We start from the raw sequence: 72,089 nt of genomic DNA on the forward strand, positions 1-72,089 counted from the left end.
TATTTGAGAAAGAAGGTGTTTACTGATTTATGACTTATTTATTCAGATGACTTATTTATTAAATTGGAAATGGTTTAAAGGTGTGCTTGTAACAGTTTTGCATTTCCCTGACCTTTACCATCTGAACATTGAATGAATTCTGTCAATGAAGGTGATGACAAGTATGTCCTTAACTCTCATAATATATTAATTGTCTCTATCCCCTGAATAGGTGAATACTCCAAATGATTGTGTACTGTTACATATCACTGCTTCTTCCAGAGACATAGTTCATGCTGATTAAAGCATTCTGTATTGCTACATTGTTTTCTAGCTTTAGGATATATACTTTTATCTTGAACTTCCTTTATCTGCTACTGAATGAAAATAGACACTTGTTATTTTAAAAACTCCACAACATTGGTTTAATAAGGTATGTTGGGTGAAATGCGATGGAAGGTGAATGGGTGTATTTTTACATAACTGAAAAAATGAATGGAGGGGTGGCTGGGGTTTTGAGGGTTTTCCTTGTCCCGTTATCTCTGATTTGTTTTATTTAGTGAGCTGTGCATTGAATGCTTTTTCCAAGGCTCATACAGAAACCCCGGTACAAATTTTCCTGCCAAGTCAAAAGGTTCGTTCATTGATGTAGTTGCATCACCAGTATATTTTAGCATTTCCAGTATATTTTAGGTTTTTTTAAATCTGAAATAATGAGATAGAGGAGCTTTATAAATCCAGCATTTTATCCCTTCGAAGATAATAGATTGGCACAGACAGGTAGGCAGGAGAGATTTTTGAAGTGGAGGGAACAAACAATGAGCAAAAGGTCTCAACTTTTAAGCTTTTCCAGCCATGCTTGATGAGGCATTTGGCCTGATTTAGGCTAATGGTTTAATACATTAAACATTTTGATTGACATTGCCCAACATACATATAATGTTACTTTGTTATCTGGTCTTCTGGTCTATTGGACAACAACCTAAACAACAGATGTGTCACAAGTTTAAATTTGCTGAGCCCCAGTATACTGTAATATTACACATTGTGTGAGGACACATTCATAGATTTATTGCTTTATTCTAACAGACAAAATTTCACCTTAAGTCAGACTTAGATTAAATCATTAGCATTGTTGTAGTAACATAAATTGGTCTACCTAAAATATGGGAAAATTATGTTGACAGTTACATTCAACATAGGCTTGCATAGGTTATACAGAATTATAGAAATCTACTTGCATTGTATTCTGTTTGGAAGAATGCTGTGATAGTTGTTTGTGTTTTATTCTCAATTGCATTTTTAATGTACATGTATTTGGTCCATGTGACTAAAACTGCATCTGACACAAATCACGTAAGTCAGTTCTCAACGTGTACTGGACCTAAATTCCAGAACACAACGGAACACAAACAGAATGCACAAAGTCAACAAAAATGTGGCAAATATATATGATCTTGAATAAAATGTTTAAGAAAGTGACATTAGTATTTGACATATTTATGCTTCGTTAAGTTGGTAGGGCACCGTATTTAAGCTATGTGTAGGCTTATAGAACTGTGTGCGTTTTACCATGTTTAATTACAAACGTAGAGGAAATCAGTGAGACAGTGGGAATGCATGTGGGCAGCACAGGGATGCACGTGGCTGTGTGGACTCCTACCAGCAGTAACCACATGCTGTGAGAAGTTTGATCAGAGTCCCTACATAATTGTAGGGGGATGTGCCCCACCCCCCCTCCCACCAAACCCCACCCCCCCACCAAACCCCACCCCCACCAGCCCCCCAGTCCCCTCTGTCATTTGTCCCCCTAGACTCAGAGCTTGTTAAGATCTGTACTTCCCTGCGTGTCTTTTTACTTGTTGAGTGTCGGTGCTAAACAAGGTGCATTGTAGTTTTTTCTTTTGGGGAGCAGTTAACTTAATATTTTGTAATCCTGTAACCAGACTGTTGAGAGGACTAGATTTCTTAACATAGTGCGGTACGGTTCAGTATGATTTAGTCAGTGTGCGATACCTGAAAAACAAAATATACTGTTAATTTCCAGGCTTCAACATGTTTGTGTGCAATGGCCTAAGGAGTTACTCTGAAGGGATGTCATACGTTGTGCAGGACATCCTCACAGCAGAATAGCTGTCTTAACTGATGCATTGTGTGTCTGAACCTCACAAGCAGCCATTGTCCTAATCAAGGCTGAAAATTAAGCTCGTCCACTTGCCTGAGGTGAGTAATTTAGATGGTGGGTGAGTACAAAACACCAAACACTAGTCTGCTGGCTAGTAAAAACAAATTGCATGTTGGACTACATTTTTTGGCTAGTACCAAAAATTCTGAAGTTTCAACCCTGGTCCTAATTCTACAGATCTTTTAAGGAAAAACCCTGAGACACCTGAGGGTGAATTTGAGATAAAATACCAAAATCAGAAAAAATTTGAGTTAAATGGCCACCAAAACAGGGCACTAAAAATAATCTGCAGGAAAATATCCATCCATTTACTGTATCCATTTACCCTATATAAGATCACAGGGGTCCAGAACCCATCCCAATGGTCACACACACAAAGCAGGGAACAGTCCAGGATAGGATTCCAACCCATTGCAGGGCACTCACACACCATTCAGTACCTCAAACCTCGCTTTATTAGCATTTTTTGGGACTGTGGAGTGCCCAGAGAAAACCCCACAATGATAGAGGGGGAATATGCAAACTCCACACACATGGAGTCATGGCAGAGACCCAAACCCGTGTCCCCTAAGTGTGAAGCAGCAGTGCTGACAATTGTGCCACCACGCCATCATCTGGTGGAAAGTAGTTAAATAAAAAGATCTCAATAAATTGCATTGAATTTTTAATTCATGTAACTGCAAACAATATAGAATATTGTTATCGATGGTGGGGAGTAAAGTGTAGCGTGTAGCGTCACACCTCAAGACCTGGGTATTTAGGTTCCCCCACACTCTTTGGATGAGGACTTTGCATGTTTTTGCTCCTGAAGTTCCAAAACAGATAGATAGATAGATAGATAGATAAACCAGCACCTCTAAATTGTCTATAGTGTGTGAGTGTATGTGTGATGCACTGGTATCCCATTTAAGGTGTTCCCCTACTGGAGAACATTCAGTCTACCTATACAAAGCTCCTAAAGGTAGTGAACTACAATCAGCCCTGGTACAATATGACTAATGCATTCCTGAAATATCTGGAATTCACTAAAATCGCATACTAATATACCCATATCCAATGAGCCCATCCTGGGCTGTTCTCTGCCTAGTGCCTGTAGCCTCTGGAGTAGGCTCTGGACCCCCGGGAACCCTGCATAGGACAAATAGTTTCAGAAAATGGATGGATGGATGGACATATCCATATGTCATATATATGGAAAAATAGGGTTAAAATAGAGTTAACTTGGTAACTGTCACGTTATCAGCTTGAAAAGGACAATGCAAATGCAGGCTGTGGGCAAGTAAACATACAAGCGGGGTGGGGCTGGACGTGACAGTAACTTCTGCCAAATGAACTAAATTAAATAATAAAAACAGTGATACCAATGGCCAGTAACGTAATTATATGCATTTTAAATAAGAAATAATATTAAAAATACATTAATAAATTAAATCATAAACATCTTAAATTTACAAATGAGAGGAGGCCATTCGGCCCATCAAGCTCGTTTAGGGAGAACTTAACTAATAGCTCAGAGTTGTTAAAATCTTATCTAACTCTGATTTAAAGGAACCCAGGGTTTTAGCTTCCACTACACTAGCAGGAAGACTATTCCATACTCTAACTACACACTGTGTAAAGAAGTGCTTTCTCAAATTTGTTTTAAAATGTTCTCCCGCTAATTTCCACTTATGGCCATGAGCTCTAGTATTTAAACTAATATTGAAATAGCCATTTGGCTGAACAGCATCCAGACCCGTTAGAATCTTATAGACCTGGATCATGTCCCCCCTTAGTCTAGTTTACTGTATGTATTGATGTCAATATCATTAATGTAAATTAGGATCAATAGTGGTCCTAAAATTGAACCCTGCGGTACCCCACTATGAACGCAGGCCCACTGTGACATTGTGCCTCTAATAACTACTCGCTGCTTCCTGTCAGTTAACCAGTTTTCGATCCAAGCTGCCACAGTTCCTAAAATCCCTGCAGCTTTGAGCTTAAGCAAGAGCTGTTTGTGGGGGACAACATCAAAGGCCTTCTGGAAATCTAAGTAGATCACATCGTAGGCCTTTTTGTGATGAATTTCACTTGTAGCTTCCTCAAAGAACTGAAGTAGATTCGTTAAACAGGATCTACCTCTCCTAAATCCATGTTGGCTATCCCTCAGAATATTATTTGCATCCAGATAATCTACCATTTTCACTTGGATTATAGCTTCCATTATTTTTCCAGTAATGCTAATCATCATATAACATTCTGCTTTCCTCTGCAGCTACATTAGGTGCTCTATAACAAACACTGACAATTAGGCCATTTGAGTTTTTAGCATCTAGTTTTTCTCTAATTCGACCTCTTTAAATTGTAGTTGAAATCCCCTGTACTAGATGGTGGTCTTGGTTTACTTTGGGGCATGTTTTGAGCAGTTTTTTGAACAGAGAACACCATCTAGTTAGGTCAGAAAATACAGCAAATGATTCAATGAAGCATCATTTTGGCCATCATTAGCCAGGAGTACCCTGCAATAGGTTAGGGTCCTGGGTTGTTCCCTGCCTTACACCCATAGCCTCCAGGATAGACTCCAGACCCCCTGCAACCCTGAATAGGAGAAGCGGTTTCAGAAAATGGATGGATGCCTGTATAGTTGTGAGTAGTGAGCCACAGCCACAATATGGCCGAGCATGCACACAGCACAAATACAAGGGATTATGGTATGGGGAAGGGCCGTAACGGCAACATGGCTACAGCCCCTAAATGTACAAAGTTACTATAGTACACATTGGGAGCACTACATTTTGCACCAAAGTTTAAAAGTTACTGCAAGAAATGCGAGATTCCATGGTCATAAAGACAAGTAACACTTAAGTGTGGCTACCAGAAGAACCAAGCCATACCTGATTCATACCACTGGTGGTTTTCTATGGTAAAGTATGCGAACTGAACCATAATTGCGCTGACATGGCCCTACTTATAAGCAGGGTCAAAAGTGTGACCAAAACAAGCTGGGTGCGTCATGACCATCTAGTTGGTCTAAATCCATGGAGATACCTGAGTTCTGCACATGAATTATCTGAAGGAAAAATGGCCATATATTATATATTATTCATCATTAGTAGTATCATACATTTTGATGTACAAATGCATTTGCAATAACTTGGAAACTGAAGATTTGCAACCTTCTACTTGAAAAGTACTATAGAACAGCTCAATGGAATGGATTTGTGATGCAAATTTCTGCAAGCAAATGTTAATGCTAACATTTGATATTAACATAAGATTCTCACAGGCTTGCTAGCAGAAATGAGCACATATGGTATATATAGTTGTGAGTAGTGAGCCACAGCCACAATATGGCCGAGCATGCACACAGCACAAATACAAGGGATTATGGTATGGGGAAGGGCCGTAACGGCAACATGGCTACAGCCCCTAAATGTACAAAGTTACTATAGTACACATTGGGAGCACTACATTTTGCACCAAAGTTTAAAAGTTACTGCAAGAAATGCGAGATTCCATGGTCATAAAGACAAGTAACACTTAAGTGTGGCTACCAGAAGAACCAAGCCATACCTGATTCATACCACTGGTGGTTTTCTATGGTAAAGTATGCGGACTGAACCATAATTGCGCTGACATGGCCCTACTTATAAGCAGGGCCAAAAGTGTGACCAAAACAAGCTGGGTGCGTCATGACCATCTAGTTGGTCTAAATCCATGGAGATACCTGAGTTCTGCACATGAATTATCTGAAGGAAAAATGGCCATATATTATATATTATTCATCATTAGTAGTATCATACATTTTGATGTACAAATGCATTTGCAATAACTCGGAAACTGAAGATTTGCAACCTTCTACTTGAAAAGTACTATAGAACAGCTCAATGGAATGGATTTGTGATGCAAATTTCTGCAAGCAAATGATAATGCTAACATTTGATATTAACATAAGATTCTCACAGGCTTGCTAGCAGAAATGAGCACATATGGTATATATCTATATATTTTGTAATTTTGTGTGATCCGAATCATTTTCAGTATTGTTTTTCGGCTTACGCATCATGTTCAAGTTTTTGCAAAAATATTGCTAAAAATATTCCTGTTTAATTGTTCACGACCAACCTGTGAATAACCAAAACCGAGAATGTTAAATGCGTGAATGTGAAGGGGTGTATATATATATAGAAGTTCAAATAGATGTCAGGTTAAATCTGATATTTTGCACAAATTTCAGATATTGAATATAGCAAAATATGGCAAATAACATTAAATAGATTTAAAAAGCAGAAATTAGGTATATGTGAGTAACCAAGACCTGTGGCAACAGTACTGCATGTTCTTTTGCTTGGTAAATTCTTTTCTCAGTTTCCTACTGTAAGAAAACAACTAAAATAGGTATCTGACCAACGTTCTCATAATTGTAACCACACGTTATCAAATAACAGAGAACTCACTGTTACTAACCATCTTACTTTCTATTTCCCTAGAGCGCTACTTGTATATAAGCCAAGGTTGCTCTTCCTTGAATTTGACCATGTGGGAAAACCAAAAGCCTAGATATCTTGCTATTTACGTTCGAGCTCAGCGCGTTTTGCAATCGGCAATGTACGTTTGTGAAGAATGGGGACAGTCCCTGAGTCTGTGGTCAGAGTTCTTGTGTGAGTAAACGACTTAGGAGTCCTCTCGTCAGCAAGGTTTTGAGGTACTGAGAAAAGCCCGACTCGGCAAGTCACGCGGATTGCAGGCCGGCAACCAAGCTCGGGCAGGAATGCGTCACCCATTCTCTCTCCACCGTGGGAAGGCCACCCAGATTTATAATTCTGCTCTACCACAACTACACTAAAATTCCACTGAGACCTGTCATACTCTGCTCCACTGCATAACTCCCAATCTACACCACCTTAGATTTTTAGCAACACTAATAATATGCGTGTGAAAAATTTCAAAAGTTTCAAAATCGAATTACAAAAGCGATGGTATAAATAATAGTAGCGGTGAATACCTGCCTCATTCTCATTCTCTCTCTCTCTCTCTCTCTCTCTCTCTCTCTCTCTCTCTCTCTCTCTTGCTCTTTTTCTCTCTTTCTGTGTCTGTGGGTTTCTGTGCATGTGTGTGAGTGCAGCATGAAGTTTCTAGTTCCTCAGAAGTGTCATGGTTCCAACTTGCCAAGGAAACGCAAGAGTTTACAGAGAAATGAGCGCCCCATGCAAATGAGCACAATGTGGTGAGAGTGAGTCAGAGTACAGGGAGGTGACCCAGTCCCCTCACCCAAAATGGCCTGTACAGCACAGTATGAACTCTGTACAGTGTACCCTCAATCTTACTGCCTCATCCCCACTCAGCCCATAATGCTGTTTTCAGGAGGAAAACAACAAAAAAGCAAAAATGCTGCATAAGATTCTTTAAAGTCATCCTTTTATTCATATTCTCAATTCAACTTATATGTGAAGAGCACAATATTCACATGATCAAATGAGACAATAAGAGGTGGTCAGTGACCCAAATTACTTTGGCACCTGGGGACTTTTATGTCTGCTGGTTTGTCAGTTTGGTGGGTAATGATTGGCCTATGTGCCTCCAAATCATTTTCTGAGTGGGAGTATGAAAGAGGGTGTTTCCAAAAACGAAATGGGGGAATCACACATGATGAGCAACGCGGTGACCAGCTTCAGGTGCTGGGCAGTGGATGTACCCCATCTAATGATTACAATTTTCACTTTTGTCAACTGGCAGGGTCAGAACTTCCCTTAATTGCTGGCTTTTCTATCCTGTAACTGTGAAGGGTCTGAGGGCTTAATCTTTACTGATATACTGTAGTACAAGAAAAGTTTAAATGACCTTCATCTTGGTGTAAAACTATGATATTATGTTTGTAAAAGTGTGCTAGAGTAACAATATCAAAACCTCTCATGAAATCACCTCACTATTTGCAGTCACCATCAAATACACATGATCACTAATACACCTCATATGGCTAAATAATACCTCACTAAGTGTTAAAACTATCTTTCATATCTATAAAAACTTCAGATTTTTAGTTTTACATACTAAGAATTACAAACAACAAAAGTTGTGCTGAATTATTCTCTTTTGTTCTAATGATTTATCTTTCATATGCGTAAAAACTTTTAAATTTGAGTTAAACATGCTAAGAATTCAAAACCGCAAAATATGTGCCAACTAATTATTAAAAATGAAGATAACAAAACAGCTCAATTAGCATGTTTATTTTAAACATGATAGTAATAAATAATAGCAGATGCACTTTCAGGATCCCTGTGGGGAATGACAGCAAACTTAACTATGAAGGGCAGCTACCTGTTGAGGTGCCCAGGGAGCTGGAGGTCACAGGCTTTGGTCAAGGGCCCCCACATGTGCTGATGCAGGGTTTGAATTGGTGACCTTCAAATCCTGAGTAGACAGGATTAGCTCACAGAACCACATGCTCAGGTACATGGAACATAAGCTGAATAAGGTGCTAACACAGAAACACTGTTTACAGTTTTATAACTGTTCAGAGTTTTGGCAGCATCCAAGTCTAGAGGGGGCAGTATTTAGCTCAGTGGGTTAAACCTCTGTGCCTCTGACCCAAAGGTTCCCAGTTCAAGCCCAGCCCAGCGTATGTTTAGGTAGTGTTTTTGTACCCCTGGGTACTGCAATGGGTGAAGCCCTAGTATGCTAAACTCAAATTTTTAAGTCTTTACACAAACAATAGGTTGGAACAACTTTTGTCGTTTGCAGTTCTTAGTATGTACAACTAAACATTTGAAGTTTTTATAGATATGAAAGGTAAATTATCTGAACGAAAAATAATTACTTGGCATAACAATATGTGGTTTTCTTAAAAACGTAGAAGTTTCAGTTGCCTTCAAAGCTCAAAAATCTAGTGCAGTAAGCTGCCTTGAAATTTTAAGTTGTCTTAACTTTTTCTTTTTTAAAGTGTACTCTTACTACCCAGATGAATAGTTATCAACATTTCCTTTGTCTGCATAAGACTTTTGCACAGTATTCTATATATGTGTGTGATAAAAACTTGTTGTTTTGACGTTGTTGGTACCACCTTTTTCATCCCCACAAAGGGAATCTCAATTTTATAAAAATCTGTGACTGCAGTCAAAAAACTAGTTGAAATTCTTGTATGGTGGTTAAGGTTAGGGCTGGGTAGGGGTTAGATTGCAATGGTTGGGATTCATGTCTTTCCCATAGAAATGAATGGATGTTCTCTAAAACGATATGAATACAAACATGTGTGTGTGTGTGTGTGTATGAATGTCTGTGTGTGTGTGTGTGTGTGTGAAACAAGCCCATCTTTCAGTTACAAATGTATAGATGACTCATTTAGCAGTTTCCAGTTGTTCAGTTTGTTCATTTGGCTGAAATGTTTCACAACTTTACTGTAAGAGAGAAACATACAAATAAACAGAAGTTGCAATTCTATCCCTTACTATCTCAATGAATTCTCTGCTTGGCAGATTGAGATGACCATGTATTTCAAGTTCTCGTCACCTTGACATGATTCTATACTATCCTTCACCGGACCCTTAGTTCATATTTTTTCTTCAGGCCTACTGTGCATATCCATGGTATATTCCTGGGTTTGGATTTTGTCTTTCATCCACAGATTTGGTTTTCACAGACCATAAAACACAGAAACTGGCATGCTGTTCTGGCTATCCCCTGTCTCATGCCCTGTGCAGCCTGGGATGGGCTCCAGGATCCCCCATAATCCAGTCCTGGAAAAGTGCCTCAATGGATGTCTGATCTATCTTTCTAATTTTATCTTTTGCTAAAAAGCAGAAAAAATGCCACAAAATCTGTATGTCAGACAGGAACCTTGGAAAAACCTTGGAGACGCGGGCAATTCTGTAGTGCAGTGGTCTTGAAGATATTAACTCTATACTGGGATATGATCACTGACAAGGACATGCATGGTATTACTTAAATGAAAATATGCCTCAGAATTACATAGTAGCATAGATTCAATATATTTCAGCATAGATTAACCTCTGCTAGAGATAAACTCGCAGACTAATGGATCTGATCTCATTTTCCCACTTGGAACTTTTGTTGGAATCACTCCATTCGAACAATAAGGCAGAACAACTGTGAAGAACCCTACATATAACAAGCTTCAAGCCGAAAGCCCTAACCCTGTGCTTTAGCAAATACCCAATTGCCTGAAACCAATAGTTGATAGTAAATAGTTTCTGGTTAGTAAATGAGTTGATTAAACTACTTCCAGGTATTCTGAAGAAAACACAACTCTATGAGTTTGTTTTGGGCTAAAATGCGAATCACTGTGTACTGCATTGCTTTGAAAGGTTATGGCTTTTTGCACACGTCTATGTCTGCCTATGATGCATCCTTGTAATGGCCCTAAGACCTCTGTCTCACTTCATGACATTTGTCACATCCGGGTGTTTACTAAACCCCCACAATTTGTATTACAGTTACAAGGAATGTAGCCACATGGAATGTAGTAGATGTCTCATCTCTAATGAGTTCTTTGGGAATCTTCTGTTGAAGAAATCATCAGGATATATTTAGATTTTGGTAAAAATCAGTGCCATGAGCGTGTTTTGGGATAAAATTTGGGTGGGATTTTGATAATCTCATTGGAGTTTAATGAAAGGTTTAGGTGACAAAATCGTGATGTGAATCACTTGGCATTACGAGAAGCCCACCACAAACGGTTGCTTTGTTAAACTGCCACAGCGAAGGTCAGTGTTTCAGACTGATGAACCGAGAGAATGACACAGTCATGGATCTCCTCCGCCTTATAGATTAATTATTTTACAATATCCATTAAAATCAGCACAATCTGAAATTAAATATATGCCATTTAAAAAAAAAAAAAACTGATTTGTGATATTTGAAGACCAGTCATATTAGTATAGAAAATAGTATGGTTCAGGAGAAGTCAAGTAACTTTTATTAAATTATCACACATAGCAATGAAACAAATTATTACTGACATTTTTGTCAGTTCAGATCATCCAGCAAAAGAGAACTGTAATTTCTGAAAAGCCTGAAAATTCTGCTAGTTCAAAAATTGTAAAAGACACCCTCCCTGAAGCACAAAGAACATTTTCCTATCTTCTTACCTAAGCTGGAAGAATAGCAATGAATAAATAGTGATAATAAATGACAATTAATTCCCCACAAGAGTACAATTGCAGCGGCTTGTTTCTCTTAAGGTTCTCTGTAAAACATTAGTTTCATAGCAGGCACTGCATATGCCTTGGAATGCTGCTTTAATATCATTCAGGAGGAAGACAACAGAACTGTGAAGGTATGTCAGGAGACTGAAGACACAGCTAATTTTAAAACAGATTTTTCACTGAGTGAGATATGTACCCAGAAATTTCCATCCCAGCAGGTAAGAAGTATTCTGTATTACACGTGCCATTCAGACGGATACAAAGCTGTCTTGAAAGAGTGAAATACATAAACTAACAAATATGCTATATACTCACCTAAAGGATTATTAGCAACACCATACTAATACGGTGTTTGACCCCTTTTCGCCTTCAGATCTGCCTTAATTCTACGTGGCATTGATTCAACAAGGTGCTGAAAGCATTCTTTAGAAATGTTGGCCCATATTGATAGGATAGCATCTTGCAGTTGATGGAGATTTGTGGGATGCACATCCAGGGCACAAAGCTCCCGTTCCACCACATCCCAAAGATGCTCCATTGGGTTGAGATCTGGTGACTGTGGAGGCCATTTTAGTACAGTGAACTCATTGTCATGTTCAAGAAACCAATTTGAAATGATTTGAGCTTTGTGACATGGTGCATTATCCTGCTGGAAGTAGCCATCAGAGGATGGGTACATGGTGGTCATAAAGGGATGGACATGGTCAGAAACAATGCTCAGGTAGGCCGTGGCATTTAAACGATGCCCAATTGGCACTAAGGGGCCTAAAGTGTGCCAAGAAAACATCCCCCACACCATTACACCACCACCAGCAGCCTGCACAGTGGTAACAAGGCATGATGGATCCATGTTCTCATTCTGTTTACGCCAAATTCTGACTACCATTTGAATGTCTCAACAGAAATCGAGACTCATCAGACCAGCAACATTTTTCCAGTCTTCAACTGTCCAATTTTGGTGAGCTCGTGCAAATTGTAGCCTCTTTTTCCTATTTGTAGTGGAGATGAGTGGTACCCGGCGGGGTCTTCTACTGTTGTAGCCCATCCGCCTCAAGGTTGTGCATGTTGTGGCTTCACAAATGCTTTGCTGCATACCTCGGTTGTAACGAGTGGTTATTTCAGTCAAAGTTGCTCTTCTATCAGCTTGAATTAGTCGGCCCATTCTCCTCTGACCTCTAGCATCAACAAGGCATTTTCGCCCACAGGACTGCCGCAAACTGGATGTTTTTCCCTTTGCACACCATTCTTTGTAAACCCTAGAAATGGTTGTGCGTGAAAATCCCAGTAACTGAGCAGATTGTGAAATACTCAGACCGGCCCGTCTGGCACCAACAACCATGCCACGCTCAAAATTGCTTAAATCACCTTTCTTTCCCATTCTGACATTCAGTTTGGAGTTCAGGAGATTGTCTTGACCAGGACCACACCCCTAAATGCATTGAAGCAACTGCCATGTGATTGGTTGATTAGATAATTGCATTAATGAGAAATTGAACAGGTGTTCCTAATAATCTTTTAGGTGAGTGTATATAAAACATAAAATATGCTTATATTAAATTGATAATATAGAATAACAGTAATCCATCCATCCATTTATCTAAAAATCTATCTAAATCTGGGTATATAAGGTTCATCATATAAGAGACCACAGCAAATTTTTAAGTATAATTCATGTAGTAAGACATTGACTGCATTAATATTAATATCTTTATATCTTTATGGGTAAAATCATCATCCTCCAATCCCCATATCCTATGGATCTGTTTGATTGCTTTTCCTAAATGATATACAAGCCACTATCAATCAAAATCCATCAGGATTGTTTCAGTTTCACATTTTCAGTGAATAGAAGACATTAAGTTATACATTTTATGTTATATATTGTTCATGTTTTTAGAAAATTATATATGAAGCGTTTGCAGCATTGTAGTCTGAGGTGTTCTAGGAATGATCTCCTTCAGTCTTCCTCAGACAGGATGAGCAGTGGGATGGATGGAAAGATATTTGTAGATTAAAATCAGAAAGTCCAGTAGAGTAGATATATTGTTGTTGGGGTGTTTGTCTGGCCCACGTGGAGCTCTGCAAAATCAGGTGATGGGCCCACTTACTCATTTCACCTGGTTCTTGTTCCCACTCATTATATAAGACAATTTCCTTTTATTGTGCCCAGGAAAGATGCCCATCCCCTTCCATGAAGTTTTGATTTGATTTTGATTTTTTCCCAAGCAGGTGGTGCCACGGCACAGAGAATAACACTGGATTTACACATTGTGGTTAGGTGAATGTGTGAGTTTGAGTAGACTGCTTATCAAGTACAAAGTAATGTCTGCAACTGATAAGCAGTTATCGAAGATAGATATACAAAATCTTATTTACTGTGACAGATGGCTTAGATTAACAGTCTGCAGTGAGGTAACAAACCCAATGAAAGATCACTGTCCCCGATTACGTACCTAGAAATGAAAAGAAAATGACATCTTTTTAGAACCAGTTCTGTTATGACTTGATGCTGAATGTGTCACATTGCGGCCCAAGTACAAGTGTAGGGAGAGCACAATGCATATGTAGAGCCAAGGAGGCTTTACTGAGGACCATCAAAGTAGATACATGCAACTAAGGGAACACAGACCAACACCCACAAGCCTGACCACAAAGATACAGATGCTCAATGCACTAGTCTGTGCGTATAAAAGGAGACAGAGCACGGAGGGCCATGAAGGAACTGCAAAAAGGGACTGGTTGGATGTGCAACACTGTGAGGAAGCAGGTACTGCAGACACCAGGGAGAGAGTAAAACATTTGGCTGCGAGCCCAAAGGAAGATGCAGATTAAATGGTCAACACAGGTAACTGACATGAAGATAATGATGTGAGGCGTGAGGTTGGACTACAACTACCAGGGTAATTGACCAATTAATAAAATATGGAGAGATAACCAAGGAGACATTAATGAGGCAAACTTGAAGGCCCACCTAATACTCCAGAGACCCAGAGTGCAGGACTAAGTGCGTGGATGTGACAGAATGTGTGTAACAGCCTGTCCCTGTTTAGATATCAAACTTTTTAACAGTTCCTAAAATATCTAAATAAATTAGTCTCATTATTAAAGCTTGCAGGGGAGACCAAATACAAAGTTATATAATTTGTCAAAAGCATAGGGCCATTTGTACAGAAAAAATAAATTTGATCCAGGACTTGAATTCATTCCGGATCTTCAGCAAAACCCTTCCCCGAATGCCTTCATCAGTTTATTAAATCCACCTCTTAAGCATTATCTGCTATATTAGTTAAATCTTGGTTGTTATCATTAGTTGGGTATGAGGTATTATGAGTTCATGCCATGCCGGCCATTTCCCTCCATTGATTTTTAGCTGCCATTTGTGTTCTGTCCTTCCACCTGTTTCTTGACTTTACAATTCGGATTCCAATTTTGGTATTGTTCTGTCTGTTGTGATTTTCTAATTAATTTCCAGTTGATGAGTTTGAGTTTTGGATATTGTTTTGGAATTGGTGAAAAAACAACCACTAGAATGCTCTGCACAAAGATCATCGTCTGATTCATTAGATAGAAATCGATCCTCCGACAATGTTAATGTGTGAGTGAAAATATATAATTGATTGCAGGTATATAGGCACAATTTTATTCAGAAAAGTACAAAAGTCTGGTTGAGGATATGTTAAAAATATCAATAGCTGCTTGTCCAGAAGTGGAGCATATCATGTGAACATTATAAAAAAGAAAAATATAAAGTTTAATTGATCGTTTTCTAACAAAAGCTATTAAGGGCTTTTTATGTTTTCAATAGGGATACACACAAAAAAAACAACTGCCAGTCTCTTGTGGGTCATTTGTAATTTTATTACTATTTTGACTTGTTAAATCAGATGGCCTACAATACATGGTCATTTTCCAGAACAAAATATTCAAAATAATTCAGACTTCTCCAAGTCCAGTTTGGGATGGGACTGAAGATCAGCTTACTCCATGGTATAATTTTCTTATTTACAATGCCAAATCCAGCAGCAGAAATCCACTATCTGATTTTGGAAGGTCTGCTGTGAAGAAATGTATACAATAAGATAATTTTGGTAAAGGTCTACATTCCAGGACATGAGATATTTAATTATTTGGATAATGTCTTCTAATATAACTCGCTGTGGATTTGGATTAGATAGCAAAAATCCATTAGGAGTGATATTAGTTTATTAATTTTTCAAGCGGTTGAAAACTCCAAAGAGCAAAAAGCATGACCCTCAATCCAAACAGTTGTGTATTATAAATTAAAAATAAAATGTGTAATATCTCATCCAAGAGTATGGAAAAATCAACACAATAAATGAAATGCAAATGTTTCACATTATTTTCATTTTCATTTGAGTGCAAAATTTAAATAAAATATAATTCTAAAATAACGTCATTAAAAGCAGAATGCCATAAAATGCTGGTAGGAAACTGACTTAGACTCGAACCCCCACCTGTGAGCAAACCTCTCATCACGTCACTTTATATTTTAATTTTCTTAATAGTCATGAAGAATAAGCTGGGCCTGGTATCCATTAACAGTGTCTATTTCCTTCAATAACAAGGCTGTACAAATTTTTAATGGTATGCTTCTCTATATTTTCTTTCCATGTTTCATTCACCTGTGCCCAAGTAAGCACATTATTTAAAACAAATTATTTCACAATAAAGAAGATTCCAATGAATCCAGTGAATCTTACTGACACATGAATGTTTAACTTGCACGTTTTTGCACATTACAGAATATGTATAGAATACGCTTATAGTGGCCACAAAACCTGGCTGTAGAAACTGAGAAAATAATGCAATTAAATGGTAGATTCAAAAGTCCATAAATGCTTTTCTGGTCAGTAGAGACATAGTGACGCATTCCACCTAAGTTTAGCTATGTTCACAAAGGAGCTTAATCTGGAAGGAAGAAATGTCTAAAATCCTCTAAAAGGCCTTTCACCTAGACCACTCATTCTTATTTACAAAGACAGAATGTTCATTAGATTACAACAGACTCAAGTTTATCCTCATAATCACATAACCCGATTCTTCTCGTGGGATGTGTAAACCAAAAAAGGCAGTATCTATAGTAGACAAAAACATTCCACATTATCGCCTCTAAGATTTCAAGTGGATTATTTTGAACTACATAACATCACATGAAATGCATAAAGACTTACTGAGCTATAGCAGTGCGAGAATAGAGATGTTAACAGCAAACACCTAAAAATACCACACACACGCTGTTCCTCTGATGCCTGATTCGCTGATGTGTCATTTAACACTACATACTTCTGTGGCCTCGGGCTTTGACTGGTGTTAGGATTCACTATATTAGAAATGCCACCTGTCATTGTAAATCGAACATTACTTTAAATTGTTTGTGTTCACTCCAGATTTGCACCACATTGTTATACGCAAATTAAAATCACAATTCATTTATTTTTAGAAAGAAACAAACATCTTAAGAATAATCAAAAAAGCCTACAGTGTAATGAGCTCATTAATAAATTTTCCCTAAAAAGGGATCTATAATATGGTGGTGCACATTTCAAGAACTTAATGTCTACTTAAAATACATTCAGTCAGAAGTAACTACACTGTTATCTGTGCTGTGCTGGTTTTTACAACAGTCCGTTTTCAATCAGCCATGTTTTAAAAATTCTTTCCCACTCTGAGCAGCACAAAGTGTATGTTTTCATATATATATGTGTGTGTGTGTGTGTGTATGTGTGTGTGTATGTATATAAAATGTGTGTGTACATATACATACATATATATGTAAATACATATGTATGATATGTAATTTTTTTGTTACTTTTAATCCTCACACATTGCTCGGATGCAAATTAATAACGAAAGGTTACATTTTTCAGTTACCTCTGTATTTATATTTTTGATTACACTGCAACATTATTCTTATATAAAAACCAAAAACAGGAACAACACAAATACGGTAGCATTATACATTAAATTTTCATGCTTTTTTGAATTAAGGACATTTGATTATAGTTTAAAAAATTTTTAGGCAGCAGCAAACAAAAATAATAAACAGTTAATGTTTGGGTTAATTCAGTAATTTAATGAGCCACATTTGTAGCTGGCAGCTACAGCTTGAATTTAAATGTCTAAAAGAGAATGTAAATTATTTTATGCATTTTTAGAAAATGGGAGTTTCTCATAATAATGATGCAATTTTATCCAATTAAAAATTACTGAGCAAAAAAAGTTTTATCTCAAATCTTTTACTTTCCTCACACACACACATTTTGCTATACTTTGTTTTCTTAGTTCTTCCTTTTTAGAAGTAGGATTTCATAATCTACTACAGTGGCATTAGGGGTCACAACAGCAATGTCTATTTACTGAAAGGTGAATGAGGGTCAGGGTTTATTATTAAGTGCACAATAAGTCAGCTTTTGTTGTGTTTCACTGAAAAAAACAATATTATAATCAAAATTATATTCACAAAATGTACTACTACTGTACAACATAAAATATTTTTTTAAACAATTGACTCTGATTCATACAAACAGGGAGATTTTAGAGACTTCTTTGCAGAATCTTTATCTCCATGATAAACCCCTGTTCTCACAAATGTAATTTGACACACTAGATAATATGTTTAAATTACAAATAAAAAACATGCCACACCATAGACTCAATCAGCGGCTTTTAACAACAACAACAAAAACAAAGATGGTGGTTATTTTTTTTATAATGTTTACTGTCAAAAATGTATGAAGGGTTTGGGAGGTTAGGGAATTTACTTGCTTGTCATGTTTGTTGTTGTTGTTGTTGATCTTAAAGCAACGTATTGGAATATGAGAGGTGCTTTCGATGCCCCTCGGTGGGAGAAGAGAGAGAGAAAAAGAGAGACATAGAGAAGGGAGAGAGGGAGAGAGAGAGAGAGAGAATCCAGTGCTGCAGGAGTAACCGTGTGGCCCCATCCGTCCCTTTCAGTTCATTTGCTCAAAGAATTTGTAGGTGGGATTTTCATAGCCGTGGTTCTGCATCTTGCTGAGCTGCCTTTCTTCTGGGGACAGCATTGGGTCTACCTGCTGTAGAATACCAGCGAGGGACACACATCAGCCAGGGGAAGAGACAGGGTGAGAGGGGAAAAAAAATATGCAATCTCATTAATAACTTTAAAATGGAGAAAAGAAACACCTGGACCTCATAACTGACATAATTGATTGGTGAAGACAGAAGGAGTTTACATATATTTTGCAGTGGTCAGGATGTGATTCCATATGAACTGAGTCTGGTCTCCGTGGACCTCAGTTAATAAGCCACTAAATCTATTTCTCTAAAATTTCAATGTTGTAATATTGATACTAGTACTCCAGATACCAGAAATCAAATTCTTTGATTTTAAGCAATTAATGTGGCAATAAAATTGATATGGGTTTTCTGAGTGAATAACAACAATAAATTAGTTCTTAGGTCATATATATAGTACGGCACATATCTATGAATAAGACAGGGCAGAAACTGGGGCTCAGCTCCTTACCTCGACTATACCATGGCTGATGGTACCATAAGGCTTCCTGCGCACCAGCAGAAGACTGATCACCATAACCATGGCGATTGCCACAGCAACCACAAGTAGCCCCACCATAGCACCACGGTTAAATGTCTCCAGGGCATCTGGTTGCTAATTGGTGAACAGAAAAAATGATACATTAATGAAGCAAGAAAAGGTAAATTATAGAATTGTGTATAGATAGCTTGAGGCAACAGTGAAAAGAAGTCCCGAAGTTGCTTTAATTGTGAAGGTTGGTCAGCCACAGAATCAATTTAACTTTCCACAAATTCCACAAAAGGAAAACAAAAGAGATTTGCTGAGACCATTCTATCTGAATATTTACCAGCTCATCTCTCTGGATACCAGGTGACTTGTATACTACTTGCTTGAGTTCAACAGAAGAGTTTACCTAGCAAGATACCAAAACACAACATTTGAAAAATGTGCACTATGAATGAACTGACAGGGACAACAAAATTTAGGTCAATGTGTGATAAATACTGTATAGAGTTTTTTGCCATAAGCAAGAAAAAGGATTGATCTCTTCACCTTTTCTTCATACTCGTAATTTGGGATTTTCTCAGCTGTGGTGTAGTCATACTCGTCCATTCCAGAGACTGTTTTAGAGCAAAAAACAAGAGTACTATTATCACAAGAGGAAGATGTGCAGCAAAAAAGGTCATGTTTCCAAAACAGTGATCCTCCTGCCATCTTCTTCAGCAAAAACAGAAATCACATTTTGTATTCTAGGAACATTTGTTACTGGGTGTTCAAGTCACTACTGACCTTTCTTATTGATGGGCTGGGAATCTTTGAGAAGACAGAAAGAGAGAATGGAACAAAATGCAAGGAGAATAAGAGCCAGTCAGTCACCTTGCTCATTGCTGTTAAGTCATCATTGAATGACACGTATTCATAAATCTGATTAATAAGGTAAGCTGACACATTTTATTTGCTAGCATATATACAGTGGTACCTCAGTTCTCAAACTCATTATAACTGGAATTTCTTAAAAGTTGAATCAACCAGTTCGAAAAAAAATTGCCTAGAACTCGATCTGAATCTCAGAAGTCAAACCATGAACGCAGACCTAAGAACTTGTACGCGCGGGGAAATAAATCACGGGGCATGTCTCTCAGCAGAAAACAAAGGGTAACGCTTCAGTCTCAGCCCCGCATTCGCTGTGATAGCATCGTGCATGTTTTCATTAGCTGAATCCATATATTTAGACAGTAAAAATACATTCAGACAATGATAGACAGTAACAGTAATTATTATGATATAATAAAATACATTTAAAAATAAAGATTTCTTATTAATTATTTTAATATTAATAATAAATCATTAATACATTTAATTATAATAATATTGTCGTGCCCAGTGGGGACAGAATGGAGACAAAGGCGCAGGTGTCAGGGTATTGGGGAATACGGGGTTTAATTACAGGTAAGGCAGGTAAAACGCAGATGGACAACACAATGACCGGACTGGGGAAACAAACTGAAACACGGACTAAATACGGAGGACTAATGACAACAAACAGAAAGAGCTGATCACACGGGGATTCCACACGGGGTTAACGAGAGGGCGTGGCACACGGAATGAGCGGACGATCAGGGCAGGACACATTGTTTGGATACATGTATTTTCTTACTTTAAAAATGACTGTTTTGATAAATGTGCTTAGATGTGTTTAGTACAGTATATGCTCTTCTTGTTTTATCCGGTTCATTTTGTGTTTAAATGCTAAAAAAAAAAAACATATTTCTGTGTAATTTTTTTGTGGCCAGTAACCATTTAATTCGTTTTCCATTATTTCTTATGGGGAAAATTGGATCAGAACTCAAACTTTTTAGGGTTCGATCCGGAGTTCTGAACGGATTAAGTTTGAGTTCTGAGGTACCACTGTATTTCTGAATACATCATTCTGTATCACATTTAGAAAACTTGTAGTATACTTGCCTTGTGACACATAAGTACTTTTACTGATGAGTGTATGTGAAACCCACATTCAATAAACTGGTCAAAGTAATAACTAATCAATAAATCAATTGATATCATTTTAGACTCACCAATTCATTAGTCTTCAGTTTGCGCAGAGCGCAAACACTAAGGCTGCCATGAGCATCTGAACAAACAAGAATGCAATACGTACCAATGTTGGGTGGATATGGCCGGTTCTGAAAGGCCTTCTCCTCTTCCTCCTCATCATCCTTCTCTTCCTCGCTCTCAGCTGGCAGCAGCTCCTCTGTGGTATGAGTCTCGGAGAAAGAGGTAGTCATCAGTTCACTAATGTCTCCCTTCTCTGATTTCACTAGCTCTTCTGTAGAAAGAGAGAAGGCAAATGGTACTTGGCAATTTTCTAGGGAACAGTTAAGAGAAGAAAGAAAGAAGATGGGATGCAGACAGAGACAGACTCACGGATCTCATCGTGCAGCTCCTCTCCTAGCATAGGGACCTTATAAAGCAAGGCCAGGCTCTGGTTCATCCGTTCCTCAATCACATGAAGGTGAGTATAGACCTGCACACAACCAGGGAACCAAAGCTTCAAAAATGGACAAAAAGACCTAGAGTACACAGCTGATTGATATCTGCCAGCTATAAATTATTATGGATCTATTTTTTGTATTTATTGACCTATATTTTGAGAATCTAAGTATCATCGGGTATAACCCTATTTCTCACATTTATATTCTTCATGTCTAGCAACAAAATCTAACCTAACCCCCCGTCAAAATATTACCTGGAACTTCATCTGCTCGGCCTTCTGGGGGTCCACTGCCTCGATGTGCCTGTAGTGTCTCAGGGTGTGTCTGCGATCCTTCTGTTCTGCAGCCATGTAGCGCTTTAGGGCCTGGAGCACACGGTCTCGCTGTTGGGTGGAAGGGGAAGAGATTGGAGTAGAAACAGAATAGGTTCACAATGATTATATGGATGGAATTCCACATTTCAAAATAGCCATAATCGATAATTTGAACAACAGTTATATCAACAATTCAGGCTCCAGTCAATTATTTTAAGTCAGCATACCAGTTCTTGCCTTTCATCCCATCTGTCATCCTTCCTTTGGCTCACCTGGGGAGGGATGCTCTGCACGGCGGTCAGGTAACTCTCAAGGGCCAGCCGGCGGTTGTTGTTTAGAGTGGCCACCACCCTGGCCAGGTGTGTCTCCACCAACCTCTGTCTCTCTCCAGCCACCTGTTCCTCAAGGGTCTGAAGGACACTCTGGAAATGCTGGACAAAAACAAATGAGAGCATGTCACAAAGACTTTTAATAACAAAACTTTACATCTCTCTCATCCTTTTTTCTACCTCATTGAGGGCCTGGCGGTCAGACTTAGGCAGGTTCCTGGACTGGTTGTCAGCCTCAGCCCACTCCTTCATGATCTAAAGGAACAAACACAATGAGTTACTGTCACACATGGCTCAGACGAAGACCTGTCTGCTCTGCAATCTCCATGCAATGTCAACGAACCTGTCTTTGTGACATGTCTGTTGAAAAGGCCAAAAGATGCGAAAGGGCTTGATCAGTCAATAAAAATGAAACAAAAAGGTCTAGTCCCATACAGAAACTGGCAATAGCTGGACATTGAAGCAATCATATAACAGAGCAACACCAGTGCAACTACAACATGCTCCTCAGCTGAGGAAAGAAACTAGAGTATGTGAAGGAAATCCACAGGAACAGAGGGAGAGCACACAACAGAGGCAGAATTCAAACCCCCAGCCTTAGGTACCAGAGGTTACTGTACTGCCCACTGAGCCGTTGTACCACATGCTTTAATTAATCTGGCATCATTAACGAACCCTTGCTCTATTCACTTCATTAACTTCCTCATTCTAATGCTCTGCTGCCCTTATGCTTCCTGTGAGTCCTATAGCTTCTCACCTCATTGATGCTTTTCATTCGCCTTTCTTCCAGATCGAGTTTGGCACGCACAAAGTTGGCATGCTCACTGTCATCACTTGGCATCTCGAAATACACATCTACCCCGTCGGTCGGCCGTGGTGTCGGAACTGAAAGATAGTTTGGCGCATGAAAATGGTGAGTAGTGAAGATCTTGCCAATATAAGCTACTTAACCTGAACAAGAATAAGTGACAAGAAGTTCCAGCCACTCAAGGGTCAGAAATTGCTTTTCCTTTTTGGTCTTTTTTTCGCAAACTACAGAGGCTAATGTAAGACTGGAGGTGAATCACTGGAAGAAGAAGAATGAAAACTCAGGGACAGGCAATTAGATTCAAGAAGATGGTTGGTGAAAGCGCTTGAAATTGGGATGAATGATGGAATGGATAATGTGTGCTTTGTATTTGACTTCCTGTCTGCTTAACACTTGGACAAGAAAGCATCTTTTTAAAAAACAAACTTGGGAGTATGGCAAAGTTAATCTACAGCCTATGAATGTGAATAGCACTCACAGCTGTCTCCTCTCGTTAGGGGGGCAGTTGTGGCAGAGCCTCGGCTGGCCTGGCCACTCTTTTCATAGTAGAAGGAGTCCATGTAGTCTGAGGCCTGGAAGGTACCAGAGTCAATGGAGTACTCATATTCCTCTCCATCTTTCACTCCTTCTTCCTCTTCCTCCTGCTCCTCCACCCGCCCATCCTCTTTATTGATGTCCTCATCGTACACTTCAGCCTCAGTGGAAGGGCTAGGGCTGGGAGGACTCAGTTTGGCCCTAAAATTGTGAAGACATAACGTTACTGATATCAACCTCATCATTCTAATTAATCGTCCATTTTAACCAAAGTCATACTAGTCATGTTTTTATTGTCATTGTACAGGTGGCATATCCTACCTTGCTTTCCCATGTGAGACACACACACACACACACACACACACACACACATACAGGTAAAAGCCAAGATTACAGTTAAGGGTCCTTCTCAGGGGTCCAATGCTAATAATTATGGCCATGGGATTCTGGACACAGACGCAAATTCATAACCCGCATCCATTAAGCAAAAAGAGGCCACAGAAACGCGCCTGCTGCTGATCCAGTTGGTAGCTAGCGGTGCCTGAGTTTGGTAGCCAAGCTGTAGGGTGTCCCCAGCGGCCTCGCCAATCCCGCTGGAGCTGGTCCTCCCTGGACAGCAGACATACTCCACCCCACGGAAGTGGTCACCACAAGGCATGAGCATGCCATAGCTGTGCAGCTCCAGCCTGTCTGCTGTGCAAGCCTGCACAGAAACAGCAGTTAGCATGGAAAATATCCATCCATCTATCCATCCATCCACCCACCCACCCACATTGTATCACTGTTTATCCATTACACTGTTGCAAAGAAACCAGAGTCATGCCAGGAAGGACAGAGCATGAGGTTAATTTAGAAAGAGTACATCCTTTCTTAAATAAGCAGGGAGACAGAGAAATAAAAGTGTGACACGGAGATGAAGGGAGACCAAGGTGGACTGTGTATTTAGTAGGCCTACGCTGCCATGCTAAGTGTCTAGGCTGCGCCCAGCTGTACTGTGGGCCGTCTGGGCAGGCTGGGCCCACCTCCTTGGCGATGTTGTGCCAGTACACGGAGCTTTCGCAGGTTTCCATCTGTTCCTGGCGTAGGAATCGACAGCGGTCGGATACCAGCAGAGCCTCACTCACAAACTCTCTCACTGGCGGGGGGAAGAAAGAAAGACCAGGAGAAGGAAGAAAATTCCAATGAAGTCACTAAGATCCTAAACCAATTTCTGAAATTTACACTGATGTTGCCAAACTCATTGACTATTAAAAAGTCAAAGATGTAACCGGATTTTAGGTTATAATGTAATTAATCTATCCCTTCAATTTAAAATGAAAAATAATATAAATCAATTTCTTTCAGAGAGGAAATTAACACAATAATATTTGTGTGGTAAAGAGTAATATTTCCAGTGGCTGAACAGCTTCAAGTTTGAACTGGAATCAATGGAAACACACGATCACTACAACAGCTTTGATGCTCCAATCTCAGCCTATTTCATCCTACTGTATGTGCAGTTTGTTGGTTTTATTTATTCACAGAGCTTGTATTCGGTGTAGATATTTCAAAGCCAGTGGAACAGCAAGGCACAGTGTATTGCAGTGAAATGTCAGCTGCACCAGCCTGCTGCTGCTCAGCACTGAATTTAACCTCCATTTTTCCGGAAGTAACGTTTGGCTGCACCAGGGGCATCAGAAGCATTTTAAATGTGGGGGTGGGGGGGACACACTGGCATAAAACTAATATTTTATGTTAAATGTGGGGTTCCAAATGAATAATTATGAAATGTGAGGGGAACACGGCCCCTCAGATTTAATGGTGGCAACCGACGCATCGCGGCAGCAGACACAGAGACTTGCTTGCCAGGGAAATCACGGTCTTTATTAACAGTCCTTAACCCTTGTATTGTTGTTGTTGTTATTGATGTTGTATGTTGTTGTTGATGTTAATAGTTGCATTTCCCTATTGTCGCGCGTGTATTTGCCCGTGTCTTGTGTGTACCCGTGGCCTGTGGCCTGTACTACGAAGCAGGGTTACTGGCTTATCGGGGTAACTTGCTGGATTTAAGGTAGTCTGGGCAAAATGTAAGTGAGCGAATATGAAGTCCATTTAAACTGTGGTACCTTAAATCTGACAAGTTACCCCGATAAGCCAGTTACCCCGCTTCGTAGTACAGGCCACTCACTTACATTTTGCCCAGACGACCTTAAATCCAGCAAGTTACCCCGATAAGCCAGTAACCCCGCTTCGTAGTACAGGCCACCGGTCCAATCCATTTGTGTATTTAGGTTCGATGCTCGTTTGTTGTCTGTTGTGGTCCTTCTATTTACAACCGCATGCAGGGCATGCTGGGACGTGTCGGTGTCGGTGTCGGTGCTACACTAGTATAAAAAAGGAATCTGGTCGAGATATCTGTTCATCAACCAAATTTTGTACGCGAACCAATGCATTTTTTTCCACAAAACTTTTGGTCGTGAACCGAATTGTTTGTTGTCCATAATGTTCGTGAACCGCAGGCACCACTGTATAAGTTTTTATTATTTATTTTATTTCGTTTGAGTTACAAAGTTTTGAGTCGCTTTCCAGTAACCCTGTTTTTCCCATTGGATATGTGTATTTTAGTATGCAATCTTAGTGAATGCGAGGTTTTTCAGGAACGCGTTAGTCATGTTGGAGCAAGACTGACTGTAGGATTTTTGAAAACAGGTAGGACAGGTTGAAGCAGTCTTAATCTTTTTAATTTTGTTGTCCCATTTTTATGATTTTACTACCAAAGGACACTGATTAAAAACTTTCAAATACTCTTTTCAAATTTTACTTTGACCATTGATGGGTTGTGACGTACGCTACCTGCAGAATTAAAAACATGTTCCAAGAGGGGGCGACAAAGAACAATATTTGTTGCACTTAATGTCAATTCTGCTTGCAAGAAGCTATGCAGCAGGAGCATGTCTAAAGCAGACAACCTTAATATGGTATACTACTACTACTTCTGCTACTACTACTACTACTACTACTACTACTAGTAGTAGTAGTAGTAGTAGTAGTAATAATAATAATAATAATAATAAATTGACAGATGTAAATTGACTAAGATGAGGATGGCAGCTACTTACCTAGACATCGGTATGGCATGACAATGAAGGGATGAGTTTGACAGTGTCCCCAGCCTTTCTTACACCAGGCAGGAATAGTCACAGGGTTTAAAGACTCTTCCACACGTGAAATCTGCAAAGCTGGATACATCTGGACACACAGACAGGGAAGGCAGTTAGGAGTGGAGTAAGGGATGAGATGGGAGGTCAAAAAAATAGAGGAAGAGTGGAGAAGAAGAAGCAGGGAGATAAGGGAAAAGAAAAGGGAAGATACACCAGCCAAGAAAAAGCACTAAGAAGGTGGCGGGTGTCATTTAACTCCACAAAACTGCAGGTAAATAAATGCCTTTCGTCTATGGAAAGCCTTGTGATGATTTATTTAAAAATAGAGAAATTGAAATTGTAAAGAACATATGACAGAATTTATAAATTGCAGTGTTAGCGCTACAGTTTAGCACTACTTTCCTGCAAAATCTTCTTTCACCACAAGATGGCATAGTTTGCCTCAGTAAACACAGTGCCTATTATTGTTTATTTAGGAGAGGAGTAACTTCAGATGCAGGATTTTGCGTTATTCTGACATTGATGGATGGGGACATACTTTATGATATGGGCTAGAGAGAAATTTAGGTGACTGGGGAGATATCAGTGTCAGGCAGAGAGCAGAAAACAGACGGAGCAAGGATGTTTCTTTTTGTGCCCCGTAACATAGTTGTATAAAAATTAGTCCTATTTGAAAAGAAAGAGGAAAGACCAAACTTAGCATTCATTACAATACATTTTGTTTTCTTTCATTTCATAAAAAGGGTGTGTTGTGCAGTATATTATGTGCGGTATATGATATAACATCTTAATGGGAGTAAACATTGATTACAAAAATGAAAAAAAAATTGCTTTCAGCCCTTTTAATTGGTGTCAGGGTGTGTCATGCTGATTGTACCCAATGACTTAAGAGTAGCATCACACTTTATTACCTACCTGCGGTTGCATTTGGACAATAAGTGTACTTCTTTTAATAAGTTCTGTATGAATGCCTCAGATGTATGTAAAAAGGAAATTATGAAATAGTTGTGCATGTCATGGAACTTATTTGATAGAAGTGAAGGGTGTGTAAAGTATTGCACAATCCCATTGTGGGGCTGTGCTTCTTGAGTGCATTAGCAATGGTGGAATGACACACACATTTCAGGAAAAGAACGTTGTGTACAGAAGAAGATAAGCCTCCCTTTGTACAGTGCTGTTGTTATGTACAGGCATTTCACACGCATGGAGCTGTACCTCCTGGCAGTATGACAGGATCTGGCTGGGCTCCGTGAAGCAACCCTGCCTGCCCTGGGGGTCAGGCTCCCATTGGCTACTTTCCAGGTTCATGTGCAGAATCTGGCGCCCACAGAACATTGCGATCTGCGGTTCAGCTGCTTGGGGGCCTGGTTCATTCACCTCAGCCATGGATAGAGCCTGGAATGAGATGAGAAGGAGAAGGGGGGAGAGTGGGAGAGTTAACATTACCATTGTAATACAGGCTGAGAAAAATCAGGCTAGCTAGTTGGCTTGTTATTGACTTTGACTGGGTTGATTACAGTATCATTATATTATTGGCTCAAAATATGAGCCAAAAAATGTCACTTTGCAAGGAAAACCTGGGTAAAGATCAAAGGACCAGTCAACTAGGCCACCTCAAAACAATGAAAAATTAAACAGCCATAGTTTGAAATCGATGGAGCCTATAAAGAGACAGATTTGGAAAATAGACTATTTTAATTTAAAGAGCCCTGCATTCACTTACAATTGTTTTGAATTACTTCACAAAACTTTTGTATCCCCTTGCAGCTACTTTTGTGTATCCTCACACTCCTGTCTTGTAATCTATATATGCTAAGCACTCATGCATTTCAACAGCAACAAATCCATTGGTAATGGATGACCTTATTGATTTTTACTTTGAATTTGGCCTAAAATGCACAAATATAGTGTTATGGCTTAATTCACATAGATGTTATTATGAAAGTTTTGCAAGGGAATGCAAAATTGTGTCAAAATTATACATAGCAAGTCTGTCCCCTTGGGGGCTATGTAGAAATCAGTATGTCTGTGCCAAAACCCTGCAATGACACAAGTGTGACACTGACTGGCCCACTGACATTAATGGCCCGCTAATGATTTTAAGTGTCAGGCTTGGGAAAGAGGTTAGGCAGCCCATGATCGGCATGGCCCTCACATCTGCACCCCTAGACATCCCCCGGCCCAGCCCCATTCCCAGCCCCTCCCCCAGCAGCTCACACACCACTATTGATCCATGCATCTCCAAGCTCTGTTTTCAGGAGCACTCCAGGGACCCCAGGATAGAACAAATACCAGCATGTCAGGATGGTGTGCGGCAGGTGTTAAGACAAGCTCTTTGAACGCTGGGCCACTACAGCACATTAACACTATGCATAGGGAGGTGGGGCTAAAAGGGGGACTGAAACACATTAGTCCAGCAGAGAAAAAATACCAATTAACAGACCATGTATCACACACGATGTTCCTTTTGACACGAAATACAATTTATAATCAAATCATCAAGTACATTTCAGAAGTAAAGAAGCAAGGTATGGTTCAAGGGCTGCAAAAAAACATTGTTTTGATCGTTGATTAATCATGTGATCAAGAAATCAACTACTTGATTAGTTGGACCAAAGCACAGGGTTTAAAAAAAAAGTGCAAATGCTTTTTTAAAAACGCCTCAAGAGGTATTTTTTCAGTTGTAAAAACACTTTACACAGTGTAGAGATCTGTATTTAAAGTGACAAAGTGGCATAGAAACAATGATCCACTGTCTCCACCATATTTAGCTTGCTAATGATTGCAATGTTACAACGGCATTTTGAAACCTGGCTTATAAAATTTGCCAAATGTATTACTGTGATACCACTCAAGCCTACTAACAAATTTAAAACAGTTCATAGAGGTTTACCCATTTCACTACACTGCTTGAATTTGGCTTGGTTGCAATACATTTGCCCTTTGCTGGTCTGCCACTGCTGTACGCATACACCGACCGCGATCATCTGTGTCCACAGACAAATGCAGTATGTACACAAGAGTCTGGACGTTGTGTACAGAATGTACAGTAACAGCATATGGAAAAGGGAAACCAGGCTTAAAATATCAACATTAAGACTGGTAGGTGGTGATGTGATTATATGCAATTTACACAGCAAACCACAAAAATGCAACCAATCAATGACAAAATTCATTGGCAAGTATTTTTTATCAAGGCTATTGATTAGTTGTTGTAGTCCCAGTTATTAGTGACTGACCTGAGTCAAAAAGGCAAAAACTTAAAAGTTGGATCAAAGGGTTTGTGAAATTGCTGTGAAATACTCTGTTGAGTTCTGTTTTATATTCAAATGAAGGAAAACATGCGTGTTCAGACAGATGGACAGACATTCAAGTAACCAATTAGATTCCAGACACTCCACAGCATGACGCGAGTCATGTCTGATCAAAGGAGGTCTTACACTGGTTGTCTGACATGAAAGCTTTAGAAGTCCTAATTAAAATGTATAAGGAAAACAAAAATATAAAATACGTATATAAATATGCAATAAATGTAACATACTCTTTTCTGGTATTTGAGTTTGCTTGGATGGTATAGAACAACAGAAGAATCTCTTGAATTAACATAAAGGCCTCAAGCTTGTTCAGGCGGGTCCCAATCAATGCACTGAGAATTCATGCTGAATCTAAGGTAAAGACCTTGGTATTCAACATAATCAATCCTTGGTTGGTGATTTTTCTGTTCAGCTCCACAATCCTGACTTCTATGCCAAGAAATACTTAAACATTGGAATATTAAGGTATTTTACCATAATTTTTACAGCTGAAGCAACTAGATACACTGAATGCAGACCCTTCACATCACTGTACTTAGGTTGATGTAAAGCTTGCTTTCTCAAGAGTGGTTGCTCTGGGCTGTCAAAATGATACAGGCCAAGACTGAATGGACCTGCCTCTTTGACTTGGGAAGGTCAACGCCACAAGAAAGACTTCCGGACATTTGAGAAGATAACCTGCCAGCCCTCTCTGTCCCACAGCTGAAACACCCTGGTGCCCCCACCTCCGCCCTGTCAAAAATCAATGCTATGCGCTTGCAACTGTATCATAGCGCTCCTCCGATCGATAGCGAAACCATCTCAGTATCTCTCAAGCCGTGGGCCTAAAGCTACAAAGTAGACAGGGAGGGATGAGCAGTGATATAAATCCTTGACTCAGATTTAATGCAGGATTAGATTAAAACTTCAGGCCTCCAAGATAGCTGTGATGAACAAAGACAACCCTTCATGGTGGTTCTTTTTTTAAGCTGCATAATTCTGCTTGTAGCCAATCAAGCGCCTGTTTTGACCCAGTTTGGGAACAATCGGCTCTTCTTCACACTGACCCCGCCATCAACACCATTGTGATTTGCAGCAATGGGGCTGCAAACTTCTTCTCCAACACACCCCTCCCACCAGGCCATGACAGGCCCACTGTTCAAGTGCTGTGCAAATCTAACATGCTATGCCTTGCCTAAGCAGTTGAAAGATGGATGGATGGATGGATGATTAGAGCACTATGGCAGCATTGTTTAGGTAAACAATCTGGATCTAAACTGATAATATGGTATTTTAATTTGAGTTTTGTATAAGTATCTTGGAGTTGTACTAGTATCTGAAAACAGAAAAGAAAGCACATTAAAATTGAAAAGTAATCCTCCATATCCTGTTGTCATGCTGTTGTTAGTATTTAATACTTTAAGATAAAGCCTTAAATTCAGATTCCCACTGGAGATTTCTGCACATCAAGCAAGAAAATAGAACAGAAAAAAAATCAGGAAAGACCAATAAGGGAATGGAAAACAATGAGATGTGTAATTGACAGGAAGTTTGAGGGTATATGGGAACTTAGAGAAGGAGACCATTTCCAGCTGATAAAAATATATGATCCCATATATATATGTGTGTATGTGTGTGTGTTATTTATTTATTTATACATTTATTACATTGTGTCCCCATTATGTGATAAAAACCTGTTATTTTGATGTGGGATCCATTTTTATCAGTTCCCTACAAGCGGAAATTCAATTTTGAAAATCTGTCTGAAATCAAAAACCAAAGTCTCATATTTTATTTGGTTACTCATGGTTAAGGTTAGGGCTGGGTAGGGGTTAAGGTTGTTGCTGTTGGGATTAGTGTCAGTGTTTTATTTTATATATGTCATATCAGTAATATATACAGTGGTACCTTGGTTTACGAGCATAATTTCTTCCGGAAACATGCTTGTAATCCAAAGCACTCGTATATCAAAGCGAATTTTCCCATTAGAAATAATGGAAACTCATATGATCCGTTCCACAACTCAAAAATATTCCTATAAAAATTATTAATACAAAATATAAAGTAAAAATACACAAAACACATTAACCTGCACTTTACCTTTGAAAAGAATCGTGGATGGTGTGAGGGAGATGAGAGAGGAGAAGAGGAGGGTTATTTTGTAGGATGACTTTCACTATAATTAATGGAATCACTGCTATCTGTTGGCTCACTGGAATCTTTCTCTGTTTGTGCGACTTTAACAAGGAACCCATCCAATGACAGCCTCTTTTGCCTACTTTTCGATTTCGCAAAAATGTGGACATTGCATTGTCATTAAATAGATTCATCGCGCGCACTGCTACACCCTTATTCAGGTGGTGCTTTTCTACTAAATTTTGACTATACGAGTGAGGCATGCTGACTGAGACCGAGCATGGGAGACGATTACCCACAATTCCGCAGCCGAGCGCACGTAAAAACAAGAAAAACAAGGAGCGCATGTGTGCCCTATGATTTTTGATGATACTTGGCACTCGTAAACCAGGACTTGCTTGGTTTACAAGTCAAAATTTATTAAAAATCTTTGCTCGTCTTGCGGAACACTCGTAAACCGCGTTACTCATAATCCGAGGTTCCACTGTAATTCTTTCATATACTTTGCGTAGTAAATCGTCATCACGCCTTCCCAGATCTTCGTAAAATTATTATATTTTCTCCGATCTACATATTATAGCCAGCTGAGTTCGAAGTGGTGAGGACATTTTGCACTGCTCGGTAAGCACAGTTACAAGTAGTGGAGAGTGAAGGGCAGACAACTGCAGAGCCAAATTTGGGTGAGGGTGAAGACTATTGCTACAGAACTGAACAATATTGTGATATTAGTCAGCTTTGCGCTGTTACATGTCCGAGTGATTTAAAACCCCCGAAATTGTATTTCTTTACTTTTTGTAAGTACTTGAAGTTTTGTTTTTGTGTTAAATGCGTATATACCGAAATTACATTAAAATCATATCTGAAACCCTATTCTCTATGCATTGGGACTCTTTGGAAATCTTGGGTCAGACATTTAGAATAAAATGGCTTTTTGCTTTAAAAAGGTTGCCGACTTCTGATCTATACTTAGTTATATGTAATATTTAGCAGGTCAACGTGCTGATCTGTTGTTGGGCTTGAGTTTTTCTTAAGTGATGAAGGTTTCTGACTACCTTTGGACAATCTTTGTGGTTGTTTATTGTTGGTAAATGAATTCCAATAATAAATGCATGCATTTGCAAAAAGCTTTATATATATACTGTATATATGACATTGTGGGGACCAAATGCCCCAAAGTATGATAAAAGAAGACCTGTTATTTTGACATTATGGGGATCACCTTTTCGGTCCCAACAAGAGGAAATTAAAATTAAATTTATAACTATTTTTGAGTTTAAGTTTACAGGCCAGTATTTTAGCGTAATCTAGTCTATTTTATTCTTCTATTCAAAAACTAAACAAATAATTGTACCACTAATGTGGTCTTAACAGGGCTACAATGATAAGAAGATGATTCACTGCTTATATGACTAATTTGTGGTTCATACTGTTTTTTGAAAGATAATGAACATTTCTTGACAAATACAGAAATCAGCATGAAAGAGCTTTCTGTTTTCCCCCAGTGTTGACTCAGCTGAACAATTAAACTAGACCCCAGTAAACAATGGGTGAACAATGGGTGAACAAGGTTGGCTTAGAAATGCACACCCGCCTCCCCCCCAGAAGACACCGGCATATTAGACCTCTGTGCTGAAGGAGCTAGGCAAGCAGACAAGGGAAGCCTTGACAGCCACACACTGCAATGCCAATCTCATCATTAATAGTTGGCTGCTGACACAAGCTTTGATGCATTGATTGGTTTCCACTTCCCCTCCGTGCTCCCAGCAGACCAACCCCCCCCGGCCCATCCTCTGTTTTTCCATGTATGTCATCTCGCTGCTTATTGAGGCAGCCTCTACTTCACTGGGCTTGTGTTTTCCCTCGCACCCCTCTATGACGAATCGCTATGCATCAGAGCCCAGCAGAGCAGGGCAAGTTTACTGACCAAACATAATGCCTTATTCTCCCAAGATCCACTCGCACCCTGAACTCAGTATATGTAGGATGTGCATTTGCACTTCCTTCCGCATAGTACAGTGCTGCCAAATTAAATATTCAACACCTGTCTTTCTTTTCAGGATGACTTCATGAAATGAAATGATGCAACCTCCTAATGCAGGAAGGCTTAGGAGCAGGAAACATGGGAGGGGCTCCTTTACAGTTCATCAACACTTTGCTGTCTGAGCATGATGCGACACAGCCTAGTCCTATTAACACCCCACTTAGTTGACACCCATTCATTTACCTGTCCAACCCTCTTCCATAAATGCACACTAGTACAGGGTCTTAGTGACTTAACAATACACTACAAAGTCACATAGCAAATCTCCTTTGAAGGATCACCAACTGCAATGTGTCTCACAGCAAAGACAACTGCAGATGGATGTTAGCACAGTGATGCTAAATTTATGAAGGCCTGACTTAGGTCTGCTCAGATCCCCAAAACCTCTTGACACCAGCAAAGTCAGGGCTGAATCCAGCATGCAGTGGAAATGTTTATTAATAACCCTGACGGGCTGCTTATGCATGTAGCTCTCAGCAGCACAGATGGTCTGCTGGCGGGAGTGCCTGCTACACTGACCCGCCCTCTCTGCTGATTGCAGCAGTCCCTAGACCTTCACACAGGCCTTGCTTGCATTTCTGTCCTGCGCAGTCCCCATAGGTTTATGTGCAACTGTGTCTGTCGTCTGGATCATCAAAAGTTTTACGGGCATTTATCACTGTCATCACAATAATTATGCATTAATTCTTTTACCGTTTTTCATTTATGTGTCTGTCAAGGGCTCTGATGGATACTGTCTTTGTTGGCACATGAGTCTTTGATGGTGTTTACGGTTGCTTTAAATTACAATATGTATTCATCTGCTGATAACTAATTATATCATTAATGGAACATTATAGCTGCTGACCCGAAACATAGGATTACCATACATCTGGGTTTCCCCAGACATGTCCTCTTTTTGAGCCCTTGTCAGGATGTCCAGGCAGTTTTTCAAAAATCACTGGTTTGTCCGGGTTTAGTGTTGCAACCTATATGACCGAGTGTTGCAACTTACAGTGGAGTACCAAGTGAAGGACAAGGCACCAAATTTCAACATATGGCAGCCACTGAGTATCATCACACAACATTTGCAAGGCTTCTGCACATTTACTTTAAAAATCCCTACATGTCACGCTGTGCATGATTGATGTCAACTTCCAGAAACCACTGGCATGTTGACACTTTGTTTTCGAGTGAACTGTGAATTGCATTGTTTGCTTAAAGTTTAACAAACATTAGCTTAGTATCCGTAAGTCTGATTATAGGATTTGTAAAAGAAAAGTTAACTGTAAGGTTACCATACGTCCACGTTTCCCCAGATGCAAATTTTCATTTTACAAGGTGCTGCAAAGGGGAAATTCATGAATATTCATAAGAGAAATGCTACCTGATTAGTTGATGAATGTGAAAATTCATTAATGTTCTGATCCCTGGACACATCTTATTTTTCGTCTCACCAGATATGGTAACCCTACCCAAACAGGAATTTGCCTAAGGTTTGTAGATCTAAGTTGCCTAGAAGATCAAAATAATTCCAAAACAGAAAATGACAATTAATGATGAATTGGTGCTGATAAACTGATGACTGAAATAGCAGGAGAATTTAAAATATCATGACCCCCTCACCCTCTGACCATTAACCAAAATATTGAATTGGTTGACTGGGCTGGCTGTTAATCAATGCATTTTACCCTAATTGTTTCAGCAAAACCCAGCTGTTTGAACAGACAGCAGATGGACTATAATCATTCTGATACCCTAGAGGTCATTCAGAAAAATGGCACTGGTGAAAAGCACTTTCATGCGAAGAATGCTTGCAGAAATGAAGCACTGAATAATTTTTTAAGAGAAGTATAAAATGAGCACTGCTTCATATTTGTATTTGTATCGTCCACTACAACAGAAGCACATTTTTCTTAGCTGACAGCTGGATACATCCATTTATTGAACTCTTCAGAAGGTGCTAGATCACAGTGTCACAGTACAGGCTTTAACCCTAGTCCAAGTTTGAGGCCTGTGGTCAAGAGAAGCACTTTTCCTGGTCTCCTAGGAACAAATAACGGTATATTGAAGAACATCATTAACATTATTATGGTCTGAATATCTGAATTTCACCAAAAGAAGTACAGTATTTAACACATTGCATCGTATTTCAGATTAATAAATCCTGATTTGTATAAAGATAACCTTTGCATAGCAAGCTGTTTATGACATAATGGAGGAGGCAGAGCTAACGTGTCTCTCTCATAAAATGGCACCATCCGGACCGGCCTACATGAAGAATCATACTTGAACCGAATGAGTCCTCTTCCCAAACAATATCACTCCAGATCAATTGTACACCTCCTTATTACTCATGCTGCATGCATAGTCAGATAACCTCAGTAAGATTTTCTCTAGTAAAATTACTATTACTACTAATATTAATATATAACCTCCAAGATGCTATATTCTTATTCATGGATATTAATTTTGATTTTACATTTATAGCATTTAGCAGTTGCTCTTATCTAGAGTGATTTCCATTTTTCTCAGTTCAGGGTCTTGCTCAGGGACCCAATTATAGTAGTGCTAGAGGTGGGACTTGAACCTATGATCTCTTGGTCTAGAGGCAAATGTCCTAACCACTAGACCACTAAATGATTAATACTGATTATACACAGTGATGGGTTGGTGACCATAGCTTGCCCTGGACCCCCTGCGACCCTAAATAGGATACATAGGCACAGAAAATGGATGGATGGATACCAATTATAATAATTAATACTTTATTAATCCCTGTGGAGAAACTGTTTTTATGCCTCCCGCAACTTGCTCTTTATGGAGTAAGTTATCTGTGAAGGGCAGCCACCTGTAGTGGTGCCCAGGGAGCTGGGGGGTTAAGGGCCTTGCTCAAGGAGCCACAAATGTACTGAGGCTGGGTTTGACCCAGTGACCTTATGATGATAAGCACAAAGGCTTAGCCCACTGAGCCACACACTGCCCCCAATTCAAAAGTAGATCCAAGGTTCATGTTATTTCTCTTAAACAGCCATTCTTTTCTCTTCTTCTTTTCTTTCTTTGACAATGATCAGTGCTAAATAGTGGAGGAGACTCTACCAAAGAGGAATGCTCCATTGGCCATGTGCAGGGGAGATAATATTGATAGTTCCATTGAAGTTGGCATCACTGTAAAAGAGATAGTCCTGCATCCTCTTGCTTTCCTCAACTCCCACATTGTAACAGAAGGTGTTGTGTGCGTCATGCACAAAGTGGGCTCCCTGACGTCTGCATGCATGGAGAAACACAGGAAGTCTCCTGTGCCTCTGACAAACAGAGCGCCCTTTCCCAACAAAAATGAAAACGAGCACAATTTCTCACTGTTTTTGGCTGCTCACACTCCTACCAGCCTTCATGCTACACTCAAATGATCAGCATCATGTGCACTAGTATTCATGATACTATTGCTGACATGGCAGTAATAGACCTTGGTTAATGGGCTTCTGTGAACTTTAATGAATTTAATACATTGGTCCAGATCAGAGTTCTCTGTACAGCCGACAATTTGAAACCATCATGAAGCAATGAGACAAAAATGAATAGGCTTACCTCTGACTCCAGTTCTAGAGGATGCTTTTTCCATAGTTTGTCCTCATCCTCTAAAGCTACACTAGCAGAACGGTGAGTATGCATCCTTTCTAGGCACACTACATATTCAGTGACAAAGGCTTGGCATCGCGCATGCGATTTGTGACAGCTTCTAATGCCAATGACACATGGCTACAGCAAGTTGTTTGTTTAGGTATCTGTTGTAACTTGGGCCCAAAATAATAATGGTGTATAAAGTAGCAAGCAATAAATAAGTTACCTGCAAAGCAAAGACAGACATGTTAGAACAACCAGACAATGCCAGAGGTTCCATGGTGGAACCATCGCTTTGTCACTGTATACAGAGCTAAGCTGATAACCAGCCTAGTTGTGACAACGTCACCCCAAAGGCATTAGCAGAATAGGGGCTTCTGTTCATGCTTTTTTCCACTGTTCATAGAGAAAATGACACAAAGCACAAAAGCAACCAAGTGCAAACAGAAGGGTGCTATTCTGATTGCTATTGCTTTAAAAAGGAACACTGCAAATCACTGCTTAGGCATATTACCACCTCTAACAGAGCTGATCCTTTGAACTCAATCTATAAATGAGTGTGAAACGGTTATTCCTTTCCTGAAATACAACACTTCTTTTCACAGGTTACTAGAGATTAAGGGATTGTGTAAAATTGGATTTTAGAGGATGAAGCTTTTTTTTCCAGCAGTTATTCATATTACAGGGGTTTGCAGGACAAGGGTTTCAAATCAGCCAATAAATAACTTGCATATCCAAATATACATTAATATATTTAAATGCTTTTTTGTCAGAATTGAAGAATGCGGTACTGAAATTGATTTTGCATTAGCTACAAGCCGCTTTAGCTGGCATTGACATAAGCCTTCTACTGATTTCCAGGTTGCATTGTCTCCCTATTAGGTGGTTGATATTTAGCAAAATGATGTTGCTCTCTGGAGATTAGAACTCTGTGGTCTTCCTAAACATGCCTCGCCTCAGGCAGCCCGTTTGTTTCAGTACCTCTGATTCTCCCTGTTATTTTGCCTATGTCTCCTGGGCCACGCTGGAAGTTGCGGATGTGCTACATAATGCTGCACACTCTGATCTGCGTCTGCTAAGCTAAGTGTGACACAAACACAGACATTCTAGACCACAGGGCATCAACACTCCCAGGCCATGGTGAGGAAGGCCATTTTGCCTAGTTGAAGGACTGAACACTGTAAATTTAGAAAAGAAAGCAGAGGTAAAGGCCTCCGTTGTCAGGGCTATACGCTGTATGTTATCTGCCTTTGCGAAACGTATAATAATAATATTTAATTCTGCCTGCATCGTGTTCCCTCTGCTTCCTGGCTGCCCCCAATGGGGAGCCCACGTGACAGATGAGTCAGGTATGCAAATTCAGCTTTGTAAGTGTGGGGGAGGAGAGGTTTTGCAGCGAGTGGGGCGGAGGGCCATTCTCCTGGGTGCTGAGGCGTGATGGATGTGCAGCTGCAGCGCTGCTGCGTTCAGGCAGATAGCAGCAGGCGAACACTGAGCCCAGGACAAAGAAGGCGCTGCCATGCCTGCTGGTCCTCACAAGCTTACACTTTCTGCACTGTTGCATTTTGAGTAAAGGACAATAACAAAGCAACAAATCACATCACATGCCACATAATTGATTTATCCACTTCATAGGAATAAGAAGTGTTTAGGCAGCATTTTTTATTCATGACAGCAGCCATTAAGATTAGGGAATGGAAAAAACAGTATGAATTTCTACAATTAAGGTGTCGAATCGTAGGGATCCAAGATACTCATGAGTAATACACTTCAAGATAAACTGCTCAGTATGACATCTTAACAGATTTTTCAGTAGATCTTTTCCTATGGCCTCAAAGCAAACACAAACACACACAGATGTGTGTGTGTGTTAGTGTTCCACCTCCTCCCTTCACTCCCTTCTTCCCTTTCTCTCTTAGCAGCATCATATGGCCACTCATGGCTGGTTGCTGTGGAAACACCTCCCACCGGAGCCCAGCTACCTTCTTTGTTACCGTAGCAACATACTCCCTGCAGAATTTCAAGTGTGCCACTCTCTCAGTCTCTCTCTCTCTTCCCCTAGCTATCTGCTTCTACTAATTGAGCATCACCATATATTTTCCTCATAGAGTCTCATTTGAGTACATGCTGGGCTTAATGTTCTGGTCAGTACATGTTTTTTTTGTTGTGTGTGTGTTATGATCTACACACATGCACTAATAATTACTAACTAAAATACAAATTTCATGTGTCTACAGTTCCGTGCAGTTATTCTTAATTAGACTGTTGAAATAGACATTTAGGTATTATTTAGGTTTTCCAGCATATTAAACTGTGAAGAGTTTTTTTCTTATCATTTTTTATAATTTATCACATATCATTTCTGCGTAGTTAGTAATATAGCACAGTAAACACCTTTAAGTACTGAGCCCTTACTTAATTAGTTTAGATTTTATCCAAGTCCCACTCAGTGACAGTCCTTGAGCAAGTGTATGGCACAGTGCATACATTTCTGAATTTTATAACCTGGCTACAGCTGGTCACTGCAGTGCTTCAAATACTCTGGTATATTTCTGACTGTTCAGTCCTGTAAAAAGAGGTCAAGGACTGACATATTTGTAGCAATGCATAAAATAAAAATGCACAGGATAGGTACAAGAATTATGTTGCACAAACAGCTGAGCTAGGTGTTCTAAAATTCAGGTTACATTTCTAAATGCATTTTAGAATTCAGATCTGTATTCCTTACATTGGGCATATCATATTTAGGCTGTTATTCCTCCACAGACTGTCACATGACAAAAATAACTGATCATATGATTATACATTTCATATGTGCTGCAAAAGAGAGAAATGTTTGAAATTTGCAGGGAGACATTTTTGAAAATTGACAAGTACCTTCTTCAGCTTATTCTTGTGCAATGCACAATCATAGGTTATCTTAAAATAAGGTATTGTATCCTATGTTTATTTATTATGTAATAATTGAAAATACAGCACCAACTTATTGTAATAAATATTCACCAGCATTCACAATAATTAATTAGTTACCTATTGCCGGGCTGGATAATAGCTGCATGAGAAAATGAAACAAAAAAAGATAACTGCTCTGTTGTTTTTGATTTGTTGTGCCTAAAGGGAAATTCAGCAATTCATAATCAATAACACATTGCTCATTGAACATCTGCAGTCAAAGGTTCTTTCTTTATTTGTATATATTTTGCACAAAAATGAAATTCTTTGTGGTTTTCCTAAACCAAGAATTCCTGACAGCTTGGAAGATTAAATTTATAATATTTTCTATGGGACCTTTGTTGGACTGATATAATTGTAGCTCAGAAAAAAAGTTTGAAGAAAATTTTCAGTGTAGAAGAAATGTAACAGAATTTCTAATATGACAGTAACAATATAATAATTGTCATCCAAAATCATACTGTCCCAACGTTCCATCATTTACCCTTAAGCTACTACATCTCTGTCACTGTAGACTTCTGTGTCATTTCTATGACTTTTGATGAGGACAGAAAAATGGTTTTCCACTGAAACAGGCTTTAAAGTTTTACTTAGTTCAACATCTTTGCCACATATCAGTTAAGAAAGATCCCTCGGCAAAATAGTCACGTCTGCAGGCCCTTGAGCGTGGCCCTTAACACCTCTGCTCTGTGGGCACCATTGCAGGTGGCTGCCCTTTGCTGCCAAGCATGTTCTCACCTATATATGTGTCTTCGTGTCATGAAGAGAATGGTGGGATAGGCAAAAAGAGAATTTCCCCATGGGGATCAATAAAGTGTCATCATCATAATCATCATCATCCCCCCACAGTTCAAAGACATGCTGAGGCTAATTGGAGTTACTAAATTGCCCACAGGTGCGCATGCGTGAGTGAATGGTGTGTGAGTGTGCCCTGCGATGGGCTGGCCCCCCATCCTGGGTTGTTCCCTGCCTCATGCCCGTAGTTTCCGGGATAGGCTCCAGACCCCCTGCGACCCAGAAGGATAAGCGGTTTGGAAAATGGATGGATTATTATTTTAAGACCTGGAACCCATAGAGTTCTATCATTGAATTCAGACCCATAACTTGTTTCTAAGTATCATAATTTGTCCCAGCTCACAGGCCTGATTGTGAAATTAATGCTAAGGTCAGTAAATCTCAGTTAGGGGACCTAATCCCAACCCAATATCCAAACAACAAAAAAATGCATGTGACAGAAAGAAATCACCAGATTTCCACAACCATGTCCACTGGTTTTCTCCAAAGCACTTGTAATTTTAATTACAATTATGAATTTGACTTCTAATGATTATCAAAACAAAATAATAAACATAATAAACATAAAAAATTATTGTCGCTCATTTTAATTTCACAATGTTCCCTGTTTGTTTTGTGTTAAAAATACAGCACACCCCTTTCCAGCCCCTTTTTATTTGTTTCTCAGTCTCATTTAAAGATCAAAAAATGCATATTTACACTGCATAATTGTGTTAAATAATCATGATCTCAATATTGACTTAAATAATTGTGATTATGATTTTTTATATAATCAAGCAGCCCTAAAAGATGCCATCAGTGCCCTGAAAATTCTTATGCTTAAGAAAGCAGTTTTAAAGGGAGCGATTTACTAGTCTATGAAATGTGAGCAAAGAGGAGCATGATACTTTGCTGTTATTTTCTCCTATTCTCAGTGACTCATTCATATATTTGCAGGACATATTAATTGGAATATTGAACCTAATGTGATGTGTTAGGTGATTCAATTTTTTTTATTTAATAAATTTTTTTAATGCCGCTCACTGGAGCTTCAAAACAATAACTCACAATGCAGCCGAAATCACACAATGTAAAGTTTCATTAGTCTGAATTACAAAACAGCCCTGTGAATATATATTATTGTACATTTTGCCGGTGGCATATGCAAACGGTATCTCAAAAATGCATCAAAGCCATTAAAGAAACCTGATAATCTTTAGGCCCTTAAGTTAATTAAACAAAGTTAAGTCGGCTGCATGTTTTAACAGATCTCAAATCCTGCAGAGTCAAATATTCGTGAAGGGATACAATCAATGCTCCTGAGTTCTTGCCTTGGTGCCGAACGTGACATCACACAATGTGCTTCACTTGATATTTTGCTGTCATCTGTCTTTATCTTGTATTTATTGTTTTTGACCATGGATTATCAATTATGATTAACGCACACCATAGATTTAACATTCTTTTGATCGTAATACAGCATAAAATGTAAAATAACTTGTACTTGCTAGTTCATCAATTTTCAATTTTCAACTCAATCTCTCACTACATCACAAAAAGCTTTTATAAATCCAGATTACAAAATATTTTTTTATTTCATATCCTTGTATTTTTTTGTACTAGATGTTTTGCAGTACAGGACTATTATTTACTGGACTTCTGAATGTATTTGGTAAGCCTTGTGCTCACCCTAAAATAAATTATTATTGACATTAAGGATTCAGATCAGAGTTAATAAACAAACCCCAAAAAATCTGGGTTAAAGCCACTGTTAGTGATCAGCTACTTCTCCTGATTCAAGGTTTCAATTTGCTGTAGTGATGATAATCAATTATAGGATTTAAAATGCCAAAATACAAAGTCAGGAAAACACACATTTGCCGAGATCGTCTTCAGACACCATATCTACAGTGCTGAACCTTAGTACAGATTACATCAAAACGTCATGTTACAACATATACCTACAACATATCACTGTCATATTCTCATCCTTAGTTTTGAGAGTCAAGTTATTTTAGTAGTATTGCCAGTTAGTTACCAAAATATACTTATAAATGGAAATCAACCAATTTGTAACCAATTACAAAGTGAGTGCAAATGATCATGTACGTATCCGTGAAAGTTTACTGATTGCTCAACCAACGGTGATTTTATTTTAATTTCTTTTTTATTAGAGGTTTGTGATATTAACAAAAATTTGTTTAAAGTCTTGTAAAATATATCCAATTGAAATAATACGTATACATGTGTTCATCAAGACTCAATATCAAAATATAAAGCCACTAATTCAAAAAGACCATCCAACAAACTGAACTCTCAGATTAAACTGGATGTTGACGCATTTGTTCCCAGTCTCTCTTATGCTGTTAGACTGGTAATTTGCAGACTACATCTTATTAGATTCTGCTTCCTGTGTCACGCAAGTTCAGAAATCTTACAATCAATCAAATTCCATTGACTATCATCCCTACAAGACAGGTAGTAATCCCCATGGCTTGGATACATTCCCAGTATGCCTCTTCCCCTGTCTATCTCTCCATAAACCCCACTAAATTACTCCCTGCCTCTCTATTTCAACAGACACCTGGAGAGCAAATTATTTACCATCTCCGAGGAGGCTTACATGTTTAAGTACTAGCTGGGGTCAGGATTCCCTCATGCTTGTCAGGTGCATTAAGACTTGACAAAAACACTGTTAATTCTAATCTTACTTTTGTATTAAATCGCTGCCGGGAACTGTATCACATTTATAGCCACATTGATAATTGTCAAAAACACCACATACAGTACAAATGGAGTATTAGCTTTATACAGCTACAAGTCTTCATTTCAATTATGTCAAGCAAGGATTGGTGCTGTGACACAGCACAGCGAGAGGAAATAAGAAATGGCAGGATCTCAGTGTGATGAACATGGGCAAGGTTTCCTTTCATTTCCAGTATCTACATATCTGTTTTAGAGTCTTATTAGAATCCTGAATTTTAGCTATTGGTACATTTCCTCACACATTTACCTGCCCACCCCCCCACAAAATTTTAAATGTTTATTGTGTTTGCATATTTTTGTAAACAGAGAATCAGTAAGCATCATAATTACTCCTTACATACAATGGTTGGATATTATGCTTTCTTATGTGTTTTAGCATAAAGACCAAAAATTCATGCTATCCAGTGCTACAAAAAAGTAAATTACCACATACAACCAAGTTCAGGATGAGTGTGAGGTATTTCCTTGATGATTAGAGTCTTTAAGGTAGGCAGTGTACTGCAGCAGATCGTTGTGTAAATCAGGGCTATTCAAATCACGGTCCTCAAGGTCCAAGCACTGCTAATTTTCCAGCCTTCCTTTACCTGTGAGGGCTTGAAGCCTCTGTGGCCAATCAGAATCAGTAATAAGTAAACAAACTACCTAGAACAACTGAAAACAAGGCCTGGATTTGGAATCCAACAGATACACCACTAAAGCTAGCTCTCCTGAACATCACAAAGTGACTCACAATCTGACAAACAGCAACTGCCCAATTGCAAGCTGTGCATTGATGTAGCGATCATTAGCTCTGCCCACACTAACATCAAGGAAGGGGAAATTATAAAGTACAAGGCAAAAATTGTGATGTGCAAGCATAGAAGACAAATATTAAGCTGACTGAAATACACAGGAATCAGATTGGGGAAAAAAGTGTAAAACCAGTGGGGAAAAGTATTAGTAATTAAGTAACTTGTTTTGCATTGTCATGTGAAAAACCCTGTGAACTGATAATCAGTTGTGAGTGAAAAAGTATACAACCACAATCAGCTGCTGTGCATATAGGAAAGTTGACTGACTAATGGTCCAGTCATGATCATTGCTGTGTCGCCTAGACATCTGTATGCCAGCAAGGGGTATGTCTTTACATTGCATGTCTGTTAATGAGATTATTCATACTTGACTGTTATTAATTGATGTCAACATGACTTCAATACTAGATAGTAGAATAGGGTAGAAGTACTTCTCATCTAAATCTTGCAGACACAAATATATTTTTATTCCTAAGGATTCCTAAAAATGTATACACATAATCATTCCCTTATATAAAAGGTGATAAACGATGGGTTAAGAACGGAGTTCTGTGTTTTGATGTAGCTAGGTAAAAAATAACAAGAACTCAGTATAATACATGTTCCCCTGGGTATTATAGGAACAAACTGCTTGCTATTGCTGTTTTCTGTACAAAAAGAACAGACCTTAAAAAGAATGATTACTCTACACAGGAGCTCTGTCTATCATCTGCTCATTAATTCATCCAGACAGACTGCTGCCTTTCAGCAACCTCTTCGTCATAATTTAAGACACAGTCCCAAACTAAGAATACCACAATATCCTTATGATGCTGACTGCAGTTGAATTAGGCCCTGAATTTTGTTATGAGTCTTGGATGTCCATTTTAACAATATCACACTAAACCGATGCATACACGTCGTACATAATTTCTTGACGCCTAGTACTGGTGGACGTTATCACTTGTCATCACCCAAAACAGGCTATTGGGAAGCACTAGTTAATATCACTGTAAGCAAACGTTAAATTTCTCTATTACTAATTTTTGCGCATGCTCAAAGCACAGTCATACAACATTATATGACAGCTTTGTGAAATCGGTTATAAAACATCCCAAACAGGTTTATATCCTAAGCGATTTATTCAGGCCGAAAGATAACACGGCGTACTTAGTCTTTTAAATAATTTGAAAACGGTGGACGGTCTGATGCAAGAAAGAACATCGACAAATTTATTTCTCCATTTATCCAAGCGACATCCAGGATAGGACCCCCCTTCTCGCTAGCACCAGCAAAAACAGGAAGAATCAAAAGCAAGCACAATTTTTAATACTTAGTTATGTTAAGCAATATTATTGAATATAACTTCAATACATATTTGCAATTACTGATCAAAAAACTAAAGCGAATTGGGGCTGAAAGGCTCGCATGTGATTTTATAAGCAGTACAGGACTGAGATGTGCAAGCCGAACAAATAATGTTATTTATTTATTTTACTGTACCCGCTATGTTTCTTTTTGCCTAGCGCAAATTTCCCCTAATTTGTTATTCTAGAAACAACAAAGACTACTCAGACAAATTATAGTATTAAATTCGGTTATAATAACTATTATTAAATTGGAATGCATATAAAAAACAACGAAACGGTTCAATTTCAGATCTTACCTCGGCGTTTTTCCAAACGGAGTGGGACAGTATTGTAATTAAAAGAGATAACACAGTATGTCCCATTTTTCTTCCTTTCCCTTTCCCGTCCTTCCAATTGAAGGTTCTTATATAAATCTGGTATATTCCCAAATCTGGGTATCTTTAAAGAAACTGCTGTGTGTCAGTGTCCAGCGGTGATATGTCTTCAGTTTTACGGCTTGCAATTGCTTGACTCTGCGCTCCAATCGCACCCAGGAATATTATGTGGCTTCTGGTACACTGGAAAACCAAGCCCTTTTGTATGCCTCAACCCGACTCGTGAAATTTATTTGCTTCACCCGTGAAGCAAGGAAGAGAGAGATATCAGACAAGAGAGAGGGACGCCTACAGGAGAGGCGAAAAATGTGGGAGTCGTGTCTGGGCGGTGAAGGACGTTTTATTTGCATTGACCTTAGACGTTATATCAAGAACAGTAAACATTTTGTCTTATCATATATCCGATTTTTGTGTGTTGCACTAGTAATGTGAAATATAAGCAATCAAATTTGTTATATTGGTAGACGTTTGATTCAACAACTAATCATTCTGACATGTTCAGTAGCGGGGAGGGGGTTCACGGCAGGGAGACCCACCCGGTCGATACATTTTACCGAGTACCCCTTTTCATAATTGATAATCACGCAAAATTCTGTGAGACCCCAAACTCCTCTGCCCCTGGACACGTTGTAATAACAAAAAGAGCAAAACATTAGAAGCCCATGTAAATATGCAGAATATAATACAACTTTCATTTATACATTTTTAAATTAAATTTCATATTATTACTATTGCAAAGTACGATGCACGATACAAATTTATGTTTGTATATATAATAAAAGTTAGTTTTTCAAAAGAGTTATTTTTGCTTCGAAATCAAGAACAACTGAAGAAACGGTTTATTGTACATATATATAAACCTTTATATATGTGATAAACTGTAATCGGAGTAACATTTCAGGCTATAAAGGAAAATCTAATTAGAAATGGCTACACCAATTCCATAATTAATTGCAATTTAAAAACTATTTCGAGATAGAGAAATGCACATTTATTTGTTTATTAAACTGAGCAGATATACAAAGCATATGATGCATACAGTATAACCTGATATTTAGTTTACAGTGTATTATTATATTGTTATAAAATATCAATCTAAAGTTCAGATTCAATTTAAATTAGAAATCTAATAAATTAAAATAAATTGGCCTCCACATGTGCTTAAACTTTTAACTGAAATTCCATTCAAGCTGCGCAAGAATTATAACATTTTTAACCGTTTCAGTAATGATGTCTAATCAAAAATATTTGCAAGATTTAGAGTTGCCACTTGTACTATACTACACATATACTACACTCTGAAGTCTTTGCACAAATGTCAAACACGCCAGCCTCCGCTCTTACTGAGCAATTGGGTGCATTCTTGTGCACTTTGCATTTATAATGAAGAGATTAGTGGTTATTGTTGACATACCACAGGAGACACTGCACAACAACGAAATGTGTCCTCAGCATTTAACCCATGTGACATAGCAGGGGGCAGCTAATTCAGCGACCGAGGAGCAGGGTTTGGGGGTGGTACCTTGCTCAGGGTACCTCAGTGGTGCCCTGCTGGGATTCGAACCAGAATGGGTATACACGATGAGCAGGACGTGACAATTACTGGCTGGAAAGCATGCATTCATTTAAATTTGTAACTATTTATGGGTGTGTTTCCTGAAGACGATCGATCTTAGTGAATAACGAATAAGACAATGAACGACGTAGGTAAAGAACGAGCGAGATTCGTGTTTCCCAAAACCTTCGTTATTCCATAATGAACGAACAAACGTTCAAGGATCGGCAGACAGTCTGACTCCTTGTGTTAATCCATTCATATTCGCCATTTTATTGTTGCATTTTACATAAAGGCAACCCAGTATGTCTAATCTTAACTATTGGGGACAGTGTTTTTCAGGGGACAATGGCATGGTAACATAGCCTACAATTATTCGTTTGGACCCCCCTACATTTAACATAAAATATTAGTTTTATGCCAGTGTGTGTCCCCCACATTCAAAATGCTTCTGACGCCCTTGTTTTTTATTACATTTAAATGCAAGTAAAACATAATTACATGGTTCTACAAATTCAAAGCCGGCGCTCCATCTTCTGGTCACTGGAATTTACTACTCCACCCTCACCCCCAGGTGCGCGCCTACCTCAGCAAAAGACTAAAGGCATTTCGTGAGTCAGCAAAAGATAAAATACATTTCTTGGTGCCTTTCGTGATTGAGCAAAAGACGAAATGCATTTCCTGATTTCACAGAATTAGTTTTGTCCACAAAAGGACTGTGTATCATTCACAAAATGGATTTTGTTTACAAAAAAACTTTAATTCAGAAAATGCATCTTGTTCACAAATTGACTTTCTTTAATTCACAAAATGCATTTTGTCCATGAAATGACTGTGTATCATTCACAAAATGCATTTCGTCCACAAAATTACTTTTGTTCACAAAATGCAATTCGTTCACAAAATTACTTTCTTAAACTCGTGAAATGCATTTTGTCCACGAAGTGATTGTGTATTATTCACAAAAAAAAAAAAAAATGCATATTGTCCACAAAATTAGTTTCTTCTGTCCACAAAATACAAAGTACTGATACCAATTCTGTGCACAAAAAGAAATGTTCCTTTTGATTTCTGTGCAGGGAAGAAAGTAAAGTCTTTATGCTGTAGTGGCATAAAGGCATTACTTGATTTTGTCATTAAATATTGTTTTTTGTGGTACAGAATGTATTTTATGCACGACAACGAGTGCTTGACACTTTGCGCCCCATATTTGTGCTAACCAAGTTTGCAGTTTGCATAATCAAATAAGGTAATCATTATGAAACTTAATCAACATGAGACAATTAAATTCCGCCATTTCACAAAGCCTTTTATAAAATGTTGATTCAAGGTGTTCAGTGAGCAAAGCCTCACCATGCTTCTGCATTCACTGTTCTTTATTTTGTCCCTTTACTTGTGGGTCTGGAGGTGAGCGTCTGCCTACAGGCGCGGGGTTGAGAGTAAGCCGTTTTAATGGAGGGTAGGGGTTACTCAAATAAAAACAGTAAGAAGAAAACTTTAAATCATGTAATGAGATAAAGTAAAACCTTGGAACACTAACCCCTCTTAACTGGACCATAACGGGTCTGTTGATTTTTTTCAACTTGTTCCTCGACGAAAATCTTCGTCTTGCTAAAACCTGTATCGGTTGAGATGCATTCTACTCTACCAATTCGGACCTTGAAAAAAAAAACTAACTGCAACTTGACCAAAAATTCAGAACACGACAAAACAAAACAGACCTGGTAAAACTTGTACGGATCAAGAAGCATCTCTGATGGGCTGACACAAAGGCAAACGGACCTACTGGCGCGGGAAAGCTGTGTTTGGTGTGATTTTTTTGTGCTTTATCTAAAGAACATTTATTGATACAGTAATAATGGCCCTTAAGAAAGTGAGCAGTGATAGCGGCAAACCAAAGAGGGAAGTAGTGAGAGTATCTGTAGAAATTATAGTGAGACTTGAAGGTGTGTCTGAACTCACTTTGGAGTATGAGATTGTCATTTATTTCATATACATTGCTTTTGTTTGTGCTCTTTTTCATGTGTGTATTTGTTCTAAATTGATTGTTAATCCTTTTTGTCAAGGATTTGGGTGGTTCAGGCACAGGGGCGTGGCATGATGCAGGCTGGGATGAAGGAGGTGGACAAACCGCTGGTGGCTCAGGGAACACAGGGGTTTATTATACAAAACTTAACACACTAAGAACACTACAAAATAAATGGACCACGAGGGATCAAAACTAAAAAGGGGAAAAACAATGACTAATTAAAAAAGGTCAGGGCAACAAGTAGCAGGCAGGCAACAAATAACAAAACACAAGGTAACCTCTAAGAGATGAAATGCACCTCATCAGCTACACAAGACATACTGCGCTGACAAACATCAATGACTCCAGGAGGAACATAACAGGATCAGGAACTTAAATACAAAAGGTTAACAAGGATACACTCAAAAAAATTATTCTGAGGCTTTGTAAATATAACAAAAAAGATCCCATTTATATTTACTTGCACAAAATAAGGTATCGTAATTACTCACTTTTTTAGGTTACTTACTTAATCCATATTTGTAAACATGATATACAAAATTTGTGTCTTGAATTTATTTCATAAACTGGGTTCAGTTTACAAACGATTAGCTCTTACATTTAAGAACAAAGCAAAGCTGAGTAATGTTAACTTGAAGTCCTCATTTACGCTCCAGTCCTGCAGATGGCAATAACACACATTAATTAGGGTGTCTAATAGTGATGGGAAGTTCGGATCATTTTACCGACTCGGACCTTTGAGTCTCGTTCAGCAAATGAACGAATCTTTTTTCAAGTCATTTCGTTCATTTTAGCAAATATAATTAAAATGTTACCTGTTACCTCCCTAACACATCCACTGCTTACACAAATGTTGATCACACTACAAACAAGACAAAACTATAATGCTATAAGAAACAGAAAATATTAATTAATTGTTTACCTGGGTCTTTAGTATATGATTCGCTCACCTCGCCTCTTATCTGACAAGTTTTCAGGTTTGAGTTGTTCGTTCATCACGTGACAGCCCAATTAGCTAACCAAGGCAGTCTGAGCCGGAAAAAGAATTGATTAGTTCATCTCTCCAGTCTTCGGGTTTGAGTCATTCGTTCATCACGTCACAGCTCCATAAGTTTAACCTATGCAGTCTTAGCCGGAAAAAGAATTGATTAGTTCATCTCTCCAGTCTTCGGGTTTGAGTCATTCGTTCATCACGTCACAGCTCCATAAGTTTAACCTATGCAGTCTTAGCCGGAAACAGAATTGATTAGTTCATCTCTCGAGTCTTCGGGTTTGAGTTGTTCGTTCATCACGTGACAGCCCCATAAGCTTAAGCTATGCAGTCTGAGCCAGAAAGAGAATTGATTAGTTCATTCCTCGAGTCTTTTTGAAGTAGTTTTGCTATTATTTTATATATTTATATATCTATATATTCTTACAGTTTTGTAAATGTACTACGTTCTAATGTCCTGTAGTCTAATGCTAAATGTGAAATTGTCTCTAATTGATATATGAAATATGCGGACTGAAAGTTCAACAATCGTTTCTTGTTTCAGAGTACATTCAAAGCTTACATTACATTACTTGATTACTTGTACATTTAATAGGTAATAGATTATGCCTCTATGGATGGGCTTTTAAAAAAATGCTTTGTTTAGTGTTATAGCTTTAATAGTGCTTTTATTTCATTTTCTAATAGAATTTTGCCCTGCTGTTCAGAACTTCAGAGAGAGATGGCCTGCATTGTTTAATGAGTCAGGTAACTCATATTCTCAGTATATGCATGCTGTACTAATTGTTTTTGTTCTTGCTGCAAAGAAAACTGATTTGTCATTTACTTCTCAGATAAATGAGGAATTCTATAGGATCACTGCAGTTCATCTGGAGTGAACATTTATGTTGAAATTGGATGCTCGTACACCAAAACTTGTTGACCTTCTACCAAAAAAAGGAGGTAGGCCAGGGACAAAGATTCGACCCCTTCTAGATTCTGTGACACAGATGCATTTACGTGAATAACATGCACTGCATTTATCTCTGTTGTAACATGTCATTCAAAAGGATTTAAATTTGCAATATTATTCACAGAGCCTCAATGTTGAGCCTAGACATGATGCCATAATCCGGAGCCTCATTGTGTATCTTGGAGAAAGAGAAGACCTCAAAGAGTACCAGGTAAATGCTGAAATGTTGAAACACATGCAGAATTGGATGTATGGACGCGCATGCATGCACACGTACACACAGATGGATGCATGGTCTGACAAATGGGCAGAACTGAACATAAGATAATGACCTTAAATGGAATATGGCATCATTATTAAGGGATAATGACATTTTGTGAAAGAGCAGAAATGTAACTACATTTGTCATTAGATTTTAATCAGCGGCAGTACAAATATAGTGACACAACTGCAGTGATAATCAATAAAACTCAGAAATAAGTCACATTGCTAGTAGGGGTACATGATTCTGAAAATCTCATGATTCAATTAGATTTTGATTCCAGGGCTCATGATTTGGTTCAAAACCGATTCTGATTGATTGATTCAGAGACTATTTTTGATTCAATAAATACAATATACATTTACTTTGCCAAGCCTGCATACAACGTTAATCCTAGCCAAGTCAAAGCCATACAGAATTTCTGCTTCACGCTCACAAGGCTGCTGGCTCCAGCCCGCTCTACCGCTCAAATTCGCAGTATGCTGCTCTACCCATTACTGCTCCGTGCTACAGTAAAATTTCATCCTGCTCCAGTCAAATCGCTCCACACTCACTCCAATTTAAAATGTTAAAATGTATCTCCATCAACAAGCTTACAACGACCAATTTTTGAAGTGCGACAGTCTTGATAATTGTACAAATGAGTTTTGGGTAGGTGTGGGCATGCCTCAGACTCGTGGTGTGAGCAGTATCGGAGCGAAATTGGAACAAGGCAGAGCAACCGCTCTGGCCTTTACGTGTAAATACAAAACCGCTCCGACCAAATCCCGCCCGCTCTACTCACATGCTCTGGCTGAAATGATTGCTCACTACATAGCAGCAGGCATGCCAAAAGGAATAAGAAGATAGTATAAGTGTAAACTAGATTCTTCCGTCAGCACTACTAGCACCGTCACAAAAATGAAAATATGAATCAGTTTTTTATGGATGTATGAATCGATTTTGAATCGGCAGAGATGGAATTGTGATGCTAATGTGAATCTTTCTTTGGGGGGGGGGGGGGCACACCTCTGCTAAATGATACACAACAATGTCATTTTATTACAGAAACTTGAATTTCATACAAAAACTTGTACTGCATTTTTTTTTCTTTTAACAGGGCGTTGGCAAGGAAGCATTAGAAGACTGAGCACAATCTGAGGATCACTGTGAAGAAGCAGTTGGGTAGCTGTGTTGGTGATGTTTCCATTGTGATCGAAGGCACAGAGGTTTTGGCGAACTGTAAAAATGTTAGTAAACTGATTTTCAGTTAATTTACCTGGTAAAATAAAGTTTAAATAAATGACACCAACAACCATGCCACGCTCAAAATTGCTTAAATCACCTTTCTTTCCCATTCTGACATTCAGTTTGGAGTTCAGGAGATTGTCTTGACCAGGACCACACCCCTAAATGCATTGAAGCAACTGCCATGTGATTGGTTGATTAGATAATTGCATTAATGAGAAATTGAACAGGTGTTCCTAATAATCCTTTAGGTGAGTGTATGTGTTCATTTAACCTAAATTTCAGTCGCGACTCAGGCAGTCGGCTCGCTACAGCATTTGCACACTAGATGACCACCTTCGCACGGTCGAGCCTAACATTGGCAAAAATCGCGGTGATTTGCGGCATGATTAAAAAATTTGCGGCGGATGCGCAAATTCGTGAAATTCGCGACTGCCGCGAAAAATTTACAGCCCTAGTCATTAGCCATGAAAATTTGTCAAGTACTGAGAAAAAAAAATGTACTGTAGTAAAATATAACTACTTACCAAGACTGGGATGTAACAGAGTACTAGTAATAGTGGTATGTATTTAAAATACAAAAATGAATTATCTGTATTCAGTCCACATTACATTTTGAAAAGGTTTAGAATAGTCACTTAAAAAAAAAAAAAAATTTTAGAATACATTTGCCATAAAATTAAAACTACGGTGTTTTTGAACCAAAAATCTTTTGAAAAATATGCCTGTACGGTGGCCCAGACGGGTCAATGTAATGCAAAAGCCACAACACAAATACAACAGCCACAAGACGAATGCAAAAGCCGCAACACAAATACAAATGGCGCAACACGAATACAAACGCCGCAACACAAACACAAAGGCCACAACATGAATACAAACGTTGCAAAACAAATACAAAAGCTGCAACACGAATACAAAAGCCGCTGTCACTACCGAAAATGTTACACCTACCGAAAATGTAACTCCCGCTACTATGCATGCGCACGCTTACGACTTCTGGAAGGAGGTGTGCTATTTTTATGGCATCGCGTCACATTTCATCATCTGTTGATTTTTGATGTGAATGTCGACAGCGAGAGGAAAGAGAAGATTTAACCAGATAACGATGGAGACCTTCGACTTTAAAAGATTTTATTTTTTGCACAGGGCATTAATGCCCAATGTGCCTCAGAAGGAGCGACATAAAATACGGCATATGGGCATCAATTTTACAGTCAAAAATGACATTACTTTTATGTTTTTCTCTATGTGCTAAATGAAATTACCATTATGTATTATACCCAGGGGTGCATTTCCCAAAACCATAGTTCGAACTACGGAGGTAACGATATACTGCAGACTTACGTAGTACGATGCATCATTAAATGACACAGGTGTTTCCCAAAACCATAGTTTGAATGAACGTTTGCAAACACTGTCGTTAAGTTGCGTAGTTCTAACTACAGCTCTTGAGCTGTAGTTAGAAGTGTAGTTCCGGGTAAATACGTCAGCAATGGTGGAAAATGCAGTCTAATAAGGGTATAGTCACCGTGTAAGTAAGAAATTTTATAATCTTTAATACCTAATAAAGAATAATTTAGCTCTACGATCACATATAATGTGAAGTTTTCTGAAAATGTACAGTGGTACCTCTTAAACTTAATCCATTCAGAGCTCCGGATCGAATCCTAAAAAGTTCGGGTTCTGTCTGATCGAATTTTCCCCATAAGAAATAATGGAAAACCAATTTATTGGTTCCCAGTCCCAAAAAATTACACCTAAATATGTGTTTTTTAGCATTTAAACACAAAATGAAGAGCATATTCTGTACTTAACACATCTAAGCACATTTATCCCATAGTACCGGAATACCCAGGTGATCAGAGTGTCAGCTAACTCCGCAGCTCCTGGGAGCTTGGCCAGTGGAATGAGTCGACACATTTTAGAGAACCGATCAACCACAGTAAGGATGACCATGTTACCCCGGGAGGGTGGTAGATCCGTGATGAAGCCCATCACCACATGGGACCAGGAACGAGAAGGAACAGGTACCAGCAGGAGGCAGGTGGGAAGATTTTAGTTGAGAGCATTCCGGGCAGGAGGCTACATACCTGTCCACCTCGACCCTCCAGCCGGGCCACCAGAACTTACTTGCCAATAACCGCTGCATCACGGAACTTCCAGGGAGCCTTGTGCTGCAGGAGGTATGCACCCAGCGAATAACATTGGAGCGGTGAATGGTGGGCACATGCCACTTACCTGGGGGACACCCCGCTGGAGGGGTTTTACGTTCCAGGACTTCCAGGGACCAAGTAATGGAAGCGGCGAAACAGGTTGGGGCTAACACAGGCTCCTCTCTATCCCAGATGTCGGGTGGGTCGTACTGTCTGGACAGGGCATCAGCTTTAATATTCTTTTTCCCCGAGAGGTAAGTTACCTTGAAATGAAACCGAGCAAAGAATATAGCCCAACGCACTTGTTGAGGATTCAACCTCTTAGCGTTTTGTAGGTATTCTAGATTCCGATGGTCCGTGAAAACTTCGAACGGAAAGCGAGCGTCCTCCTGCCAATGCTTCCATTCCTCTAAGGCGAGCTTAATGGCCAGGAGTTCCCGGTCCCCTACATCGTAATTATGTTCCGCAGTGGTTACGCACAAGGATGGCGGCGACTGGTCACCTGGTCCCTCTGGATAAGGACAGCTCCCACGCCTGCTTCTGAGGCGTCCACCTCTACCTCGAAGGGATGTTCTGGATGTGGTTGTCTGAGGACGGGTGCAGAAGGCGTGCTTTAGTCGTCAGAACGTGGCTTCAGCCTCAGGAGTCCACGGCAGAAGGGGTCTCGACCCCCGTGTGAGGGAAGTAAGAGGTGCAGCTATTTGACTAAAATTTCAGACAAAACGCCGATAAAAACCCCAAGAATCATTGCAATTCATTCGTAGTACGGGGCTGTGGCCACTGCTGAATGGCTGTCACTTTACCTTCATCCATGGCGACCTCCCCTGGTCTGAGGATGTACCCAAGGAACCGTACCTGGGTCCGGTGGAACTCACATTTTTCCCCTTTAGCAATCTAATTTGGTAAAAAACTGGGCTTTCCTGAGCTGTTCTAGTGCGGAGGGAATTAAAGGTAAGGGTTCCCGGCATTTCACTGTTATCGCATTCAGGGCACGATAGTCGATGCAGGGGCGGAGTCCTCCATCCCGGCACGGTTAGCTGGCAGAGTGACACACCGAAAAGAGCCGAAATTCCTACCTTAGCATGTGGAGTCGGAGGGGCGTGACGAGTCGGGCAGGAGTGGATGATGTGACCCGACGCTCCACAATAAAAACACAGGCCATGCGTGGTGCATCTGCGTCGCTCCTCAGAAGAGAGGGTTGAACGCCCCACTTGCATCAGCTCAGAGTGATCCTCTGCAGCGGCCGACGGCGTCGGCAAGTATGTCGGTGACAACGTTCCCTAAGGCTGTTGTCAAGGGTCACCAACAGCGCAATATAATCCTCAAATGACAAGGTCGAGCCGCGAGATGCCAATTTGTCCTGGAGCTTGGGGTTTGGCGCCCGGCGATAGACAATCCGTAGACAATCTTCAAGCCAGCGGAGTCCTGCCGATACAGTGTGGAATTCTGAAGAGAATTACGCTACTGTCCGGTCACCCTGTTTTAGGTCAAACATGCATTTACCCAGGCTGCGTCCAACGGCGGGATGATCAAAGATTCCCTTAAAAGCACTCTGGAAATCCTGTGCCGAATCCAGGATCGGACTGTCGTCCATCCACAAGGCGGTCGCCCAATCCCGTGCCTGGCTGGTGAGTAGGGAAATGATGAAACTTTCCAGAATTATGAAACAATACTTTGCACTGCTGTGAAGTTCCCTCCACCTTAAATAGTGGAGCGATAAGTGATTACGTGTTCCCATCAACCTGGCCCCGCCCTCTGGGTGTGAGAGTTTCTGACAGATGACCGATTGTTTTATCTTGGGCCAAACTGCACATCCATGCATTTGGTTGTTTATGTAATGCAAATAAAGGTTCTTAACTATTATTTTGGTATGATTTCTTTTTGAAAATGCTGTACATACAGTATATCACAACTGCTTGATAAGCAAAATAAGATATAAAATGATCTAAAGTATAATAAAAAAACATTAACCAGATGTACAGGAATTAGGTTAAATAATGCACATGTTTTTAGCTTCCTTTCCCTTCATTTTAGCCCAACAGGCAAAGGAAAATGACTTCCTTCTTGAAACACAAGGAACAATGGACAGGTTAAGAATTTTGGTTCATGAGTAAAGAACTTATTTTTAAAAATTAGGATTAAAATATGGGTACACAAGATTGATATACACCATAATTGTATTACATTTTCTAAAGAAAAGGCATCTATTAAGCAATACCATTGGGAAAAACCTTATGTAAGATTACTGTCAGGCACTAACAGCAACGTGCACACAGATGTAAATATTACAATCGGCAAAGCAAAATGGTTTAAATACCACAATAAAGTGATGGCTGAACTACAACTATAAACATCGATGACTCATCTCACAATACGTGACTAATGCATGATGATACACAACGTCGACACCCTGAATCACGCAATCACGGTCTGCCGCAAAATGTGACTACATGCGCAGTATCGAGCCTGTGGAAGTGTAACTTACTCATGCGTAATAAAGAAATGCCAGAAAATGTGGTTTCGTGGACACATGCGTGATGAATGTGTGCATGCATAGTAGCGGAAGTTACATTTTCGGTAGGTGTAACGTATTCCGCAACACGAATACAAAACCCGCAACACTAATGCAAAAGTCACAACGGAAGTGGACCATAATGGAAATGTAGCGATAACATTATGTCATTTATTATTCTCTTTTAAATGAAAGATCAGTCTGCTGGCCAAATGTAATAAATATAAATATGTCGCAGGTCGTAAGTAAAGTAAAATATAAATAAACGGCTGCGTCCCGTTTTGATCGATCGATCCCCCCAAATTATTAACTAACAAAGCGACTTATTTATCCTCCATTGTTTTTACTTGTAAACCAGTACTGGGGGAGGGGGGTATTCCACGAAGCAGGATTAAGGGAAAGTCTGACTTTCTTCAGCTACTTTCATGGAATACCCCCCAGGTTCTTTAACTTAAGTGTGAAAGTGCCTTACATAGCATATGTTTCAATTTCATTTAGGCCACTAGACATCTGCATCTGTTGGTAAGTTAGTGTAACCAAGTTTAATTTTAAGTTTGAAATACAGCTGCCACCCATCCTGTATTTTATCGGATCGTCCAGTATTTAAAAATGAAATGCTGTATCCTGTCTTGAACCACTGTGGGACATAATTTGTCCCGTATTCGTGGTTTGACCCCTCCCAGCAAACAGTTTTTGGTTTGGCGAACATTCCTTAAATGTTCGCTGAACGGTGCGGGAACATTACCAAGATCACTTAGGCGAACGTTCCACTAACGTAATTCTGGAAAGTTTTCTTAATGTTCCCGGAAGGTTCATTTTTGAGATACTGTACAGTTCATGGAACGTTCTCCAAAGTTTGCGGTAAATATACAAAATGTATATTAAAATGTGACATTGCTTAGATTTTTCTTATTATTCTTTATATCTTACCAGGTTTCCTCAAAGCGCAGCAATTAGGTCTACAGTATCTCTTTCATGGTCTGCCCTGCTCTGCTGTCAGTACAGCAACCACATATTGTTCAAAGTACGGTCCGTGTAACATTTATCAGTTCAATTTTCTAAGCACAGATGGATATTTGGAGTTCAGATATCCAAAGTTGGCATTATGAAATTAATGCTCCTGGACTCAAATAATTCAATATTGTAGTGATTCTCTCCTCAGTTCCCGACGAGGATTAGTAAAACATGGAACCAGCCTACCAAAATTACCAAAAGTCCAAAATAATCTCAAAAATATACAAATGTAAAACAACTTATAACTAATTATCAGAACTACATATCTAAATATCAGAAACAGAAATTAAACATTTCACTTAGCTTGTTCAAATGTGTTTTTATTATACATATATATTTGTTTCTATTATACATATGTATTATACATTTGTATATTTATACTGATAGATACCAAAATACATTTAAAATAAGTTAATAAAATAACATTGTAAAGAAATGGTTGGGGCCGAGGGGTCACTGCAGCCATAATGAACATTTCGAGTGTCACGCCCGGCTCGTCCGATCCTCGTGTGTGCCACGCCCCCCTCGTTACCTCGTGTTAATTCCCGATTGTGATCACCTGTGTCCTGTTCCTTTTGCTAGTCTTGTGTATATTAGTCCGCGTCTTCCTTTGTTTCCCAGATCCGTCATTAACGTTTGTTGCCAGCCTAGCGGGACCCTCCTGAGTGAGGCACCTCCGCCCGGAAACGCATACTGGAGGTACGCGAAAATCTCCGGCGGCTGGCGGCACGCATAATGTAAAGGCGGGACAAGCTGTTCATCAAGCCCAGCGAGGAATATGCTGCCCCGACACCCGCCAGCTCCGAAGCACTTCTAGCTGCACCGGCCCAAGCAGCCCGGAGGAAGAAAAAGAAGCGGAAAGAGAGGAGACCAGCGGAGGACCAGACGATCTTCCTGGGATCTATTTCTCTCTGCCCCGCTTCTCTCCCGGCCAGTGATTGGGGGGAATCCCTGATCACCCAAGACACCACCGCCACAACGCCCTTGCAAGTATTAAAAGCTAATGTGGTGCCCACAGAAAATGTGACAAAATACCAATATCAAAACATGCCTAACAAATATGACAATATTTGTCTGTACTAAACACTAAAAAGGGACTCTTACCTTTTGTTTTTCTCTCCTTCCCATACCTGAGCAGAGACTCTTATTTTGATACGGGAAAATCGCGTATACGGACGCTATCTGCAGTTGCCGCTCAGACATATAGAGGAGCTAGCAGAGACAAGACGCGATTCCCGATTCTCTTTTGTTTTCCTGTATTTACAGGTAAATAATGGGAACATTTGAGGAAACTGTTTAAGTTTCGCAGCATCTGTCTGATCGCGATGTATAGTTCGATTAATTTGCATACAGTATGTTGTGCCGAAAATTATACAGTTTATTTCCTTTATGCATTGTGAAGGCCGTGCAGCCAAGGAAATGCTATATATGATTCTATTAAGATGCCTTACCAAATTTAACATGTTGTTATTTAGTAAATCTGAGGTGAATGTTTATTTGTTTATGCTGAAAAGTTAATCGGTTAAGTTAAACGCTCTGTTTATAACTTGCTCTGGATTCGTGCTTGGCGCGTCTACTGATCACGTGATCAGCTCGTATAGAGACGGGTAATGATAGCTCATATGCTTGTATTGTTCATTTATGGGGAACTAAATGTGAAATGTCACAAATGTTTTAAACTGTAAAACAGAGTTAAAGTTTGCCTTTATGTGCATCATCTGAGTAAGCTAATACTAGCTATAACAGAAAGGATATGAATGAGAGATTGTTGAATGTTAAAAGTAGACAAAATGTGGAGAATACAGGGTCAAGAGAATGAATGGAAGAGATAAACGATGAAAAGTAGTACTGAGACTATTTCTTTTCTTTTGAAGGAAAAAAAAAAGAACAAGTGTTTGTTCATGTTGGAAACTGAATATTTGTCAATAAACAGACATATAGAGGAGCTAGCAGAGACAAGACGCGATTCCCGATTCTCTTTTGTTTTCCTGTATTTACAGTAATCTGGCTGTCGGGTCTCCGGTGACGAGACTTGCAACAGATTCTTGGGGGCTCGTCCGGGATCGGCTTCACGTGACATGGGAAGGTTGATCCAACCATTTCAGGACCATTGGGACCAGGCGGCGTTGGGCCAGAGGCCGGCGGCTGCTACATCCACAGACGACGAGACACGAGGTGCGTGCCAGGTAATCTGCAGGCGATTATCTCCATCCTGAGTTCGAGGCTGCAACGGAAGGGGCGACAGAAAACGAGATCATGGAGGATCGTACGAGGAAACGTTTAGTGTGGGACATCCGTAAAGACCTAATCACACTACCTGCTGATGAACTGTTCCACATTGCCAAGATCATCGGTCCTGTACAAGGTAAAGACTCATCTGAACTGGACCTGGAGGACAATGAGGGTTGTTTTGAGTACATCACTGCCTTTATGTCAAGTGAATCTTTACTTGAGACTGAAGATCAAGGTATGAGTGGACTGTTGTCATTGCATGAGACTGTAAAATCAGCAAAACAGTTTTGCAACACTGAATGCACATCTGATGTTGATACAAACATTCACCTTGCACATGTGTCACATCCACCCACTACTGATGGACAGCCACTGACCACTAATGGCACCTACCTGACACCACAGGCTGTAGTTGGTTTAGGGGGTAAGGGGGCTGAGCCTAGAACAAACACAGATTTAAGTAAAATGCTTGTAGAGTATGAAGCACTTAGCAAGAAAATACAACAATACATGACAACACCCACACAGCACACTGATATAGCCCAATCTGGCGCACAGGGGAACTCAATCCCACTATCACCCCTGCACCGGACTGAACGACCTCAGCTGACAGGTCACAGCAGTACATTCCCAATGGTAGGACTCCCATATATTCAGCCCCGCGAGTTCAAGATACACGGAGGCCAGGTTGGGGACCACTCGTCAGACATTGTATATAACAATGTATGCAGACAAATGGATGCTGGCCTGAGAGAGAACTTCAGCGAGACTGACATTATCAGAGGTGTGCTAAGAATCATCAAGCCCGGCATTTTCAAGGAGATGCTGATAAATAAGGATGACATGACAGTAGATGAATTAAAAGGGTTCCTGCAGTCACACCTGGGGGATCGGAGCAGCACAGAACTATTTCAAGAATTGATGTGTACCAAACAAAGTGATCACGAGACACCTCAGCAGTTCTTATACCGTGTAATGGGGTTGAAGCAGAAAATACTTTATGCATCAAGGCAAGCTGATTCAGACCGCAAGTATAGTGCAGCCACTGTGCAAGATGTGTTTTTACACACAGTATATCAAGGTCTGAGTCACCGATGTAAAGACATCCGCAGCGAATTGAAGCCACTGCTTGCTGACAGTAATGTGACCGATGATGCCATCCTCAGACACGTAATGAAAGTCACCAGTGATGAAAATGAGAGACTGCGACGACTGGGCCCGCCGACCAGAATGAAGCAGTCCACAGCGAGTAGTGCTCAAGTCCACAGTGAACCAGGCAGCGACGAGGGAGGAAGGACAGAAGCTGCCGTGAGAAAAAGCCAAAATGACCCAATCAAGCAACTGACCGCGAGAATCGACGCTCTTACCAACATGGTTGATGCACTACAACACTCCCTGGCTGCACGGGTGGAGAGGGGTTGCCAATGCTCAGCTAGCCAACCAATCTCACACAGAGTTGACCGCCCGCGATGCTGTTCACAGTGTACTGGAGAGGGGAGACAGGATTGTCCACATTGCTTTATTTGTGGTGAGGAGGGGCACCGGGCAGCTGGGTGCCTAAGACGACCTCAGCGGCAGGGAAACGGGAACCGGCCACTGCAGAGGGACAACCAGTGACCGCAGAACGAATGTCCCAAACTGACTCGACCTTCTCGACGCTGGAGGGACCTGAAGGAATAAAAGCCATAGATCAAAGATGTACCAACCAGACACAAAGGGGCAAATCAACAGACCCAAAAGTGGAACACAGGACTCGAGGAACAAACCGTCTTGATCCTCACCAGACCAAAACTGACACCATAATTAAACTGATAGGGAGCAAAGCATTAACCAAGTGCAACTTGAATGGACTCACCGTGAGGGCACTGCTCGACACGGGGGCACAGGTCAGCATAGTTGATCGTGAGTGGAAAGAGAAATACCTACCTGATATCGAGGTGAGGCCGCTGCAAGACTTACTGGGATGCGGGGAGGATCTGAAGATATGTGCAGTTAATGGAGATCCTATTCCATTTGACGGATGGACAGTCATTACAGTCAACTTATTAGGAAACGAGAACCCCAGCCTGTCCATCAATGTGCCATTCCTGGTAAGCAAAATGCCAATTGAGAGACCACTCCTGGGCTTCAATGTGATTGAGGAACTGATTCAGGGTCAACCCGAACAGCTCAGGCAAACACTTACTGCTCTATTAGCGGGAGCTATTGACGTCCCAAGTGAGAGGGCACAAACCCTAATTGACGTGATACGGACTACAGAAGAAGATGAATGTGGTCGTCTGAAGGTCGGCCAGAGGGGAGTCATCATTCCAGCAGGACAAGTTGCTTGGGTGCAATGCTGGATCACGTCAAACTTAGCACAGTCGGATTCAGTAGTCTTGTTCGAGCCACAAGAGGATAACACCCATCTGAGATACTTGGATATCGGAGAGGGGCTCTTGGAGATGCCCAACAACGGTGATCCTTACACATCTGTACCCATAGGGAATTACACAGGATGTGACGTAGTTCTACCACAGGGCACGGTCCTCGGGACACTGCAGCGGATAGAAAGAATATTGGAACCTGGAAAATTAAGTGGAGCAAGGCAGACAGTCAGGGTCCAGATGACAGGGACAGAGGAGGCAAGCACGAACACGAGCTTATGGCATCCTCCTGTTGACTTGGGACATCTGAGTGACAGTCAACGCGAAATTGTACAGAAGATGCTATACGAGGAGTCTAGCGTCTTCAGCAAAGGTGACGATGACATCGGATGCATCCCCAGTCTACAGATGTCCATCACCCTTCAAGATGCTATTCCAGTTCAGAGGGCATATTCCGCTGTGCCGAAACCCCTGTTCAGTGAGGTAAAAGGCTATATACACGAACTCCTGGCCAAGGGATGGATCGTCAAGTCCAAGTCGCCATATGCCGCTCCAGTGGTTTGCGTTAGGAAAAAGGATGGCAAGCTCCGGCTCTGTGTGGACTACCGCCTCCTAAATAAAAAGACCATTCCCGATCGACACCCATTGCCCAGGATACAGGAGTTAATTGACACTCTTGGGGGATATTCCTGGTTTAGCATTTTAGACCAGGGTAAGGCCTACCACCAGGGCTTTATCGACGAGGGTTCCAGACACATGACGGCGTTCATTACCCCTTGGGGCCTATATGAGTGGGTGCGGATTCCCTTTGGCCTATCAAATGCACCTGCTGCTTTTCAACGCAGCATGGAGGAGATGCTAGACTCGTTAAGGGATGAGTGCTGCATACCCTACCTAGATGATGTACTGTGTTATGCCAAGTCATTTGCAGAGCATGTTGAGAGCCTTAGGAGAGTGTTAAGGGCCCTTCGGTGTCACGGCGTAAAACTGAAACCTGAAAAATGTGAGATGTTTCGGAAAGAGGTCAGGTACGTGGGGCGCCTGGTGTCTGCTGATGGGGTGAGGATAGATTCAAGGGACCTGGAGGCTGTTCGATCTCTCGCACACAGGACCCCACAGACGGTGGGGGATGTACGAAGGCTGTTGGGGTTCCTCAGCTATTTCCGAACGTTTATCCAGGACTTCTCCAGAGTTGCAAGGCTGCTACAGGCGAAGACAGGGCCTCAGCAAGCCCTGCACAGCCGAAGAAAGTCTAAGGGGCCACAAGTTCCCTCAAAGACTCCAGTGAAGTGGACGAGAGACCATCAGCAAGCTCTGGAGAGACTAGTTGGCATGCTAGAGGAACCACCAGTGCTGGCATATCCGAACTTTGACCTGCCTTTCACGCTGCACACTGACGCGTCAGAAGAGGGCCTGGGAGCGATTCTCTACCAGCGACAGGAGGGAAAACTGAGGGTAATTGGCTATGGGTCAAGGACACTGACGAAGGCTGAGAGGAACTATCGGTTGCACAGCGGCAAGCTGGAGTTCCTGGCCTTGAAGTGGGCAGTCTGCGAAAAATTCCGGGACTACCTATTCTATGCCCAGCGCTTCACTGTGTATACCGATAACAACCCACTGATTTACGTGATGAGCACTGCGAAGCTGAACGCGGTGGGTCATCGCTGGGTCGGGGAGTTATCGGATTTCCGGTTCGACATCAAATACCGGCCAGGAAGAGTTAACATTGATGCTGACACGCTGTCGCGTCTTCCCCTGGACATTGAAGCGTTTGAGTCACAGTGTACAGAACAACTACCTACCAATGTTGTACAAGCGGCCTGGGAGGGTAGTCATGTGTCTGGGGAAAAGGATGTGGCCTGGATTGCCGCATTGTACCTGTCTGCTGTGGAGGAGAAAGTAGAGCTATCTCCCACCTGCCTGCCGACAATTGGACTGGAAGAACTGGTCGCAGCCCAAAGAGATGATCCAGTGATTTCACAAGTAAGACAGTGGAAAGTGGATGGTGTCAATCCAACAGAGGAAATGAGAGGAAGCTTGACAGGGACCAGCAGGAAGCTCTTGTACGAGTGGAGTAAACTCCATGTGGAAGGGGGACTTCTCTACCGAAGGACGATGGAGAGAAAGCAACTAGTCCTGCCAAACAAATATAAACAGCTAGCCCTCGAGCACCTCCACAACAGGATGGGACATGTGGGGACAGAGAGAGTACTCAGTCTGGCGAGGGATCGATTCTACTGGCCGTATATGAAAGCTGAGATAGAAGGGTACGTGACCAGGAAGTGTCCCTGTATTAAGCAGAAGAAGCCCTCCGCACATGTCCGAGCACCTATGAGTTGTATTACAACGCACTCACCTATGGAGCTGGTGTGTATAGATTACCTTCACTTGAAGCCGAGCCGTGGGGGGCATGAGTACATCCTGGTGGTTATGGATCATTTCACCAGGTTTGCTCAGGCCTACCCAACTAAAAACAAGTCAGGGCGGACTGCAGCAGAGCGATTATTCCAGGACTATATCCCACGCTTTGGGTATCCGGCTAAGTTGCACCACGATCAGGGCCGTGAATTTGAAAACGAATTGTTCCGGACCCTCAGACAACTTGCTGGCATTGGGCATTCCCGCACATCGCCATATCACCCGCAAGGGAACCCTGTGGAAAGGTTCAACCGGACCCTCTTGCAAATGCTGAGGACGTTGACAGACCGAGAAAAGGAGAGATGGAAGAACTATTTACCTCAGGTTGTACACGCATACAACTGTACCCGCCACGAGTCCACAGGCTACTCTCCCTTTTACCTACTTTATGGACGACATCCCCATCTCCCAGTTGATCTGATCTTTGGTCTGGTGGACCCAGAGGAAGAAACAACACCTAAGGGGTATGCAAAGCAGTGGGCACACAGGATGAGTGAAGCGTACAAGATCGCTGAGAGTCACAGTCGGCAGTCAAGTGCGAGAGGGAAAGCTCAGTATGACCAGAAGGTAAGGGGGGTTATGCTGAAGGCAGGAGATCGAGTATTAGTTAGGAACCTTGGGGAGAGAGGAGGCCCAGGAAAGTTGCGGTCCTACTGGGAGAAAGCTGTATACTGTATGTGGTGAAGGAACAAGTATCAAACAACCCTGTGTATCTCGTATATCCTGAGAACAGTGACAGTAGAAAGACTAGGACACTACATCAAAACTTATTGCTACTAGTGAACGACCTACCTGTAGAAGCTCCAGCGACGACAACCGGATCCACGAGACCTGAAAAACAAAAAAAAACAGTGAGGCACACAAGAAACAACAGCATGGATGACAAAGACAGTGATCTGGCGAGCTCTGATGCAGAGAGTAGCACAGGAGGATACTGGTTAAGGACTCCAGTCAATTGGCTAACATCAGGAAGCAACCAACTCCCAGAGTGAACTCCTGTAAGGGAAACCACTTGTGTCCTACAGGGAAGGGAGAACCCAGAACAGTGTCAGGACAGAGAGGAACAAAGAGCAAATGAGAGTCCAGCGGATAGAGGGACAGCTACTTACCTTGAGGCGGAACATCCAGTTTACGCTGATGAAGCAGACGGAGCAAATACAGAAAGTGAGCCTGATGGTGTCGACAGAGCTGAGGGTCTGGGGGTGGAAGAAGAGGCCAGTGTCAGGAGGTCAGCTAGAGAGCGGAGGCCAAGACAGATTTATACCTATGATACGTTGGGCCAACCTGTGATCCACCCCTACATTCACACACTGAATTCAGTTACTGCTTACCCCACCCCATACATGCCCGTTTGGGGTTTACACAACTACACCACACCCATTACTTACCCTCACTGGTATTTACCTTCCGCCTATGCACCTTATGGGGTTACAACTGCTGTTTATTAAGAGTGATTAAAGTGTTTGGTTAGGGGAAGATTTGATCTTTTTGTCAGGGAGAGTGTGGTGCCCACAGAAAATGTGACAAAATACCAATATCAAAACATGCCTAACAAATATGACAATATTTGTCTGTACTAAACACTAAAAAGGGACTCTTACCTTTTGTTTTTCTCTCCTTCCCATACCTGAGCAGAGACTCTTATTTTGATACGGGAAAATCGCGTATACGGACGCTATCTGCAGTTGCCTCTCAGACATATAGAGGAGCTAGCAGAGACAAGACGCGATTCCCGATTCTCTTTTGTTTTCCTGTATTTACAGGTAAATAATGGGAACATTTGAGGAAACTGTTTAAGTTTCGCAGCATCTGTCTGATCGCGATGTATAGTTCGATTAATTTGCATATGTTGTGCCGAAAATTATACAGTTTATTTCCTTTATGCATTGTGAAGGCCGTGCAGCCAAGGAAATGCTATATATGATTCTATTAAGATGCCTTACCAAATTTAACATGTTGTTATTTAGTAAATCTGAGGTGAATGTTTATTTGTTTATGCTGAAAAGTTAATCGGTTAAGTTAAACGCTCTGTTTATAACTTGCTCTGGATTCGTGCTTGGCGCGTCTACTGATCACGTGATCAGCTCGTATAGAGACGGGTAATGATAGCTCATATGCTTGTATTGTTCATTTATGGGGAACTAAATGTGAAATGTCACAAATGTTTTAAACTGTAAAACAGAGTTAAAGTTTGCCTTTATGTGCATCATCTGAGTAAGCTAATACTAGCTATAACAGAAAGGATATGAATGAGAGATTGTTGAATGTTAAAAGTAGACAAAATGTGGAGAATACAGGGTCAAGAGAATGAATGGAAGAGATAAACGATGAAAAGTAGTACTGAGACTATTTCTTTTCTTTTGAAGGAAAAAAAAAAGAACAAGTGTTTGTTCATGTTGGAAACTGAATATTTGTCAATAAACAGACATATAGAGGAGCTAGCAGAGACAAGACGCGATTCCCGATTCTCTTTTGTTTTCCTGTATTTACAGTAATCTGGCTGTCGGGTCTCCGGTGACGAGACTTGCAACACTAACCGGGGGGCCAGGGCCGCGTGGGATGCTACTGTCCCTGTTGCCACGTGGCCAGCAGGGGGCACAGCCGCGGGCACCTCGGGCGGTGCGGCAGCTGCAGGGACTGCAGGCTGGGCAGGCAGGACAGGCGGGTCAGGCAGGATAGGCGGTGCTGCTGCTGCACGTGAGGCAAGCTGGGACATGCGCCCCACCGGTGCTACAGTATTTTTTATCACCACAGTGGAAAAATACCTTCTTATCAACTGAACAGAGGTGTTGCCACGAGGTGAAGTTCTGACGGTAGCCCCGAATGTTCCGTCAAAAGCTGACTGACAAACCAGAAAATCCTGACTTGTGTGGGCTATTTCTTGTTGGTTCGTAACGCACAAAGCAAAAAGCAAGTGTTGATATATCATTTAAAGTTTAACTGTTTCTCATCTGTAAAGCACAAAATATTAATTTGTAAAATGTAATACAGTTTCAGTATAAACAAAGTTGACCTGATAAAAAAAAAAATTCACACCGTTATGTTGTAATTTTAACTGTATTGTATTGGTTTTTACATTACAGTTTGTATGCATTTAAACTACAGTAATTTGTTAACTCTACCAAAAAAAAATATTTTTGAAACATATTTTTGCTGAAAAATTAACAGTTGTTTTTTGTTAAGTATTTTACTAAATATTAATGTCAAATATACACTGCTATATTGTTTTTCCTTTTACAGTTTTTTTATGTCGTTATTTTACAGAATTTTTCTGTTAATTTCACGGATATTTTTACAGTGTAATTTAAAGAAACATCTCATGGAAAGTAAAGTCATGGAAAGTTGAAATTCAACCTAGCCAGTGAAGGTCCATTCACAAGCAACCCAAATTCGCTCTATGCTTTAATTTAACAATGCACAGCACGTAAGTGACAGTTCATTATTTGCCTATTTTATTTTCTAACATTTTTATATCTGTGTTGTAGACTACGTTTTCAAATAATTTCAAATACATTTGCAGAACACTTAGACCTGCCAGTTTTTCTTTACATTTGCATTGCTTTCTTAACCTGTAGCTTAATTGCAACAATTATTGAAATGATAAATGGACTGCATTTATATAGCGCTTTTCTACTCTTCCAAGTACTCAAAGTGCTTTACAATTTATGCCTCACTTTAAGATACTGTAAGCCTGTTAATTATAAATGCATTTGTCATGGACTTTAGCCTTCATTTTATTAAAGAGTTTTTGGGACATCTTCTATTGTTTTGACTTACAACTGAATTTTTCTCCACTTCATAAAAATATTGAGATATATCACATATCGCCATTTATCCAAAATATGTCAAGATCTTTTTTCTGTCCATATCGCCCAGCCATAATTTACACAAGATTATTATTACAGAATCAACTTTGCACAACACTCAACGCTACACTGAACACAACCCAATTTCTGCTCAAAAATACATCAGGTGTACTTACCACATAGGGGAGACCAGGGACAGTTGCAACACTTTTTGCATTGTACTCTGTAACTCAGAAACTGTTTGGATTTGAGAAACAAAAATTTTATACAATAAACTTACACATGTAAGTTGTCAAACTATAGGCCAATCAGTCTAACTTGTATAACTGGTAAAGTTATGGAGGCTATAATCAAAGAGAAAATGGTAGATTACCTGGACTCAAATAACATTTTGAGGGATAGCCAGCATGGATTTAGGAGAGGTAGATCCTGTTTAACAAATCTGTTGGAGTTTTTTGAGGAAGCTACTCAGGAAGTTGATGATAAGAAGGCCTATGATGTCATCTACTTAGATTTCCAAAAGGCTTTTGATGTTGTTCCCCACAAGAGGCTCTCACTTAAACTCAAAGCGACAGGTATTTTAGGAACTGTAGCGACCTGGATTGATAACTGGTTAACGGATAGGAAGCAGCAAGTAGTTATAAGAGGCTCAATGTCACAGTGGGCCTGCGTTCATAGTGGGGTACCGCAGGGTTCAATTTTAGGACCACTTTTGTTCCTAATTTACATAAATGATATAGACACCAATATATACAGTAAACTGGTGAAATTTGCAGATGACACCAAGGTGGGTGGTGTAGCAGATACTGAACTAGTGGCTCAGCAGCTACAGCGGGATCTTAATTTAATTAGTGACTGGGCTGACACCTGGCAGATGAAATTTAACATAGACAAATGTAAGGTACTCCATGTAGGGAGCAGAAATATAAAGTACAGGTATTTTATGGGACCTACTGAAATAAAGGTAGCTGATTATGAGAAAGACCTTGGTGTGTATGTTGATGCTTCCATGTCTCATTCTCGCCAGTGCGGGGAAGCAATAAAAAAGGCCAATAGGATGTTGGGGTATATCTCCAGGTGTGTGGAGTTTAAGTCAAGGGAGGTAATGCTAAGATTATACAATTCCTTGGTGAGACCTCACCTAGAATATTGTGTACAGGTTTGGTCACCATATCTTAAAAAGGACATAGCGGCCTTAGAAAAGGTGCAGCGTAGGGCCACAAGAATGATTCCTGGTCTTAGAGGAATGTCATACGAGGAAAGGTTATTTGAGCTAAATCTGTTCAGCCTCAAGCAAAGGAGACTGAGGGGGGACATGATCCAGTTCTATAAGATTCTAACAGGTTTGGATGCTGTTCAACCGAATAGTTACTTCAGCATTAGTTCAAATACAAGAACTCGTGGCCATAGGTGGAAATTAGCGGGAGAACATTTCAAACTGGATTTAAGGAAGCACTTCTTTACACAGCGTGTAGTCAGAGTAGGAATAGTCTTCCTGATAACGTAGTGCAAGCTGAATCCTTGGGTTCCTTTAAATCAGAGCTAGATAAGATTTTAACAACTCTGAGCTATTATTTAAGTTCTCCCCAAGCGAGCTCGATGGGCCGAATGGCCTCCTCTCGTTTGTATAGTTCTTATGTTCTTATGTCCATTAATAGATATTAACATGGTATTGATATTAACATTAAACATGGTTGCAACATGTTTCAAATAGGTATACTTTAGTGACAATAAAATGTTTATAATAAAAAAATGTAAGTTATAATAATAGTACAGTGTTCTTTATCAGCTTTGATCAAATGACAGTTATAGATTTGTCTAGATGAGTAGGCCTTGATGTCAAAGATTCAAATTTGATATTATATTGATATGGTGACATAAGAACAAAACAATTTGTGAGGTAATTAACTTTTATTTTGCCTATTTGCCTAGAAAACTAACCCCAGTATGGAAAATGCATCTTAAAAACTTTAACAAACTGTAATTGAGTAATATTTTAACAATAACCAGCCATTCAGTCAGTCTCGCAGTT

General features: G+C 40.1%; 1 protein-coding gene and 1 long non-coding RNA gene across 2 annotated transcripts; one reads left to right on the forward strand and one right to left on the reverse strand.

Moving 5' to 3' along the window:
- Positions 1–15,144: 15,144 nt before the first annotated feature.
- aplp1 (amyloid beta (A4) precursor-like protein 1) lies at positions 15,145–46,814 on the reverse strand. The gene is made up of 17 exons (XM_072716444.1): positions 46,460–46,814; positions 27,677–27,856; positions 26,420–26,549; positions 24,344–24,456; positions 23,831–24,024; positions 23,266–23,522; positions 22,737–22,864; positions 22,160–22,234; positions 21,923–22,081; positions 21,591–21,719; positions 21,269–21,368; positions 21,003–21,170; positions 19,634–19,657; positions 19,397–19,464; positions 19,191–19,256; positions 18,833–18,976; positions 15,145–18,380 (listed from the first exon to the last, which is right to left on the reverse strand). The coding sequence occupies exons 1-17, from the start codon at positions 46,523–46,525 to the stop codon at positions 18,279–18,281; spliced, it is 2,103 nt and encodes a 700-aa protein (XP_072572545.1). The 5' UTR covers positions 46,526–46,814; the 3' UTR covers positions 15,145–18,278.
- Positions 22,763–24,895, forward strand: LOC140592630 (uncharacterized). Its single transcript, XR_011992994.1, has 2 exons — positions 22,763–22,892; positions 23,018–24,895. It is a non-coding gene; the product is annotated as an uncharacterized lncRNA (long non-coding RNA).
- Positions 46,815–72,089: the final 25,275 nt, after the last annotated feature.

Source organism: Paramormyrops kingsleyae, chromosome 9, assembly GCF_048594095.1.
Source record: "Paramormyrops kingsleyae isolate MSU_618 chromosome 9, PKINGS_0.4, whole genome shotgun sequence".
Taxonomy (NCBI): Eukaryota; Metazoa; Chordata; class Actinopteri; order Osteoglossiformes; family Mormyridae; genus Paramormyrops; species Paramormyrops kingsleyae.

Coding starts and splice junctions, on each gene's coding strand:
- aplp1 (XM_072716444.1), bottom strand. CDS start 46,525: ATGGGACATACTGTGTTATCTCTTTTAATTACAATACTGTCCCACTCC. Junction 22,235..22,736: donor GAATGAAAAGCATCAATGAG/GTGAGAAGCTAT, acceptor TTGTTCCTTTAG/ATCATGAAGGAGTGGGCTGA. Junction 21,171..21,268: donor GGAGCTGCACGATGAGATCC/GTGAGTCTGTCT, acceptor CTCTTTCTACAG/AAGAGCTAGTGAAATCAGAG.